Genomic DNA, 72,089 nt, shown 5'->3' with positions numbered 1-72,089 from the left:
GGCAACAGGACGCCTCTCAGGCGTCCTGCTGTCCATGGTGCTGAACAGATCTGTGCTAAAAGGCAGAGATCTGTTCAGACAAAGTGTAAAATACAGTACAGAACAATATATATTGTACTGTACTGTATTATACAGACATCAGACCCACTGGATCTTCAAGAACCAAGTGGGTCTGGGTAAAAAAAAAAGTGAATAAAAGTGAAAAAAAAGTAAAAATCAAAAAACACATTTATCACTGATTAAAAATGAAAAAAAAAAAAATTCCCTACACATGTTTGGTATCGCCGCGTCCGTAACGACCTGATCTATAAAACGGTTATGTTACTTTACCCGAACGGTGAACGCCATAAAAATAAAAAATAAAAAACTATGATGAAATTGAAATTTTGCCCACCTTACTTCCCAAAAAAGGTAATAAAAGTGATCAAAAAAGTCGCATGTACGCCAAAATTGTAACAATCAAACAGTCATCTCATCCCGCAAAAATCATACTCTACCCAAGATAATCGCCCAAAAACTGAAAAAACTATGGCTCTTAGACTATGGAAACACTAAAACATGATTTTTTTTGTTTCAAAAATGAAATCATTGTGTAAAACTTACATAAATAAAAAAAAAGTATACATATTAGGTATCGACGCGTCCGTATCGATCGGCTCTATAAAAATATCACATGACCTAACCCCTCAGATGACCACCGTAAAAAAAAAAAAAAAAACGGTGTAAAAAAAGCCATTTTTTGTCATCTTACGTCACAAAAAGTGTAATAGCAAGCAATCAAAAAGTCATATGCACCCCAAAATAGATGCCAATAAGACCATAATCTCATCCCGCAAAAAATGAGACCCTACTTAAGATAATCGCCCAAAAACTGAAAAAACTATGGCTCTTAGACTATGGAGACACTAAAACATTTTTTTTGTTTTAAAAATGAAATCATTGTGTAAAACTTACATAAATAAAAAAATTTGAATACATATTAGGTATCGCCGCGTCCGTGACAACCTGCTCCATGAAATTACCACATGATCTAACCTATCAGATGAATGTTGTAAATAACAAAAAAAAAACGGTGCCAAAAAAGCTATTTCTTGTTACCTTGCCGCACAAAAAGTGTAATATAGAGCAACCAAAAATCATATGTACCCTAAACTAGTACCAACAAAACTGCCAACCTATCCCGTAGTTTCTAAAATGGGGTCACTTTTTTGGAGTTTCTACTCTAGGGGTGCATCAGGGGGGCTTCAAATGGGACATGGTGTAAAAAAAAACTGTCCAGCAAAACCTGCCTTCCAAAAACCGTATGGCATTCCTTTCCTTCTGCGCCCTGCCGTGTGCCCGTACAGCGGTTTACGACCACATATGGGGTGTTTCTGTAAACTACAGAATCAGGGCCATAAATAATGAGTTTTGTTTGGCTGTTAACCCTTGCTTTGTAACTGGAAAAAAAATATTAAAATGGAAAATCTGCCAAAAAAGTGAAATTTTGAAATTGTATCTCTATATTCCATTAAATCTTGTGCAACACCTAAAGGGTTAACAAAGTTTGTAAAATCAGTTTTGAATACCTTGAGGGGTGTAGTTTCTTAGATGGGGTCACTTTTATGGAGGTAATAATCTAGGGGTGCATCGGGGGGCTTCAAATGGGACATGGTGCCAATAAAACAGTCCAGCAAAATCAGCCCTCCAAAAACCAAACGGCGCACCTTTCACTCTACGCCCCGCTGTGTGCCAGTACAGTAGTTTACGGCCACATATGGGGTGTTTCTGTAAACAGCAGAGTCAGGGCAATAAATATACAGTCTTGTTTGGCTGTTAACCCTTGCTTTGTTAGTGGAAAAAATTGGTTAAAATGGAAAATTAGGCAAAAAAATGAAATTCTCAAATTTCATCGCCATTTGCCAATAACTCTTGTGCAACACCTAAAGGGTTAACGACGTATGTAAAATCAGTTTTGAATACCTTGAGGGGTGTAGTTTCTTAGATGGGGTCACTTTTATGGAGTTTATAATCTAGGGGTGCATCAGGGGGGCTTCAAATGGGACATGGTGTAAATAAACCAGTCCATAAAAATCAGCCTTCCAAAAACCGGCGCACCTTTCACTCTACGCCCCGCTGTGTGGCCGTACAGTAGTTTACGGCCACATATTGGGTGTTTCTGTAAACGGCAGAGTCAGGGCAATAAAGATACAGTCTTGTTTGGCTGTTAACCCTTGGTTTGTTAGTGGAAAAAATGGGTTAAAATGAAAAATTAGACAAAAAAATGAAATTCTCAAATTTCCTCCCCATTTGCCAATAACTCTTGTGCAACACCTAAAGGGTTAACAACGTATGCAAAATCAGTTTTGAATACCTTGAGGGGTGTCGTTTCTTAGATGGGGTCATTTTTGGGTGGTTTCTATTATGTAAGCCTCGCAAAGTGACTTCAGACCTGAACTGGTCCCTAAAAATTGAGTTTTTGTAAATTTCTGAAAAATTTCAAGATTTGCTTCTAAACTTCTAAGCCTTGTAACATCCCCAAAAAATAAAATATCATTCCCAAAACAATTCAAACATGAAGTAGACATATGGGGAATGTAAAGTCATCACAATTTTTGGGGGTATTACTATGTATTACAGAAGTAGAGAAACTGAAACTTTGAAATTTGCAAATTTTTCCAAATTTTTGTTAAATTAGGTATTTTTTGGTGCAAAAAAAATAATTTTTTTGACTTCATTTTACCAGTGTCATGAAGTACAATATGTGACGAAAAAACAATCTCAGAACAGCCTGGATAAGTCAAAGCGTTTTAAAGTTATCAGCACTTAAAGGGACTCTGGTCAGATTTGCAAAAAATGGCCTGGTCCTAAGGTGTAAAAAGGCTGTGTCCTTAAGGGGTTAAAAATAAGAATTTTTTAAATGTTGGTCCCTGTCACCTATGCAGAGCAGGGTTTTCTACCTAGCAAAAATGGTAACATGTCACCCGACAATTAAAAATAAGATTTTTTTTAATTGAGGGCACTAAAATGGGCACTTTTTTGCAATAAAATTACTCTAAAATAGTTCTTGAAAAGGCTAGAGGATTGTAAAAGGCAGTAAAATGTGCTTAAGAGCATTGCAACAAATGTGGATAGGGAAATAACTTAAAATAAAATAACTAAAAATTGCAAATAATTAACCAGCAACTCAGAGGAGGAGGTGGATATGGAGTGGGAGGTTGAGGAGGCGGTGAATGTGGTGTTGTAGGTGGAGGCAGCGATGGAGGAGGAGGAGGTAGCCAACAATGTTTTTTTGTGTTTTTTTTTAAATTGGGGTAGGTAGCCCCCAAAATATTGGGACAAATAAAATAAAATAAAACAAAGAATCATTGCACTTGACTTGAGTACAAGAATGTATGTTTGATGGTGGTATAAATGTCTATTCTGCACAAGGTACAGACAAGTCCTGAGGGATCCAAGCCTGGTTGCCTTTGCCTTGTGCTTCCACTTGTCCCCCGGTGTCAGTTGGGAATGCTCTTAGGAGAGCATCTACCAGCGCATCTTCCTATCACGCTCCAGTGAGGGAATTAAGGACGGTACGTTGTCTTTGTAACGGTGATCCAGCAGGGTGGCCACCCAGTAGTCCACACACGTTAAAATGTGGACAACTCTGCGGTTGTTGCACAGGCACTGCAGCATGTAGTCGCTCATGTGTGCCAGGCTGCCCAGAGGTAAGGACAAGCTGTCCTCTGTGGGAGGTGTATCATCTGTGTCCTCTGTATCCCCCCAGTCACGCTCCAGTGATGGCCACGAGCTACGTTGGGTGCCACCCTGCTATGAACATGGTTCCTCCTCCTCATTCCCCTCCTCTTCCTCCACCTCGTCATCCTCCAGAACTGTACCCTGGCTGGCCAAATGTATACCTGGCCTCTGCTGGTGCAGGAACCCACCCTCTGAGCCACTTCTAAATGAATGGCCTGAAACCCTTTGAAATGACCCCTCTTCCTCCTGCTTCTCCTCCTGTGCCACATCCTCTTCCATAATCACCCTAAGTGTTTTTTCAAGGAGACATAGAAGTGGTATTGTAACGCTGATAATGGCGTCATCGCCACTGGCCATGTTGGTGGAGTACTCGAAACAGTGCAACATGGCACACATGTCTCGCATGGAGGCCCACTCATTGGTGGTGAAGTGGTGCTGTTCCACAGTGCGACTGACCCGTGCGTGCTGCAGCTGAAACTCCACTATGGCCTGCTGCTGCTCTCACAGTCTGGCCAGCATATGCAAGGTAGAGTTCCATATGACGCGGTGAGCAGGAAGGCCGAAGTTACGCTGTAGAGCAGACAGGCGAGCAGCAGCAGGATGAGAATGCCGAAAGCGCGCACAGACGGCCCGCACTTTATGCAGCAGCTCTGACATGTCGGGGTAGTTGTTAATGAATTTCTGCACCACCAAATTCAGCACATGCGCCAGGCAAGGGATGTGCGTCAAACCGGCTAGTCCCAGAGCTGCAACGAAATTTCGCCCATTATCGCACACCACCAGGCCGGGCTTGAGGCTCACCGGCAGCAACCACTCATCGGTCTGTTGTTCTATACCCCTTCACAGCTCCTGCGCAGTGTGGGGTTTGTCCCCCAAACACGTAAGTTTTAGAACTGCCTGCTGACGTTTACCCCTGGCTGTGCTGAAGTTGGTGGTGAAGGTCTTTCGCTGACCGGATGAGGAGGTGGTAGAAGAGGAGGAGGAATCCGAGTAGGAGGAGGGGGCAACAGGAGGAAAAGAAAAATGCCCTGCGATCCTTGGTGGTGGAAGGACATGCGCCAAACCGCTATCCGCCTGGTGCCCAGCCGCCACTACATTTGCCCAGTGTGCAGTTACGGAGATATAGCGTCCCTGCCCGTGCTTACTGGTCCACGTATATGTGGTTAGGTGGACCTTGCCACAGATGGCGTTGCGCAGTGCACACTTGATTTTTTCCGCCACTTGGTTGTGCAGGGAAGAGACGGCTCGTCTTGAGAAGTAGTGGCGGCTGGGAACGACGTGCTGTGGGACAGCAACTCCACCAGATGGAATGACAGCATTTCAAAGGCCAGTAGTTTAGAAATGCTGGTATTCAGGGCCATGGATTGAGGGTGGGTAGGGGGGTACTTCCGCTTTCTCTCCAGGATTTGGGAGATTGAGAGCTGAACGCTGACATGGTGGAGATGCTTGGTGACAGAGGTGTTGGTGTTGGTGGCACATCATCTGTTTGCTGGGCGGCAGGTGATACTGTTACTCCAGAGGTGGAGGAAGAGGGTGAGACAGCAGCACAAGAGGGAGCAGGAGGAACCTAAGACCTTTCTTGGTTTTTAAGGTGCTTACTCCACTGCAGCTCGTGTTTTGCATGTAGATGCCTGGTCATGCAGGTTGTGCTAAGGTTCAGAATGTTAATGCCTCGCTTCAGGCTCTCATGGCACAGCGTGCAAACCACTCGGGTCTTGTTGTCAGCACATTGTGTGAAGAACTGCCATGCCAGGGAACTCCTTGGAGCTGGCTTTGGTATGCTCGATCCCTGGGTGCGGTGGGCAGTAGCAGGCGTACTATCTTTGAGACTGCCGCTCTGCTTTTGCCCACTGCTCCCTCTTTTGCTGTGCTGTTGGCTTGGTGTGACCACTGCCTCTTCCTCCAAACTATGAAAGTCACTGGCACGACCTTCATTCCATGTGGGTGGGTCTAGGACCTCATCGTCCTCTACATCATCTTTCACCCAATCTTCCCCCCTGCCCTCCTTGTCGGTCTGCAGACTGCAGAAAGCCGCAGCAGTTGGCACCTGTGTTTCGTCCTCATCCGAGACGTGCTGCGATGGTCCTCCCATGTACTCATTCTGAAACATAAGTGGTTGGGCATCAGTACATTCAATGTCTTTCACTTCTGGGGCAGGGCTAGGTGGATGGCCCCGGGAAATACTGCCAGCAGAGTCATCAAAAAGCATAAGAGACTGCTGCATGACTTGGGGCTCAGACTGCTTGGCTGATTTGCAAGGGGGTGAGGTGAAAGACTGATAGGCATGGGATGCAGGTGCCAACTCTGAGCTTTCTGCAGAGGACCGGGTGGGAGACAATGTGAAGGAACTTGATCCACTGTCACCCACCCAATCTACTATCGCCTGTACTTGTTCTGGCCTCACCATCAGTAGAGCGGCATTGGGGCCTACCAAATACCGCTGCAGGTTCTGTCGCCTACTCGCACCTGAGGAAGGTGTTTCACTTGGACGTGTAGCTGGCACAGATCGACCACGTCCTTTCCCTGCAACAGGAGCTCCACCAACACCACCACGACCATGTCCACGTCCCTTATTTGATGTTCTCCTCATTATTTGCGTTCACCCACCAGGTGTCAATTAAACTGCCAATAGTCAACAATTAATTTCCTTAACAGTAAGGCAGTGCCCGTGTCATAAACAGAATACATTTCTTTAGCTCACACAACAGTGTAACAGAGCAAATGAATACAATTACTTCACTATCCCCAAAAGTTAGAATTTTCAAAAATTTAACTGCAGAAGATAACGGTTTAATTTGAAACACAGCGTACACCGAAAATGTGCAATCTACCACACCAGTGTTTATTGCAAACAACTCTAGAAATGCAGTATTTCACAGGTAAATTCTAAAAATAGCTAATGCTGCGTTGTACGCAAAAGTGCTCTGGGGCAATAGTACAGTGTTTTTTGGCAACCAACTGTGTAAATGCAGAGTTCCACTGGTTACTTCGCATGAAAGAAATACAGGGTAGGCCTCAGATCTGCTATGTAGGCCGAAACCAGTGTTTATTGCAAACAACTGTAAAAATGCAGTATTTCACTTCTTAATTATAAAATAGGTATTAATACTGAGGTGTACGCAAAAGTGCTCTGGGGCACTAGAACTGTTTTTTGGGCAAACAACTCTAGAAATGCAGTATTTCACTGTTTATTTATAAAATAGGTAATACTGCGCTGTACGCAAAAGTGCTATCTAGCACAAAAATTTTGCTTTTTTACAGCTGCAAGGTAACGGCACTATTTAAGGGTTTTATTGGACTGTCAGATATGCAGTGCATGTGGCAGACAGATAAAAAACTTACTTTAGGTCACAAAAATGTGTGACAGTCTGACAGACTAGTGTAATTGAATAATTTTCAATGCCAGGTATGCACTGTCGGCTGTAGGGATACTTGACCTGTCAAAAAAAGGGAATTTTACCTCCACTGAGCTACCAGAACAGAAGTAGACTAATGTCCCAGGCAGTTAACATGCAGTTTCAAGGTGACTGCATTTAACAAAATGGCCACCGACGCCGACCTCACTAACAGATGGATTACAAATTTTTTGGGAGTATCACTGATCTCAGGGCTGGGCACAATATTGTAGCATAGCACCCTCAATTATCGCTGTAGTATTTAGATTGTACAACACCAGAATTCTGCCCTAATCTGTTCCTCACAGCAGCAGCATCCTCTCCCCAGTGGCGTACCAAGTGGGGGGCGGGGGGGGGGGGGGGGGGCCCGCCCCGGGTGCCACTCACAAGGGGGGTGCCAGCCGCGACTGAGGGAAAAAAAATAAAAAAAAATGTGGCGAGTGGGCCAGGCGTGGCGCTGTGATAGGGGCAGGGCTCCAGATGGTCTCTCCCTCCCCCTGTGCTGCTGCCGCCGCGGCGAATAAGAAGAGGGACAGGGCCGGGGGAGGGGCTGTGGCCACTGCGCCACCAATGAAGATAACTGAGCTGTTAATACAAATACAGGAGGCGGGTGCCGGAATCAAATAGCGGCACCCGACCTCTATGACAGGGAGCTGCGATCAGCTGCAGTTAACCACTTAGGTGCCACTCCCTGTCATAGAGGTCGGGTGCCGCTATTTGATTCCGGCACCCGCCTCCTGTATTTGTATTAACAGCTCAGTTATCTTCAGAGTGCGCCCCCCCCAGTATAATAAACATTGAGTGCATCCCCCCAGTATAATAAACATTGATTGCGGCGCCCCCCCCCCAGTATAATAAACATTGAGTGCGCCCCCCCCCCCAGTATAATAAACATTGGTGGGCAGTGGGCAGTGGGCAGTGCCAATGAGGGTTAAAAAATAAAAAATTAACTCACCTCCTCCAATTGATCGCGTAGCTGCTGCCGGTCTCCTTATAATTTCTTCAGGACCTGTGGTGACGTCACTGAGCTCCAGCCTCTATCACATGGTCCATTACCATGGTGATGGATCATGTGATGTATCATGTGATGAGCTCAGTGACATCACCACAGGTCCTGCGTCCTGAAGAAAAAGTACATGAGACCAGCTGCTAAGCGATCAATTGGAGGTGGTGAGTTCATTTTTATTTATTTTTTTAACCCTGATTGGCACTGCCCACCAATGTTTATTATGTTGGGGGGGGGCGCACTGTGCCACCAATGTTTATTATACTGGGGTGTTGGGGGGGGGGCGCAGGCGCACTGCACCACCAATGTTTATATGTTTATTATGCTAGGGAGGGGGGGCGCACTGCCCACCAATGTTTATTATGTTGGGGGGCACACTGCGCCACCAATGTTTATTATACTGGGGTGTTTGGTGGCGCAGTGCGCCCCCCCTCCCTAGTATAATAAACATATAAACATTGGTGGCGCAGTGCGCCACCAATGTTTATATGTTTATTATACTAGGGAGGGGGGGCGCACTGCGCCACCAATGTTTATTATACTAGGGTGTTGGGGGGGGCGCACTGCACCACCAATGTTTATATGTTTATTATACTAGGGAGGGGGGGGGCACTGCGCCACCAATGTTTATTATACTGGGGTTTAAGGGGGTGCAGGTTTTTATTTTATTAAGGAAGGGTTAAGGGGTCTATTAAGGGGTGGTTAATGGGTTTTATTAAGGGGGGTTAATGGGTTTATTTCGTTAAGGGGGTGTGCAGAGTTTTATTTTATTAAGGGGTTTTATTTTTATTTATAAATATTATTGAAAACATTGAAAAAAGTTTGTGCATGTTTTCTTAACTTTCTTGGGGGGGGGGGGGGGGGGGGCCAAACAAAGGGTTCGCCCCGGGTGCCAAATGCTCTAGGTACGCCCCTGCCTCTCCCTACACTGATCAGAGCAGAGTGACGGGCGGCGCTACGTGACTCCAGCTTATATAGAGGCTGGGTCACATGCTGCACTTGGCCAATCACAGCCATGCCATTAGTAGGTGAAGAGAAATGTGACTCCATCTTGTTCCTGCTCTAAATATGTAAAGAATTGTTATAACATCTCACCCACGCACTGTTTCAAGTTCCCCCGCTGTGAGTTAGGCTCGCTTATCTGTCCCAGGACAGATTCTGGGAATCCCCCAGAACTAGTACAAACGTTCTTGCCTTATTCAGGGTCATTCGGCACAACTGCGTACATTCTTATATATGACTGATTAAAACCTATTCTTTTTGCTTACTGCACGTACACATACCATATAAGGATGTTCCAGTAGATTGTGTATGAACACCAATGTTTATCTATATGATTGGTTTAACCCTGTTGTTATGCAAACCTTTCTACTGCCTATATAAGGCCAAGCTATAGCATAATAAAGTTAGAGTATTTCTCAGTGATACCTGTGTGTGTCATGTTATTGCCAACTGAGAAATATCTCTCCTGACGTCAGTGGCATCAAACCAAGGTGGTCGTAGAGGTCCAGAAAGGTCCAAATCCTTTCAGTAGGCATGGTTGTGATGGCCTCTTAGGGAAAAGTAGTTAAATGCTTGTTGATTGGCTGCCCTGCAGCCTTTCAAAAAGCGCCAAGAGATCGCCGAACACCGAACCCAAAATTTTATGGAAATGTTCGGGTTCAGGTCCATGTGCCAAAAATCGTACAGTTCGGTGGTTTGCCACTAACAGGCAATGCATTACAATACAGATATATTGTAATGCATTGCAGAGGGGATCAGACCCCCAAAAGTTAGTCATAAATAAAGTAAAAAAAGGGTTTTTAATAAAAAATAAAGTTTCAAGTAAAAAAAGAAAAAACGCCACTTTCCCCATATTTTATAATAGAAAATGAAAAGAAAAAACACACATTTTAGGTATCGCCGTGTCCGTAACGACCGACTCTATAAATATATTACATTATCCACCCAGTCTGATAAACACCATAAAAAATAAAAACTGTAAAAAAAAAGGCATTTTTGTCACCTTACATCACAAAAAGTGCAACACCAAGCGATCAAAAAGGTGTATGTCCACAAAACGATAGCAATAAAACCATCACCTCAGTCCGCAAAATATGAGCCTCTACATAAGAAAATCGCTCAAAAAATAATAAAAACTATAGCTCTCAGAATATGGAGACACTAAAACGTCATTTTTTTGTTTCAAATATGCTATTATTGTGTTAAAGTGAAATAAAAAAAGAAAAGTAGACATATTAGGTATCGCCGCATCCGTAACAACCAGCTCTATAAAATATCATATGACCAAACCCCTCAGGTGAACACCGGAAAAAATAAAAAATAAAAACTGTAAAAAAAAGCCATTTTTGTCACCTTACATCACAAAAATTGCAACACCAAGCGATCAAAAAGGTGTATGCCCCCCAAAATAGTACCAATCAAACTGTCACCTCATCCCGCAAAAAATTTGATCCTACCTAAGACAATTGGTCAAAAACTAAAAAGCTATGGCTCTCCGACTATGGAGACACTAAAACATCATTTCTTTGGTTTAAAAAATGCTATTATTGTGTAAAACTTAAATAAATAAGAATTTGCACAACCATCAAAGGTGAGCCTCCAATTTGGAGTCTATTTCACTTTTCCCACACGTTTTCATCCTATGGTGTGTCTTTTTGTTTATATAGTAAACATATGCCTGAATATTTGATTCCAGAAAACCATATGGCGTTCCTTTCCTTCTGCGCCCTACCGTGTGCCCTTATATCAGTTTACGACCACATGTGGGGTGTTTCTGTAAACCGCAGTATTAGGGTAATAAATATTGAGTTTTCTTTGGCTGTTAACCCCCGATGTGTTAAAGGAAAAAAATTGATTAAAATAGAAAATCTGTCAAAAAAGTGACATTTTGAAATGTCATACTCCATTTTCCTTTAATTCTTGTGGAGCACCTAAAGGGTTAACAAAGTTAGTAAAATCAGTTTTGAGTAGCTTGAGGGGTTTAGTTTCTACAATGGGGTCATTTATGGGGGGTTTCCACTATGTAAGCCCCACAAAGTGACTTCAGACCTGAACTGGTCCTTAAAAAGAGGGTTTTGTAAATTTTCGTAAAAATTTTAGGAATTGCTTCTAAACTTCTAAGCCTTCTAACGTCCTAAAAAAATTAAATGACATTTACAAAATGATGCCAACATAAAGTAGACATAGGGGGAATGTAAAGTAGTAAATATTTTCTGAGGTATCACTTTCTGTTTTAAAAGCAGAGAAATGAAAATTTTGAAAATTTATAATTTTTCTAAATTTTTGGTAAATTTGGGATTTTTTCATAAACAAAGGGAGAATATATTGACTGAAATTTATGACTATTATGAAGTACAATGTTTCACGAGAAAACAGTCTCAGAATGGCTTGGATAAATAAGGGTTCCAAAGCTATTATCACATAAAGTGACACATGTCGGATTTGCAAAAAAATGGCCTGGGCAGAAGGGTGAAAACTGGCCCGGGGTATAAAGGGTTAAAATCTAAATTTGTTTGTGTTTGGAGGTCGATTTCACATTTGTTGTAAACACAAACAGGTGCAGTTTGTATTTTTGGATGGACGGATGTTTTTCTTTTTTTGTGCAGCAGTGGTGCATTAATTAGGGCATAAAGGCGCTTTTTACATATAATCTATAACTGACAGGCTAAATGGCTTCATTTTCTACCTGAAAGTGGCATCTGTCACCTGATCACAAAGACCTACACCATTAATTTTTACAGTGCATATTTAGAGAGTAATTGCACAGAGCAGAACTATTATTATAGTCATTTGTCGTTCTTTTTTCTTTTTCCTTAAATAAGAGGCGAAAGAACTATAATGCTGAATTACAGAACAACTAAAAAGCCTCATATTTCTTATCCAATATTCGAATAATGGGTGTCACACGTAATTGACAGGACTAATGTTCTCGGATTATATCCAGATAATTGGTTACAATAGACTTTACGGCGAAACAATTAACATCTGTTAAACTCAGATACTAAATTTAAAGTTTTCTACATCTTTCTGATCTATGACCTAGCAATGGAATTTTTTTTTTTAAAGGAGCTCTCGACCATTATGATTTAGAGCGACATTTTATACTAGGTCCATTTTTAAATTTATGTCCTGGCACACAATGTAAGTCAATGGGGACGGATCTTTTTTCTATGGCACAACAGAAAACGGATCTGTCTCCCATTGACTTTCATTGGAGTTCATGACGGATCCGTCTTGACTATGTTACAGATAATACAAACGGATCCGTTCATGGCGGATGCATGCGGTTGTATTATTGTAACGGATCTGTTTTTGCAGATCCATGACGGATCCGCCCAAAACGCGAGTGTGAAAGTAGCCTAAACTGCTTCCTAGTGTCACCCATGACGGGCTGCACAAATTGACTATAGTGGTCATCCCCCTCCTTCCATGATCACATCTCTTTAGTGCTGAGAGTACCCCTCAGATAAGAGTGCCATGTAAATGCAACATGTATGTTGTGCCACGTGATAAGCCACATGCCACTGACTTACATTATGCCACTCCACTGAAATGCTACAGCAAGATAAAAGTCTGTTATGCAGCAAGTGCTGATCTGAGTCAGAGTTCAGTGCCAGGGTGACGCTGGAGGCATTCTCATGTCTGGTTGCATGGTCTCCTTAATATATTAACAGGAGTGTCTGCAGAGCCTTGGGGAGAGACTGGAGTCATAGGATGGCGGCAAAGAGCAAATCTGAGGATGCAGGTTCAGCTGAACCTGTGAGGGAGATCGCTATCTAGTTGAGGTGTGTGCCATTTGCCAATTGGTGCACCACCTCTAGGCCTAGATAGGGCAAAGAGCAGCTTAGTAGGATGGCCATACAAGTGGTAGCTGCTTTGCACTGCACAGTGAATGTGGAAAGGGTATGGAAGATTTAGGTCTGTGATTGATAAGGCAGCCATCTTGCCGCTTAGAATACCTGCAGCAGAGAGAAAGGAGCTGTATGCATTATATGAGTGACTTGAGGAGTGAGATACCGTAGCCTGTAGATGCCAGTGCAGAGCATGCATAGTGTGTTGCAGCAAGGAGATAACTCCTGTACAGAGAGTGCAATAGGGCACCATCCAAAATTTCGACTGGACACCAAGGGAAGTTTGGTGCAACGCATGCCAAGTGCGAGTGAGAATGTTGCCTCTTAAAGAGACTGATGGTGATTGAGACTGTGCGTGACTCTCGTAATAGCATGCTTACGAGAATTCCAAAGTCGGTTGTTTCATCTTGTTCTCCAGTTGACCACTTAGTCTGTTGCCTCTTCTAACCAATATACTTTTTGCTCCACGTGAGTCCAGTAAAAGCTTGTTCAAGTTACGCCTGTGTTCCTCCTGGAATCCTCTGTAAACTAATCAGATACCAGACCACTAAATGAATGAGATTCCAGACCAGATCCTTAAATGAATCCCACATCAGGCTCATAAATGAATTAGTATAGAGTATACAATGTATCCGAGATGCTCACCAGTCCACGGACTGGAGCACAGCCCACCAACTACCAATTGATGCCAAAATATCTAAAACGAAAAAAAAAAGAAAATGGCCGGCTCAGTCAATTTGCGTACACTTTACTAGATCAATTCATACACATTTTGTGTAAAAAACTATAAAAACAATATCCCCATACATAAACGTATTAAAAACACATTCCTGGTCCCTGTAAATGCGAAGCTCTCACATAAAACCTTTGATTGATATAAAATATGGCCTTGTGAACGTTAGAATTCTTTGAATCAATATAGCTAACGCGCACTTGATTGTAAATTTACTTATATAAATGTCTTGGTGTTCACAATGTTCGATAGTCTAGCGCTTATACCAGTCCTTATAGTGCTATTGAATTATAAATAAAATGTCCTGCTATAAATACAACAACAACAACAAAACATTTGTAAAGCGCTTTTCTCCCGTATGACTCAAAGCGCATAAATAAATGTTCAATAATCTTAGCGCTCCTGCACTTATGCTGGGACTTATAGTGCTATTAGATTATAGGTGCAATGTCCCGCTGTTGATAGATGTTCAGTAGTGCAGCGCTCCTGCGCTTGAACTGGGACTTGTAATACTAACGGGCTATGCATGAAATGTCCCGCTATGTCCCACTTTGTCCACTTGTTTGGATATATTGTATATTAGTTCATTTGTATTAGTAGTGGTTGATTTACACACGGAACCCGCGGCGTATTGCTGTCTCGTGTCGGCTGTACGCTCCTCTGTATGCCGGCTTGGACGAACTTCTTGCACATGCGCCCTTGTGTTACAGAGATGCCGAAGCCTCTCTGGAGCGCCTCATGTGGATTAGACTGTTACCAGACGCGTTTCGGAACAAAACCCTTCCTTCCTCAGTGGTAACTTATAATGCATTTATTTATATCAGGACGTTTTATTTATAATTCAATAGCACTATAAGGACTGGTATAAGCGCTGAAGCGCTAGTGTCATGCCCTGCTCCGGCTATGTGCGGAGGTCTGCCAGGTTAGCAGCACATGTGTAGCCTTTTGTTTTTGTTTTGGAGTTAAGCTATATCCGCCTCCCTTCAGGTGCACTGGGTGGGGTCGTTGGTTTGAGTTTAAATTAAGCCCACTCCCAGTGTCCTGTGCGGGTTATAGCTTCTGTCTGGTTCAGAGGAAGGAAGGATTTGCTGTTCCTGCTCAGAAAGATAAGTTGGTTTTGTTTTCTTGTGGTTGTCTGTCTAGGCTGTTAGAGAGACGCCTGCCCCCTCCAGGTCTGAGTGAACAGGCTGCCTCTTTCCCCCTTTCACCATCTTAGGGATTTTAGGGAATCTTCAGCCAAGGCACGAGGACACGATATTCCCACCTTCCGGGTCTGAACGTGGGCATAGAAGTCAAGGGAGAGCTGGTAGGGATTTGTCAGGAGGTGACCTTTATCCCCAGCTTCTTGCCTAGACACTGATTTGTTTATATTCTGTGTATCTTGTATCCTGTCCACCGTGACAGCTAGACTATCGAACATTGTGGATTCCAGTAAAGTTACAATCAAGTGCGCGTTAGATATATAGATTCAAAGAACTATAAGGTTCACAAGGCCATATTTTATATTAATCAAAGGTTTTATGGGAGAGCTTCACATTTACAGGGACCAGGAATGTGTTTTTAATAAGTTTATATATGGGGATATTGTTTTTATAGGTTTTTTATACTAAATGTGTATGAATTGATCTAGTAAAGTGTACGCAAATTGACTTTGAGCCGGCCATTTTCTTTTTCTTGTAATTGAATTAGCCGCGAGACCAGACCCAGTGAATGAACCAGACCCCAGACCAGATCCCTAAGTGAATCAGACATAAGAATGGTTCCATCTTGCTTCAAGGGCCCACTAGGAAGAAAGGCTGCTTAAAAGGCATATGGAGAGACGGAGCTGATATTGGACTAAAATGGAAATTCTATTTTTACAAGACCCCTTTTGCATACAGAGCGTCACCCTAGGCTATGAACCTCTAGTGCCTAGGATAGAATATTGCCCTGTGCACCTCCTGGCCGGTCTATATTGGGGGCCACATTACGCTCATTTGCATTGAGATAATGAACATAATAGGTGTATCCACACTAGAGCTAATTACTTTTACCAGCAGCATCTGCTTTGTATACGGCTTCATTAGAGTAGATTCATGACTCGTCTTTGCACTGAACAGGCCGCGGATCTATTCTCTCCATGTATATCCACTAGTGATAGGCGATAACAGAAAGAAAACAACACAACCCCGGCCCATTTATTCCAGCTTTAATTGTTATAAGGAAATCTGTAATAAAACTGAAATGATTTGGGAGACAAAGTTCTGTTATTGAGATTGCAACGATTTATATTTTCCATTAACTCGGAGGCCTTTATCATTTAATCACACAAAGCCGGGACGAGAGGTGCAGCTTCTAGAATTGCCTTCTAATTTTAGACTATGGCGGTTTAATAAGACGCTGCACACTGTGAGGAGTTTATTAGCTCGCAAAATGTCTGCTTTTGATCAGCTTTATGATGAAAATCTCTAGGTTAAAATAAACCACTGCTGGGACACATTATAACTTAGGATATTTAAAGCTGGTACATAAAAAAAATAAAAAAAATCCTTCCATCACCTACTTTAGTGTTGTTCACAGATTTACTTTGTAAAATAATTTTTGGAAAGATTATAATGAAAAAATAAATAAATGCATTGCTTATGAGTTATGTAAAGTAAGGTCTTCAGGTTGTCGCTTGTCTCCCCTGCCTATTGAAAGTGCATTACAATCTGCTGCCCTGGACAGTCACAGCTTAGAGCAGTACACAGGAGATAGGATGGCCTCATATTCCCATTCAGGGATGAAAAAAAACAATAGATGCCCCCTGTGTAAAAACACTATATGGCCCCATTGCTCTCCAACAGCTTATCAGAGAGCACCTTCCTTATGTCTCGTAATTCCATAGTCATTTTCCTATATAAAATGTTTAGCCTTTTGTTTTTTTATTCTGTACAACCCCTTTAAAAGATAACATTATATTTGGAGGCAGGGCATTTAGGGCATACAGATTTGTACATTGAACTCAATAATAGGTGTGTATGCAGCACTCTCCTGAGCTCCCCCTAGTGGTGGCTGAAGGCAGAGAGACTTTTATCATCTAAGCTCTATGGCTGTCTAAAGTAAGGGATTTATAGCTCAGCCTCCAAAACTTGTAGAGATTTATGAATATAAGATTATGAAATTATTCAACACAGAATCTTCAACCTATAAATAAAAAAGATTTAGAAGGTGGACGTTTGCTTTAAAGAAGCACTCTGAGCAAAACTAATACATTGGGGGACAAGGTATGACACGTGCACTGAAAGAAGTCACACTCCTCGCCTCAGGTCATGTGCTAGACAGAGCAGCTTTCCCTGAGTTTTCACCCTAATCTTATTTTGTCAGCCCATTCATTTCAGTTTTGCCCTGTGATTCCGAGCAGTTTCTGTACTTCTACTCACATAAAGACCCTTCCTGTACGGAAGAGCTGGGGGAATACCGAAGCTGATGGCGAAATGAGTGTTTGACTAAAGCCTCTGTCTGAAAATGTCTCATTAGTAGAGATGATCAAACCAGTCGAGGTCCGATTCACCGAATTTGTTAAAAAGGTCAGTTCGAACCCGAATCGATTCAGACCAAACTGAAGTTTCCCCAATTGCCCTAAAAGTTGGTATATAACTCCCCTCTAGCCTCCTAGTACTCGTAGAGGGTCATTTATGAAACAGAAATATGCCTAAATTAGGCATATTTATGGTGCAGATTGAGGCGCAAGGATCCTTTGCGTTGAAATCTCTGACTTCTTCCCGCTCACGCTAGGTCTAAAAAAGTGTCAGGGACATGCACAAGAGACAGGTGAGGGTGACACAAGTAACAAGCAAACCGATGTAGATGATAGCACGAGGGAGCAGGATGAAGAGGGGGCATCATCATTAACAGGGGAAAGGGTGGCAGCATGCCTGTGAGATGGGGTAAAAGCAGTGGGAGATCAGGAGCCAAATGTGGGAGGGGTACACCGTCTGAAGAGCACACTAGCAATGCATGGGTTCATAAAAGCAGCGGCAGCCAGGCATCATGCAGTGTTGGAGGGAAAATTCCATACTCGGTAGTGTGGGAATTCTTCACCAAGTTACTGGGGGAGGTTAGCATAGCGGTATGCGGGATGTGTGGGCAGAAGGTGAAGCACGGCCAGGATGCTAATGTCGGCACAATGGCCCTGCGTCAACACATGAAGCGTCATGCGTAGGTAAACTGTGCCACTCATTTAATGTTACAGGCTGATATAGCAACTGCTGCATCCCCCACCAGCCCGCACCCACTGTGAAACAGTTAGGGCTCGTCAATGTCAGCAGACTTCAATGTCGTCTATTGCTCATTTTGCTCCTCCTCCTCGTCATTTGTTTCGACAGCAATCAATCACCAAGGCAATTGCAAAAAGACAGCAGTATGCGTGCACTCATCCAACGGCTCAGAAGCTGAATGTGCTCCTGTCCAAGTCGCTGGTGCTGCAGTCCCTTCCTTTCCATGTAGTTAACTCTCCACATTTCAGAGAAGTGATGGCTTGTGACCAGCCAAGCTGACATTACTTTTCCAAAAAAGCTGTACCAGCCCTTCACACGTATGTTGAGCAGAATGTGGGCCAGTCCTTGGGCCTCTCAGTGTCTGGTAGAGTTCACGCCAGCGCTGACATATGGAGTTGTAACTATGGTCAAGGACAATATATATTGTTCACAGCACAATGGGTAAATATTGTTAGGGACTAGGCACACCAGGAACTTGGCCGGGTAATGGCAATGCCGCCTCCATGTTAAAAAAGCTGGGATTTCTGCGGCAATGTCCTCCTCATCCTCCACCTTGTCCTCACCCTGTCCTCTAGACACAGATGACAGTGTTCCTCCAGCATATAACCTATGCAAAGCTAGGCGTTATCACATGGTTATGCACCTCGTCAGCCTGGCCGAATGGAGCCACAACAGGGGGAAACTGCTTGGCGTCAACAATAAAGAAATCAACCACTGGCTGTCTCCTTGCCAACTGGAGATGAGAACTATGATTACTGATAACAGGAAGAAGATTTTGTCTTCTCTGCGTCAGGGAAGGCTGACCCATGCGCTATGCACGGCACATGTCTTAAATCTCATTGTCACCCAGTTCCTCAAGTCTTTTACTGAACTGCAAGAGCTGTTAAAAATGTCCAGAAAACTGTGCATGCACTTCAGCAACTCTTACCATGCAAAAAACGCTCTCCTTGTGCTGCAAAGTCAAAATGCTCTTCCCCAACATCTCCTCATATGCAAAGACTCCACCCATGGAAACTCCATGGTCTATATGTTAGACTGCCTGTACGAACAGAGGAAGGCGGTCAACGATTTCTTAATGCTGCAGATGGACAGGTCTACTTTCCGGTGTAACTTCCACGTTAGCCAGTGGCAGCTCATGCAGGACACATGCCATTTGCTTGGGCCCCTGAGGAGTCATTCGGCAGAACTATGGGATGAATGTTATTCCACTCCTTCACATCCTGGAGGGAATGTTTAGAAATATGATTGTCGAGGGGACAGAAGACGTGGCGCCTATATCTCACGGACATCTGAGCCCTAAGGAGGATGAAGAGGCAGAGAAGGAGATGGAAATGTTATAGATTACTAGGTGGTTTATCTGCCCATGCAACAGGAGAGGAGCAGGAGGATCATGAAGAGCTAGGTTGGCGATGACTAAGATGACGTAGATGACCGAGGCAGTATCCAGTGGAGATGGAGGCAGCAAGGCCCTTGTGCAAATGGCCAAATGGTGTAGTGACAGCCGCATTGTCAGGATTCGGCAGACAGATGACTACTGGCTATCCACATTGTTAGGCCCTCACTACTGATCAAAAATGGGGGCATTTTTAGACCTTCTGAGAGTGATGCAAAAATGGAAAACTATGGAGACATTCTGTGTAGTCAGTTGATCACTGCCTACAAGTGCCATTGTCTGTCCTTATGAAGGTCTGACTGAGCAGACCTTTTGTGCTAATGCTCCACTGCTTACATGGTCGTTTGCAGCACCAGCTCCATAAGCAGCAACTTAATTCTGGAGTTTCTGTTGAGCAATTTTCTTCAGCTGCCCTCTGAAGAAACCACCCAGCAGCAGCGGTGGGACATGAAGCAGAATATCAACCAGTGGCATACTTGGACTGCACCCTGTCACCCATGATCCAAGATCCCCTGGGCATGCAAACCTGAAGTGTAGCCAAAACTGGCTGAGTTTGCCATGGGCAAGCATACCTACCCGGCCAGTAGTGTGGCATCCGAGCAGGAGTTCAGTGCTGAGGGGGGCATAGTTACCCCTAAGAGAACTCACCTTTCCTTCCAAAATGTTGAGAGACTAACCTTCATGAAGATAAATCAGGTGTGTATCAACCAGGATTTCCAGACATTGGTGCCTGATGCTACAGAATAGATCATTGTGCTACTAATGACCATACTGTAGTGTGCCGGCACACTGGAAAATTGTGCAAAATGGGCCGTTAGTTCTGGCCATGTGCTGCTGCCACCATTCTGATGCTGCCACCCGCCTGCTGCCTCTACTGCCATTTCTACAAAGGGGCTTCTTGGCCTACTGATATGTACATACATGTTAAATTTTTACAAGGATATGCATACCTTTGGTCTGTGCTATCACACTGCTGTTGTTGGGCTCTGCTACTACTGTGATCTGCCACCATCTTGTGCTGTATGCCACTGCTGCTGCCACCCTTCGCACTCTGTCATGGGGTGATTACTGTCACTGTTACTGCCACTGCTGCTGCTTCCACCCTCCCCACTCTTTCATAGGGCCACTATTGTCACTGTTACTGCCACTGCTGCCACCCTCCCCACTCTTTCATGGGGCTGCTATTGTCACTGTTACTGCCACTGCTGCTGCTACCACCCACCCACTCTGTCATGGGGCCACTACTTGAATATTGGTGCACTGCACTGTTATGTACACGGCGATAAATTGTAGCAGAGTCTGTAGTTCAGCAGTCTGCTACACTATCCCTGCAGTTTAACTTCCAAACCTTCGCACTGAGATTGGGCCACCAAGTGGGAAGGATATGATTAGTCAGATTGGGCTGGGTATACCAGATTTCTAGTGATTTGTAACTAATTAATTTCGGCAAAGCTGTCGAATTGAATTTTTCAAAACTTTCCTCATCTCTAGCGATGACGATGACAAAGATTCCGTATTGCTTGGGGATGCGGATTGGCTGCCACAAAGAGGACCAGGAGAAGGAGAACAGACTTGTTCTGATTGGGAATGCTGGCCAGGTGTATTTTCCTAAAGATCTGGTGATGCCGCCTCATGTGCTGCAATAGACCTCTGGTGCCTATAATTGTGTTTGAATGGCCACAGCTTATTTTAATACTGCAGATCTTGTACAATGCCGTGGTTTTCTGTGCCCGCCTTGTAGAGAAAAAATGCGATACAGGAGTTGCATGCACAGCGCTACAGGCAGCCATTCTGGCATGTTTTGGGCCTAACCCACCCACAGTGTCGGCGGCATCACCAAATCCTGAAGCAGACGTGGCCCTGGCTGTTCTTTGGGAGGTACGTGGCATCTGCTCTTTATTGCTGTCACCACCACCCTTCTACACTGATGTTGCCCCCTGCTCAGCACCTCAATCCAGCTCCCAGGTCCTTACCCTCCCTGTCGGTTTTATCAGGCTGTGAGATATCATGATGGGCTCCTTGGGCCCCCTCCCCTGCTCTGCGTTTTCCCCGACTGCCACTGTTGCTGTCCCCAACACCAATGCCATGGCTACAGGTGCCACTATTACCACCGCCATCAACACAGGTATGCATGGGTCACCAGACTCTTCGCCAACCTCCTCCTTCACAAACCTTGACTGCTCTCACACAAGTCGTCATATATATGGTGGAGTTTTCTTGCCACTTCTAAGGAAAAAGGAAGGCACCCCTCTAGGAATGGGCAGTGAAGACTGTGAGGACTCCACTGAAAGCCTTCTTTGGGTCTGCAAGGATTAGGAACAGGAGGAATGCTGTGACCTTTGGCTCCATGCCACAGTGTCGGACTCTGAAGTCACCTCCACATCATCCTGCTGCGTCTGAGAGGAGTGAGCCATCCAATTCCCAATCTCATCCTCTTTCTCATCAACTATAATGTTGCGCCTTTTCAAATCCAGCAGGGACAACAGAGGCCTACTACTACAACTACTACTTGGTGGTGCTACTACCCACATTTTATCTCTGGGTCTTTTGTTTGGAACCCTTCTGTAGCTAAGACATTTTTGGGCCTCGCAGATACTTGTATGTGCTACCCTGTGTAGTAGTGTAGTAATCACGTATATATTCTGCTAGTTTGAACATAATCAACAATCCCCCCCCCCCCCCCCAAAAAAAAAAAAAAAATTTTTTTTATTGGAAATGTGTTTGTGAACACAGGAATAAAGGGAAAGTGAATTAGGCCTAAATTCGTTATCCCTCACAGATACTTTTGTGTGCTGGCCTGTGTATTGGTGTTGATCACCATGTCCAAAAAAGATAAAATTTCAACTGTGTGGAGAAATAAATGAACATTAATGGATGATTAAAGGCCAGGCCTCACGCTCAATTTTACATTAACACTCAAAGGTAACTTTCTGTCCTAGCCTGTGTATTGTTGTACGATCATCATCTACCGTATACGCTGGTTTAATTATATTGAACAAGTACAGTACCAGAAACTATATTATTCCAACCGCGTGGAAACTAAATATATGGAAATGGACTACTGAGGCTTGACGCTCAATTTCACGTTAACACTCTCAAGTAGATTGCTGCTATAACAGTATTGCTGCAGTAATCACGTATATATGCTGCTTAATTAAATTGAGCTCCACAAAAAAAGGATTTCTGTGAAAATGGGAAAAAATGATAGTTTTTGGGGTTTGGCTGTTTAGGTGTGTGGCACAATATGCAAATTACATATAGGGGCCACATAAGGCCAATAGTTGTCCACTATGTACGTTTTACTTAATAAATAAAGTTACACTTACCTTTAACCTTTGCATCCAACAAACCGATAAAAGACTAAAGAGAATGGGCCATTCCTGGAGTGACAGAAGAAAAAAAATTTTTGCCACTGTCCCTTCCTTTGGAGGGGCCAGGCAACTGTCTGTTGGCCGTAATCAGGGCCGGCGTCAGCACCCGGCATACCCGGGCAAGTGCTGGGGCACACTGTTCCTTATGGGGCCCCTTCGTTTCTGCAGCCCCTTTAAAAATGTTGACGTACTTTAACTTTATGCTGCTGCTGCTCTGTGCTGCCATCTCACAGGATCTCCAGCAGATCGGAGGAGGACTGGAGGACCGTGCACGTGATTACAGCAGGGGTGTAGCGGAGGCGGAGCTGATGAGCAGTGAAAGCGCAGCTTAAGACAGCCGAGCGCCGAAGAAACCAGGAGCAGGGCATCCATCAGTGTGAGATGTGAGTCACTGTGATGTGTGACCACTGAGACCACACACCAGTAACATTGAGGGGCTGCAGGGCTAATTCATGGTGTTGTGTTTTTGGGGAGGGATCCCCCCCAGCTTCCCTCCCAGCCTCCACTAATAGGAAAATAATGAATTGAGCAACAAACCTCTTTGTGGGGGAATTCCTTAGATCCCTCCCCCCCCCAGTATACCTAACCTCAGACTACCACATATAATGTAATGTATATGGATGAGAAATGCACAGCAAGCAGTAAAGCAAATATTCCTAAAGGCTCAGCAGCATGTCCAGCCTCAGTCAGCAGTGAGTGAGTCTGTCATTACTGATAACTTATCACTGAAGTTATCAGTATTGACAGACTCACTCAATGCTGACTGAGGCTGGACATGCTGCTGACTGAGCCTTTAGGAATATTTACTTCTTGCTGTGCTTTTCTTTTCCTAATCCATATACATGTATGTACATAATGGGGCAGCCCCACTCACTATACCGTGCTGAGACAATGGATGGAGGGGACTGCGGCGGTGAGCCTGCCCCATACACAACAGGTGCTGTGACGATCTCACCATCGTATAAGTGTCTGTCCATATGTATGTGTCTGTCCCTGTGTGTGAGTCATAATACATAAATGAAAAAAGGAAACTAATACAAGGAATTACCAAACTAAAAACAAAAGCAGGAAGGTATATGGAAGAAGATAAAGAACTAGCTGACTGCCTCAATGAATACTTCTGTTCAGTTTTTACAAGGGAAAATGAAGGAAAAGGACCTCAGTTAGGAAAGAAGACTAATGAATCTTTTGATGCATGTGTCTTTACAGAGGAAGAGGTTCTAAGTCAGCGGTCTAAAATCAATACAAATAAGTCACAGGGGCCTGATGTGATACACCCAAAGCTATTATAAGAGCTCAGCGGTGAACTAGCAAAACCAATAACAGATTTATTTAACCAATCACTGGCAAAAGGAGTCGTCCCAGAAGATTGGAAATTAGCAAATCTGCCCATTCACAAGAAAGGTAGTAGGGAGGAGTTGGGCAACTATAGGCCGGTAAGCCTGACATCAATAGTGGGGAAATTAATGGAAACCATACTTAAGGAGAGGATTGTGGAACAGCTAAAATCCCATGGATTGAAAGATGAAAAACAGCATGGGTTTACTTCAGGGAGATCAAGTCAAACTAATCTTATTGAGTTTTTTGATTGGGTGGCTAAAATAATAGATGGTGGAGGTGCAGTAGACATCGCTTATCTAGACTTTAGTAAGGCTTTTGATACTGTCCCATATAGAAGGCTTATCAATAAACTGCAGTCTTTGTGCTTGGACTCCCATATTGTTGAATGGATTAGGCAGTGGCTGAGGGACAGACAACAGAGGGTTGTAGTCAATGGAGTATATTCATACCAAGGTCTTGTTACCAGCGGGGTACCTCAGGGATCTCTTCTGGGACCCATATTGTTGATATCTTTATCAGTGAAATTGCAGAAGGCCTCGATGGCAAGGTGTGTCTTTTTGCTGATGACACAAAGATTTGTAACAGGGTTGATGTTCCTGGAGGGATACACCAAATGGAAAAGGATTTAGGAAAACTAGAGGAATGGTCAAAAATATGGCAACTAAAATTTAATGTTGATAAGTGCAAGATAATGCACCTGGGGCGTAAAAACCCAAGAGCAGAATATAAAATCAGTGATACAGTCCTGACCTCAGTATCTGAGGAAAGGGATTTAGGGGTCATTATTTCAGAAGACTTAAGAGGTAGGCAGACAATGTCACAGAGCAGCAGGAAATACTAGCAGAATGCTTGGGTGTATAGGGAGAGGCATTACCAGTAGACAGAGGGAGGCGCTCATGCCGCTCTACAGAGCACTAGTGAGACCTCATTTGGAGTATTGTGCTCAGTACTGGAGGCCATATCTCCAGAAGGATATTGATACTTTGGAGAGAATTCAGATAATAGCTACTAAACTAGTACATGGATTGCAGGATAAAACTTACCAGGAAAGATTAAAGGACCTTAACATGTATAGCTTGGAAGAAAGACAAGACAGAGGGGATATGAGAGAAACTGCTAAATACATAAAGGGAATCAACAAGGTAAAAGAGGAGAGAATATTTAAAAGAAGAAAAACTGCTACAAGAGAACATAGTTTTAAATTAGAGGGGCAAATGTTTAAAAGTAATATCAGGAAGTATTACTTTACTGAGAGAGTAGTGGATGCATGGAATAGCCTTCCTGCAGAAGTGGTAGCTGCAAATACAGTGAAGGAGTTTAAGCATGCATGGGATAGGCATAAGGCCATCCTTCATATAAGATAGGGCCAAGGGCTATTCATAGTTTTCAGTATATTGTGCAGACTAGATGGGCCAAATGCATTCTTAACGTTACAACTAACAGAAGGCATTCGCTATTATCAATTTAGTTCCACTGCATACATGTACAGGGTGAAATATTCAACTGTGGAGTTATACTGACGCTATGTAATGCAACAGCTAACAGAAGGCGTTCATTATAATCAATTTAGCTCCACTGCACACATGTACAGGGCGTCGAGGGCGATATATATATTCAACCATGGTGTCATACTGACGCTATGTAACGCAACAGCTAACAGTGCACTGCACACATGTACAGGGCGAAGTATTTAACCGTGGCCTAATACTGCCACTATATAACGCAACAGCTAACAGAAGGCATTCGCTATAATCATTTTCACTCAACTGCACACATGTACAGGGCAAAAAATTACATTGTCCTGGAATATGGATGCAACATAATTGTTTCGCTAACATAACGGATTAACTCTGAATGTGGGCGCAGTAGAACGTGATGTACATGGCAATTACACTTGCCTTATATACTCAGGCACACTAACTGTATCACTATAATAATGGATTAAAGCCTCAATCACACATCAGTGTTTTGGTGAGGGATTTCCATCAGTGATTGTGAGCCAAAACCAGCATTTGAGCCTATACAGATGTAAGATATAATGGAAAGATCTGCACCTTTTCTGTGTTTAGACCCGCACCTGGTTTTGGTTCAAAATTACTGATGAAGATCACTCACCAAGACAGTGACGTGTGAATGAGGCATAACTCTGAATGTGGGTGCACTAGAACGTGATGCACAAGGCAATTACACCTGCTTTATATACTCAGGCACACTAACTGTATTACTAAAATAAGGGATTAACTCTGAATGTGGGTGCACTACAACATGATGCACACAGCAAATACACTCAACCTGCAGCCTCCCTGCTGTCTCCCTACGCTCTCCCTAGAGCCGGGATCAGCAACCTTCGGCACTCCAGGTGCTGTGAAATGACAACTCCCGGCATGCAAACTTTTTTGGCTGTTCTTGTAACTCCCATGGAAGTGAAAGGAGGATTCTGGGAGTTGTAGTTTAAGAACAGCTGGAGTGCCGGAGGTTGCTGATCCCTATCCTACAGTCTCAAAAAACTGTCCCTATGATCTACCTGCACTCTCCCTTTCCAATATTTCTTTTAAAAACTGTTTTCAGCAACACTGTCCCTATCGGATGAGCCCTTGCCACGTCTCTCCCTATGCTCAGCTCACAGGAAAATGGCTGAGACCGTGCGGAATGAGGGTTTTATGGGCTGTGACATCCAGGGGGTGGCTATCTGAGGATTGGCTGGCTGCACGGCTTTAATCTTGTGTTCCTGGCCTTCCTACTTTTACTTTTTAACACGTGCAGCTGCCATTTTCGGAAAGTTGTGAATCTAAGTTTTCCTAAACTTCTGACCAAATTCCACTTCGAATGCTTTGCAGTATTTTTCTTTTCTTACTTACATAAAAAAGTTTGTAAGTGACAAAAAGTCATTTTTGTTTTGCTTACTACTTTTTTATCATTTTTCCCAGATGCTTTAATTTTATTTATTTATTTTTTACTTTTTTTTAGCTTTTATCTAAGTCCCAGTAGGGGCTTGAACTTGTGATCCTCCAATCACCCATATAATACACTGCAATACTTCTATAATACTGTGTATTATGGCAGCTACAGTGAAACCAAATGTCTATTAGGCACTGTTAAAAAATATTGTTATACCCATGGCAGCCATGGCAACCCTTTACAACTCTCAATCGCTCCCTCTCTTTAAGCACTTGGATGCTATAATCGGCATTGACTTTGGCATCTAAAGAGCCAAACTGCAAGGATCGGAGGCCTGGGTGCCAACTGTAATATATAGGGCAGCACCTGAAAGTAAGGTATGCAAGCACAGCTGCTGAGCCAGCGGTATCCTTGCATCATAACAGTATGGCGGTTCACGGGAATTATGTATTTCCCCTGATGTACTAGTACAGCATGAGCCGGGAATAAGGTTGGGCGATATACCGGTATCACGATATACCACGGTATTAAAAAAACGGTGATATGGCGATATCGCTGTTTCCTAAATACCTCGGTATATTTTGTGACATCATCGCCTTTAAAAACTGAGTCCGCGGCTTCCCTCCCCCATCATTATCTACCAATTTCTTCCAGCAGCGGCTCCTCCTGCTTGCTCCGAATGTGCTGTCTCCGCCCACCGACCGACGTCTAACGTCGGAATCAGGTGACGCCCCCAAGCTGAGTTGAGCAGCGCAATACATACTACAGCAGCGAGTGGCGGGAAAGTCAGTCAGAGAAGAACTCAGAAGAACCCACACTCCGTCCGACTCCGAGCGACCCCCACCCCCTGCGGAGAGAAGAGACCCTTGATATCACAGCTGCCGGACGGGCAGCTATTAAAAGGTGTAATGTCACTGTCCACTTTATCAGATTATCATTACCCCAGTTATATGTCTTAGCCCACTCAGTCCTTCATGCCGGCCACTAGCTGCATGCTCCGCAGTGAGCCATCATGAGTCCCTCCAGTACCTCCCCCATGACATGATGAACAAGAAGGAATTACGCTGGTGGCAGGTGACAAGTCAGTGTCACACAGGTGGCCATAAGACATGGGGGGGGGCAGCTGCTGCCCCCCACAAGCCCCATACTGTATGTAATGTCTCCTTTTGTGGCTGCTGCCAGCTGCCCCCATACTGTAATGTCTCCTTGTGGCTGCTGCTCTCATCATCATGTCTCCTTGTGGCCCCCATACAGTATAACGTCTCCTTGTGTGTGTGGCCACCCATACAGTATAATGTCTCCTGCTGGCTGCTGCCCCATAGTCCATTATAACGTCTCCTTGTGGCCCCCCCATACAGTATAACGTCTCGTTTCCTTGTGGCCCCCATACAGTATAACGTCTCCTTGTGGCCCCCATACAGTATAACGTCTCCTTGTGGCCCCCATACAGTATATCTCCTTGTGGCCCCCATACAGTATATCTCCTTGTGGCCCCCCATACAGTATAACCTCTCCTTGTAGCCCCCCATACAGTATAACCTCTCCTTGTGGCCCCCCCATACAGTATAACCTCTCCTTGTGGCCCCCATACAGTATATCTCCTTGTGGGCCCCCATACAGTATAACCTCTCCTTGTAGCCCCCCATACAGTATAAACTCTCCTTGTGGCCCCCATACAGTATAACCTCTCCTTGTGGCCCCCATACAGTATATCTCCTTGTGGCCCCCATACAGTGTAACGTCTTCTTGTGTTTTTTCTTTAAAACGGGTATTTATCGCGATATAAATCATTATCGCAATAAATTCTTTAATATCGTTATCGTCTGAATATTTTTGATATTGTCCAACCCTAGCCGGGAAGGGGTTAAAATAAGTAAATACAATAAAAAATACCATCAAATTTATAATTTATAATATAATTACATTAAAGTGTGCAAATTCAATAAGAATAACATTAAATATGCTGAAATAAATGCAATAATGAATGAAATAAAAAACTATAAAAGACATTGTAAGAACTAAAGTACATTATAGTAAGATAACGGGCGCTCATCTCTCCTGCTGTTCTTTAAGTTTTCTTGATAATTTCTCCTGCATTATCCTTCCCTGATTTCCATCCTCCGGTAAGTTGTTAGAGGCCTAAGTAATTACAGCTCCATGCCCATTTAATTGGAGGATCTTCTTCCCGGGGACGATATCCTGTCTTTTTAGTAACACAATATTGGAATCTTTCCTGTCTTTTGATTCAGGCCCTAGAAAAGTTGACGACTCGATGGATAATTTCATGATTTTCCTATTTCATGACGTAAAGTCATGATTTTATTAAAGACACGGAGGCGAGTATTGCTTAAACTTCCTTTACTGTTACCATAGCAGCAAAGAAATGAGCATGTTAATCACAAAGAAAACACCATAGTAACCGACTCCTCCCCCTTTATCCCAGTATATATAGACTCCACTCTCTGGGATCATCCTCTTTCTTTGAACAGCCACTCAAATCGCTGACTCTTCCGGAAACTGGATCTTCCTGAACGAAAACAACCGTCCTGAACCTTAGGACGAACTCGTCAACCGACCAAACAGCCGAACTTTAGTAGCCTTGAAAAGCAACATCCTGTGTGTTTAGTCCAACAACACTGAGGAGGAGACACTTCAACCTGCGAACGAGAACACAAAAAAAAAAACGAGGTAGTACCGTAAGGATATAGCATGAGAAACGAAAAACCATACAAGGTACACCAAAAACAAGATAATCACAAACGCATAAATAAGCAACATACATTGTAATAAATAACAATAACTTGTAATAGATTCTTCTGAAAACCCACAGGGTGGGTAAGGGTGGGCAATACTCGCCTCCGTGTCTTTAATAAAATCATGACTTTACGTCATGAAATAGGAAAATCATGAAATTTTATCACAAGACACGGAGGCTTCGTATTGCTAGTTTAAAGCTGAGAGATAACAGAATTAAAAGCATGAGGCTCCGGGCGAAAGTAAAATTCCCGGAAAGTGGAAACCCTAGACCAATCCGCTAAACGCATCACATCCTCCAGACGGGCCCCAGAGACCGACATAGAAGTAGCGGAAGCACTGCGGACAGAATGAGCCGTAAAGATATTAGTGTCGATACCTGCCTGACTCATAATCTCCTTAACCCAGCGAGACAGTGTCACACTGGCGACTGGAGCATAAGGTCTCCGAAAAGAAATAAACAAGTTGGGAAAAGTAGAGACACGTAAAGGCGCAGTACGAGACTCGTACTCTTGAAGGCATGCGACCGGACACAGTTGTGGGGACTGAGGGAAAGCGGGATAAGCAACAGAATGAATGTTCGTCTTAGTGCGTCTGGAAATGTTAAACACGACCCCTTCCGGTGTAAAAGACCGTGCATCGTGATCTAACGCCCGCACATCAGACACCCGCTTACACGAAATTAGGCAAAGCAGCGTGACTAACTTAGCTGATAACTGGCGTAGAGATAATTGGTCATTAGGAGACCAAGAAGCCAGAAAATTTAAAATCAATCCCACATCCCAAGTCGCCGAGAAACGCGGTCTGGGAGGTCGAGACAAGCGAGAGCCCTTCAACAGGCGACACACCAAAGGATGTTGACCCGCCGGAGAACCCTCGAAACCCTCGTGTCGGGAAGATATGGCCGATCTGTAAAGATTAATAGTATGATAGGCCTTACCTGAGTCATATAAAGAAGACAGAAAGGACAAAACCGATATTATAGGGGCCCGAAAGGGATCCAGGTCCCTTCCTCCGCACCAGCGAGCCCAAGCGTCCCAGGCGGAGCGATAAGCCCGTCTAGTTCCTGGGGCCCATGAGTTCTCCAGTAAGAAAAGAGTCGTGTCCGAAACTCCAGAGAGTGAGATGGGACACCCGAGATCCTGCAAGCGAGAAGCCGAAGTCCGCCTGTCCGAATGAGGGGGTGATGTGCTCCCCAAGGATCCCGCAAAAGCCCGGGGAAATCCGGGAGGAGGATTGGAAAATCCACTAATAAGTTCAGAAGTAGTGGGAACCAGGGTTGAGACCGCCACAGCGGGATGATCAGGATCAGATCCGCCGACTGGAGTTGGGCTTGGAGGAGAACTCGGGGAATCAAGGCAAAAGGCGGAAACGCATACATCAGTGCTCCCCCCCAGTCTTGCAGAAAAGCGTCTACTGCTTCTGCCAGCGGATCCGGACGCCAGCTGAAGAACCTGGGAGTTTGGGCGTTCAAGCGGTTCGCGAATAAGTCTATCGATGGAAGACCCCAGTGAGACGATAAGGTTAGGAATACCCCCTCGTCTAACTTCCAATCGCTGGAATCCGAAAGATATCGAGAATTCCAGTCTGCTACTACATTGCGGAGACCCGGAAGGTGCTCCGCTATAACTACAATGCCTTTGGTAAGGCAAAACTCCCAGAAATCTTGAGCTAGGTAAGTCAGAACCGAAGAACGAGTACCGCCCATCCCGTTTACGTATCGGACCGCGGAGACATTGTCCATCCGTAATCTGATACAGGTCGTGACTGTGCCGTTGGCGAAACTGCGAATCGCCAACGACCCTGCCAATAATTCCCGGCCATTTATGTGGAGGCGGGACTCCTCTGGGGACCAAGTACCTCCGATGGATATCCCATTGCAATGTGCCCCCCAGCCGTGTAAGCTGGCGTCGGATTCTATAACCAGATCCGGAAGGGGCCCGAGCAGGGCTTTGCCATTCCAGACTGATAGATTCTGAATCCACCAAAGAAGCTCGTCTCTCGTTTCCGAATCGAGAGTGACCATATCTGAGTATGTGGCTCCGGTGCGCAGGTGTGCAATTTTGAGTCTCTGGAGAGCTCGGTAGTGCAAGGGAGCCGGGAAGATGGCCTGGATGGACGATGCCAGGAGACCTATCAGGCGTGCTAAGTGACGTAGAGATAGTTGGGGTCGAAGCAGGGCATGTCGCAGCTCTTTGCGGATAGCGCGGACCTTGGACAGAGGAAGGTGAAGGGTCAGAGAAGAGGAATCTATCCTGAATCCCAGGAACTCTATAGAAGTTGAAGGATTGAGGCATGACTTCTCCTGATTTATGATGAAACCCAACCTGGACAAGAGGTTGGTGGTCATGGACAGGTGTAAGTGAAGCAGGGACGGGCTCATTGCCATGATAAGAATATCGTCTAGATAAATTATCATGCGTACCCCTCTGCTGCGGAGCCAAGAAACTACGGGCTTCATTACCTTGGTGAAACACCAAGGGGCGGATGAGAGACCGAAAGGCAGGCAGGTGAAGCGCCAAAGTTGGTCTCCCCAAGGAAAGCAAAGCAGGTTCCTGGAAGTTGGAGCCACCGGGACCGTGAGATAGGCATCCTTGAGGTCCAGTTTGACCATCCAATCTCCTGGAATGAGCATATCTCTCAGAAGATGGATGCCCTCCATCTTGAAATGGCGATATTGGACTATAGAGTTGAGGGACTTTAAGTTGATGACAGGGCGCGCCTGGCCGCCCTTCTTTTGCACCAGAAACATACTGCTGATAACCGCAGCTGAAAGGGGTGAGGTGCGTTCTATCGCCTGTTTGAGGACGAGTTCCTTCAGTTCTCTGTGCAGTTGTTGTTGCACCGATCCAGTCCCAAGAATGTGGCTGGGGATAGGTAGAATGCTTGGAGGGGCTACCAGGTCTATAGTGAAACCCATGATGGTGTCTAAAACCCACCGGTCTGAGGTGATCTCGGACCAGGCATTGGAAAAGTGACGGAGTCTGCCCCCGACACATTCTGTTGAAGAAAACAACGGTATGGGGGGAAGGGCACTTACCAACTGGTCGTCGATAGGATGGGGCTCCACGGTAACTTCTGGAACGTCCTGAAAAACCCCTGGCTGGGAAGAAGGAGGGTTGATGTCTGGCATCCTGAAGGGAGGATCTATAATTGAAGGAGCCTCTTCCCGAACCACGGGAATGGAAATCGGACCGGCCGGACAGACGGCCCCTAGAGCTGCCGGCCCTGTTGGAAAAACGGGTGTTAAAAACCCTTTTCATGGAAGTCTGAGCTTTATCTAAAGCCGTAAAGGCCCCGACATATCTGCCCAGCTCCTTAATAAATGAGTCTCCGAATAGGAGGCCCTGAGCATTTTTGCCTGCTTCTGACAGCGCAAGGTTGGAGAGCTTAGGCTCCACCTTCATCAAGATGGCTTTACGCCGTTCGATGGCTAAGGAGGTATTCACATTGCCTGCAATGCAAATGGCCCTCTGCACCCATCCTCCTAGCTCGACAGGGTCTACCAATCTACCCTCCGCCTTGGCGGACTCGGCCATGTCAAAGATCTTTGCCAGAGGGCCCGTGATGTCCAGAAGCTTATCCTGAACTGCTCGTAAAGCTGAGTCCAGCCCTTTTTTAGGGTTAAATTTAGTTTTAGTAAGGAATTGAACCATCTTAGGGTCCACGGTCGGTGTCTCACACACCTTATTAGGGATCAGAGGGCGAGGGCATTCCGCCCGCAATTTACTGCGGGACTCCTTGCTTAAGGGGGCGCGGATCTTCTCCTCTAAATAATGTGCTACATGAGTGGCAGGGAGCCATTCTGCTGATCTGGGATGATGTAGCTCATCTGGATTAAATAGGGGGGCACCTAGCGGGTCAATCATAAGGTCGTCAGGTATAGGAGGTCCTGCCTGAAAGTCGCCCGTAGGCGTGGATGGGATAGGAGCTGGTAGTAAATTTTGAGGGTCAGTATCGACGTCCTCAAGCTCCTCCCCTGAGTCATAATGATACTCATTCTGAACCTCCTCAATGGATTCTCTATCAGAATCGGACAAAGGCTCAGGTAAGGTCCTGGCCGATTTCCAAGCACGAGAATGTTCTGCCTGTCGTGCGCAGGCTCTTTTCCGCGGGACAACCGCGTGGTCATGTGATGGATTACCATCGGTTCTTAATGTTCTGGAGGCAGATGGCCTTTCAGTGTCCAAAATTGGATCATGTGTGGCCTCTGGGGGCTGAGCACATAAGGCCTGAGATATAGACTGCGATAACACTGAGGACATGGAGCCCATAGCAACCATGATCGCCTCAGAAATAGACTGCTGCAGCGCAGCATTATGTCTCTCCTGTGTGGAATCATTAATTAGGCTGCGCGCATTAGGAGGGCTGGGGGAAGGGGCAGCCCTGTCCTGCCTAACTGAGGAAGAACTACTGCGGCGGGACATAATGAGAGGAGTGGAAGGAGTTAGTCACCCCAGACCACAATAAAAAACCTGAAAGAAAAAGAGAGGGAAAAACAATGAGGGCCTGAGGAGCAAAGGGGACAATGTAGGGCACAAAGATATATACTAACCTAAGAAGATTCGGCACCGGGTGAGAAGGGGCTGCAGGAACACAAGCGGTGACAAAAACGGCGCGAAACTCCAGTATAGGAGCGCCGATGCATAGGAGAGCGGAGGCCGAAATCTCGCGAATCGCGAGACTTCGGCCGTCACAGCAAGTGCCGGGAGCTCCGGAGGGCAGGAGGAAAAACTCGTGCGACGCGATAATATGGCCGGAGCGTGCAGGAGTATGCAGAAAGGATCGGGAAGGACCGGTAGGAACAAAGGGAAAGAAAAAGTCTTAGGGGGACAAACAAATGAACGGGGAACTGGGCAGCGGACCCAGAAGGGGAAAGAAGGAAAAGCAAAAATTACCGATACTAGGTAGAACGTAGTAATGAAGTGGGAAGGGGCAAAAACCTCTCACAGACCAACCTGAGTGATGAAAATTACACCTAAAGCGCAATATAATCAAAACCATGACAAGACAGCATATTATTGGTAAAGAGGATACTTATCTGCCATGGCAGCAGCAAAGAAAGAGGATGATCCCAGAGAGTGGAGTCTATATATACTGGGATAAAGGGGGAGGAGTCGGTTACTATGGTGTTTTCTTTGTGATTGACATGCTCATTTCTTTGCTGCTATGGTAACAGTAAAGGAAGTTTAAGCAATACGAAGCCTCCGTGTCTTGTGATAAAATCAGCAGTTTGCCGGCTGCCCCTAATGAGGTATAACGACGAAGAGGAAGCCATGTCCCGTCAGTCCGTGCATCGCGTTCTCCAGAAGAGTCCCGATGAATGAAGGAGATGCCTCCATTAGATGCAGCAGATCAGTCGCTTATTTAAAGCGCTGAACATTTCCATGTCCTTCATTACTGATAGCTGCCATATGGTTGGATCTGATAACAGGTGATGTTTGATTTTCAATTCCCCAATTTCCACTGCGCCAGAGGCAAATATAACGTGATAAAATCCACTAATGACTGGAGACACTTGTGCGAGAAGAGGCGAAGTTCTTTGAGGAGCTGAAACATTAGAAGATCTGCTCCAATATTATGTTGCCAACTTCCATACTGTACGTGTGCTGTATTACGGAGGTCCCATACCTTAGCACACGGCTTCCTATGGCTCTTTCATACCGAACATTAGGGAACTTATTTGATACCTATGAATAGGTCTTTCCGGCTACTTAAAGCCACTACTAGGGGTAGTTAATACTAACGCAAGAAAAACTGAATTGTGAATGCAGCTTTGGGTGTGTCTAGAGTGTAAAGCTGATAGCTATCTCTTCTGATTACCACCGGTCTTCCCCCTACACATATTCTGTATGTGCAGCTCGGCCGAAAGTGTGTGTGTGTGTATTCTACTTCTGTTGAGAGCTTATCCCCACGGAGAACAAAAGAATTGAGCAAAAATATTTGTTTCGCCCGACCCTTGTCTCTCCCGACATACTATGTTGGGAAAGAGTCGGGAGCTCCCTACACACATTAGAGTGTCGGAACATCAGTTCGGCTAAATAATGATGACTGTGTATACAGGGAGTGCAGAATTATTAGGCAAGTTGTATTTTTGAGGATTCATTTTATTATTGAACAACAACCATGTTCTCAATGAACCCAAAAAACTAATTAAGTTATTTTAGTTTTAGCTATTTTAGGGGGATATCTGTGTGTGCAGGTCACTATTACTGTGCATAATTATTAGGCAACTTAACAAAAAACAAATATATACCCATTTCAATTATTTATTTTTACCAGTGAAACCAATATAACATCTCAACATTCACAAATATACATTTCTGACATTCAAAAACAAAACAAAAACAAATCAGTGACCAATATAGCCACCTTTCTTTGCAAGGACACTCAAAAGCCTGCCATCCATGGATTCTGTCAGTGTTTTGATCTGTTCACCATCAACATTGCGTGCAGCAGCAACCACAGCCTCCCAGGCATAGAAACATAGAAACATAGAATGTGTCGGCAGATAAGAACCATTTGGCCCATCTAGTCTGCCCAATATATCAGAATCCTATGAATAGTCCCTGGCCCTATCTTATATGAAGGATGGCCTTATGCCTATCCCATGCATGCTTAAACCCCTTCACTGTATTTGCAGCTACCACTTCTGCAGGAAGGCTATTCCATGCATCCACTACTCTCTCAGTAAAGTAATACTTCCTTATATTACTTTTAAACCTTTGCCCCTCTAATTTAAAACTGTGTCCTCTTGTGGTAGTTTTTCTTCTTTTAAATATGCTCTCCTCCTTTACCGAGTTGATTCCCTTTATGTATTTAAAAGTTTCTATCATATCCCCTCTGTCTCTTCTTTCTTCCAAGCTATACATATTAAGGTCCTTTAACCTTTCCTGGTAAGTTTTATCCTGCAATCCATGTACTAGTTTAGTAGCTCTTCTCTGAACTCTCTCTAGAGTATCTATATCCTTCTGGAGATATGGCCTCCAGTACTGCGCACAATACTCCAAGTGAGGTCTCACCAGTGTTCTGTACAGCGGCATAAGCACTTCACTCTTTCTACTGCTTATACCTCTCCCTATACATCCAAGCATTCTGCTGGCATTTCGTGCTGCTCTATTGCATTGTCTTCCCACCTTTAAGTCTTCTGAAATAATTACTCCTAAATCCCTTTCCTCAGATACTGAGGTCAGACACTGTTCAGAGAGGTGTACTGTTTTCCCTCCTTGTAAATCTCACATTTGATGATGAACCACAGGTTCTCAATGGGGTTCAGATCAGGTGAACAAGGAGGCCATGTCATTAGATTTTCTTCTTTTATACCCTTTCTTGCCAGCCATGCTGTGGAGTACTTGGACACGTGTGATGGAGCATTGTCCTGCATGAAAATCATGTTTTTCTTGAAGGATGCAGACTTCTTCCTGTACCACTGCTTGAAGAAGGTGTCTTCCAGAAACTGGCAGTAGGACTGGGAGTTGAGCTTGACTCCATCCTCAACCCGAAAAGGCCCCACAAGCTCATCTTTGATGATACCAGCCCAAACCAGTACTCCACCTCCACCTTGCTGGCGTCTGAGTTGGACTGGAGCTCTCTGCCCTTTACCAATCCAGCCACGGGCCCATCCATCTGGCCCATCAAGACTCACTCTCATTTCATCAGTCCATAAAACCTTAGAAAAATCAGTCTTGAGATATTTCTTGGCCCAGTCTTGACGTTTCAGCTTGTGTGTCTTGTTCAGTGGTGGTCGTCTTTCAGCCTTTCTTACCTTGGCCATGTCTCTGAGTATTGCACACCTTGTGCTTTTGGGCACTCCAGTGATGTTCCAGCTCTGAAATATGGCCAAACTGGTGGCAAGTGGCATCTTGGCAGCTGCACGCTTGACTTTTCTCAGTTCATGGGCAGTTATTTTGCGCCTTGGTTTTTCCACACGCTTCTTGCGACCCTGTTGACTATTTTGAATGAAATGCTTGATTGTTCGATGATCACGCTTCAGAAGCTTTGCAATTTTAAGAGTGCTGCATCCCTCTCACTATTTTTGACTTTTCTGAGCCTGTCAGAAAAGTCCTTCTTTTGACCCATTTTGCCAAAGGAAAGGAAGTTGCCTAATAATTATGCACACCTAATATAGTGTGTTGATGTCATTAGACCACACCCCTTCTCATTACAGAGATGCACATCACCTAATATACACGTGTCTTAGTGTTTCTTCTGAGTAAACACCAGCCTGGCTTGAGTTTGTGGTGCAGCTTATCAGCTCTCCGGTGTGAACTGTAATATTTTGTAATGGACAGTTACCAATCCATGTGGCCTGACACAAACAGAAACCCTTACTGACCAACTACAGGCCTGGTCTCAGTCTCTATGATTCTAGGCGCCAACACTTAATGAGGTGGGTGCACGATCAGTCTTACTGACCAGGGTCTGATCTGCATCCGCTGGTGACTGTGAATCGAACAAAGGCTTCTCCCACAAGCGTGCGGTACCGCAGTGTATGTTACTTTGCTCCTCAGCTCTCATCAGCATTCCTGGCAGCAATCCTCCTTTCTCTGGATAGGATCAGGGTCTTGGACATGGTCAGCTTCACTTGGCTGCAGCTCTGGTCACTGAAGGGTGCTCCCACACCTGGATGTCGAAAGGTCCTCTCCTCACACAGGTCCTCAGAGTCTCTCTCAGCTTCACTCTAAAATGGCCGCTGGAACATTTCCCCCTCCGGGCTTTTGTTTAACTCCACCCATGAAAGCTTCCAACGTCACATGAAATGCCGTCTGTTGCTGGTTCTTAGGAAACAGCGGCATCTTGTGGCCAAACAGTAGAATGTCAGTCCAGATCTTTTAACTTAATTTACACAAACACAGTATTCACACAATGAGAGCTGTTTTCCCATCTCACACCTGGAGCGTCAGAGGACACTGATTCCACCCGACTGACTCCACCCATTCTGGGTCAAGGGGCAGATCTCCCATGGTCTGGTTGGTGGAGGAAGGAGAATGGACCTGGGATTCTAATGGAACCTTGGAACACCTGGACGAGCTGTCTGTGGCCCATGGCCTTCCGGATGTGGCACGCAGGCCCCCAAGGATCCCTCAGGGTGGAGCACCACTTTAGTTAGCGGCTGCTGGGAGCTTTCCTCAGGGACAGCCAGATGAGAGCCCATCAGGGTTGGACGAGGGATGGGAGTGTGGGGACTATGCTGTTACCGTCAGGGGTTACTGGTGTGGACGGGGTGGCGCAGATATTAGTGTAGGAACTGTTGCCCCAGCTTGCTTGGGTGGAGTCTGGCATTGGGGCTTTTCCAGGGGTGGTTTGGGCCCTTCTGGCATTTGGCAGAGTGGCGAGCATGTTGGCTACAAATAGCAAGGATGCGGCAGATGCAGGCTTGCGGTGGATGCCGTGCAAAAGGTGTGTTTTTGGCAGTACAATGAAGGGTACTGTAAATTCCTTTCCAACTGCTGTTACAAGCATGAGAGCTGAGGGCTCCCATAGCCTGTCCCGTTGCTTCAAGCAGGGTAAAGAGACACAAGGCTGCTCAAAAGAGGGCTGATGCCGGTGAATTTGGATGAGATGTTGCAGTTTGAAAGGAGATATCCAAATAGGGAAGTGGCAATTTGGCGATAGTGTTCGTTTGGCAGGAGGTGGTAAGGTAAATAATTGACAAGGTGTTGCGGGCTGGTCATGTGGGCAACCCTTTTTCCGGAGCCACCTTTGCCAGATTTGCAGGCTTCGCCACTGGGGTCGATGCCAAGGAAGGAGCTGAATAAGTTTTGGCTCATTCATCATCTTTCGTACCAAGCGGGGAGCTCGGTGAACAACCAGGATTTATGCTCCATTTCATACACGTAGTTTGACGCTCTGGTCAGTGGGGGTCCATCATGTTTGGTGGGGGGCTCTTTTAGCTAAGACGGATATCGAGGCGGTGTTCTGTTTATTGCCAATACATCCAGTCATTCAGTTCATTTTTGGACTGGCTGCTGAAGCAGGAGGCCGGCTGGAATTCCATGCTTCATTACTTGGATGATATTCTGTTCTTGGGGCCGGCAGGGTCTCAGATGTGTTTGGTGTTGTTGCACACCATGGAGAGCATTGTGATGGTTTTTGGGGTTCCCTTAGCTCCGGAGAAGACGGAGGGGTCAGCTACAGTTGTGTTCAAAATAATAGCAGTCAGATATCACTAACCTGATCAATCACTGTTTTTGGTAGAAATTATATTTCTACATGGCAAATAATTTAATAGCAGGTTTAGTAGAGTAATAGAAACCCAACAGACCCAACATGACATGCATGCTGCTGAGTCTCTGTAATTCAATCACTTATTGAAAGGGGCATGTTCAAAATAATAGCAGTGTGGAGTTCAATGAGAGAGGTCATTCATTCTTTGAAAAACAGGTAGCAATTATTGCCCTTATTTAAGGAAGGAATGCAGCAAATGTTGTACATGCTGGTTACAGTGCATTTCTCTCTGAAATTCTGAGGAAAATGGGTCGTTCCAGACATTGTTCAGAAGAACAGCGCACCTTGATTAAAAAGTTGATTGGAGAGGGGAAAATATATGAAGAAGTGCAGGCGCAGGCGCCTGGCGCCCGCCAGCATATCCGTCCTCACTGCTAGGTGTCCTCTGATGCACCTCTCCCTTTCTTATAGGAGTAGGCAGCTGGTTCCTGATTACCGTCCCCACCCAGAGGCGGGACTATTTGTATTTAAGGCAGCTTCACTCATCATGAAGTGCCCAAGCGTGGTTATTGTACCTCTTGACTCCCGCTGAAGCGTCCCACTGTGTCTGTTTATTGGATTTCCTGGATTCTGACCTCTGCTTCGTTTGACTACGCATCTGCCTGCCGTCTGTTTATTGGATCACCTGGATTATAGACCTCTGCCCTGTCTGACTACGCATCTGCCCATCGCCTCCTGTAAGTCTGCCCGGATCCTGACCCTGCACTGCCTGAAAACGAGACCGCTTATATCTGCATGCTGTATTGCTCTGAACTTTGTTTTGCCTGTATCTGTCAAGTGACTTTTGAATACTGTCTGCCAGTAAAGACCATCTGTTCCTTTACTCCGCCTTTGTTGGACTCTGCTCACTCTACTGCTTGTAGATGCATTCTGGGTGACTGGTGCCGACACCAGGGTCCTGACTCTGAGAGTCAGCAGTCAGCAATATTGGGCTAATTCCCAGTCCTCTATCAGCTGACACAGAGGATCCACATCAGCTAGGTCACTTCCGGTGCTACGCTTGCTGCGCCATTTGGTCCTTTGGGTTTTTGTGTTGCTTTGTGGCTGTGTAGTGTCCCACTAGGTAAATGTGGGCACTACACAAGGGTCAATTGGGCCACGTTGTTCTCCACCTCCTGTGGGACAGTGGCAGTGTATTTCACAGTACATTTTAATGCATTTTAATATGTATTTATGGGTATTTTCCCTGTGATATGTGTAGCAGGTCTATTAGGGTGTAATTCAGTATCCTAGGCACTAGAGGGAGCTAGGAAACACCTAGTATATATACTTATACCCAGACAGGGAGGAGTTAGTCTGTGTAGTCAAGAGTCTGTGTAGAGACAGAAGAGAGTGTGCACCTTAGCCAGAGAGAAGCTGAGGGCCACATCCTGACATGCAGCTAGACAGCCCAGGTTTCTAGTTGACACCAGGAGGCTAGTGAGTGTGGATCAGCCTGCCTGAGGATATTGAGCCAGAGTTAGCTCAGAAGATTTGACACCAGGGGAAGAGTTGCCTCCTGAGAAAACCAAGTTCCCACAAGCAGAGCAGAGCCAGTATTCCAGCTAGACAAGTAAGCTGAAGGGCAGAAGGATTTATACTGAAAGCAAGGATATATACGAGAGGAAGTTTTCTACCAAGGATAAAGCCAGTATTAGGGCATCCGGGCCTTGGGATAAAGACAGACAGGAGTTCTGAAGAACAGTGCACAGTATTTCTGAGGAGAAGGTACAGCCTGATCTGTGAGTGTTGTTTAACCCTCTGAGTATCTTGCAAAGAACATTGCTGCCTGCCATTGATGTAAAAACCTGCTTGTGATGTGATACTGCTATGTGGAACTGAACCTATAAAAGACTGTATAAAGTTAACTGCTTCATGTAAAGAAAGTTTGGTTCACCACAATAACGTGTTCCTCACTTATTACTACTACCAATCGGTGTGCCACCGTTACAGGCACTGGCGTCACGAACCTTAAAGGGACCTTGCCCTAGGCACATTAAATATCTGCAACATCCAGGGCTCCTCATCTACCATCAGGCCTGGTCCCTATATACAGAGAGTGCCCCAGAGGACTATTGTGCCAGCCTCTCCATCACTGCTGTACGCCTGCCCAGGCTCATCCCAGAAACTGTGAGTAACCCATAGCAACCCTTGTTTGCCTAAGTAACCGTGACCTCACATCGCAATACCCTGCAGGGCTGCATACTGCAGCTGTACATGTTCCAGGTGTGGAGAATTCAGTGGCTGATGCTCTCCTGTTTCCAGTGGGATAGGTTTTGCAGTCGAGTACCGGAAGAGGACAGTGGGGACGGCCTTGTTCTCAGTGGCTCTGGAATGTGGACTTAGGGTCTCCTCAGCTTTGATTAAGCGGTCCATGAGTACCAGTATGTGGTCGGCTTATGCATCCGTGTGGTCTTAGTGGGAGCGGTTTGTGGATCAGATTGGGAGTTTTGTGTGAGTGGATGATTTTCAGATGCTGTTAGTGTATTTTGTGGAGTTAGTGTTTAGCTCAGGTTTCTCTTATTTGGCTGCGTCTAAGCGGGTTGTTGCAGTGCATTTCTGGTTATGTTTGTGGGGGGTGGATGATGTGGCAGTGTTTTATGGTACGTCAGGTATTGAAGGGCTACTGATGCAGTAAGCAGAGGAGAGACATTCGTTGCCCAGTTTCTTTTGAGGTGCTGCGAGGTTGTGGGGTTAGGCAAACTCTGTGCGTCATGGTATGAAGCTTGTTTATTCCGGGTGGCATTCTCGTTGGCGTTTTTTGCTGCCTTCTGGGTGTCGGAGTTGGTGGTGAGTAGTGTTTGGTGTGTAAGTCGAAGGTGGATCCGGAGGGGAGAGGGGTTTGGATTTTGTTGCGGTCACTGCCAGAATTGGTTGTTTGTCCAGTTCGGTGCATGGAAAATTTTTTGCCCCTGCGGTCGGCTGTGCCTTTGTTGGTCCATCGGGATGGTTCCGCTTTGTAACATTTTCAGTTCATGGAGGTTTTCCGAAAGTGTTTGTTGGCGGTGGATTTGCCGGCAGGAGAATTTGTGTATCATTCTTTTCAGTTAGGGGCGGCCATTGAGAAGGCTCAGTGGGGATTGGGTGATGAGGCGATCAAGCTCATTGGCTGATGGGAGTCTGCCTGTTTTCAATCCTACATTCGCCCTCATTTGCTTACACATTGCTGAAGATCGGTTGTGTCAGGGTAGGCCGGGCCAGAAGGAGGGGAGTCCTTTGCATGATTATTGATGTTGTGTTATTGTTTTGTTTCAGGGTCCTACTCGTGTTTGGCCTGGATTTCTGGTCACTCCTATGTGTACTAGGGGGCCTTGTGAGCTGGTTTGAGGCCAGTGTTTTGCAGGTTCGGATTTGGATTGGCCTGCGGGGTCTTTTCTTGGGTCGGGTGCTTCCCGATTTCCGTTTTTATGCCTCTCTGGATCAGGCACAGGATATCTTGGTGGTACTCTCTGGGGAGAACGATTTGGGGGTCCGACGTTCAAAGGATGTCATACTGGATGTCAAATTGGATTTATTGCTCGTGTGGGTGGATTTCCTTTTCTTGTTGGTCATTTATTCCGAGATAGTGGCTCGACAGTCTTGGCGGTTTGCAAAGTCTGTAGAGATGCCAAATAAGGCCTGAGCCAAGGTCAACAAATAAGTGGGATGTTTTGTCTGTCGTCAGGGCGGTTTAATTGTTCGGCACAGGTAGCTGGAAGTGACATGTACACAATTCTTGGGCGCGAAAGGTGTGCTCCTCAATTATATGGGGATAGATCTATGGGCCTTGGGGCTTCAGGAGGTGGCCCTGAAGGTTTGGCAGGATGACCGTAGGTGAAGTGTCACCGATGTTCGTTTGGCGGTAGGAAAAAGGGGGATCCTGGGAGGCAAAACAACTTGAAATAGGTGCATGACTCTTTGGGGCCTGCATTTAGGAGTTTTTTTGGTAAATTGCAGGGGTATGATTCTGAGGATTTGGTGCCCTTGGGTCAGTGAATGCAGCCAAGGGTAAGGTTGGCATTTTAAGTAGAGGTTTGCGAGTGGAGAATACAATGTATTTGGATTGTCTTCTAGAATCCCTTCACATTTTCTGGAGTATTCTGGGTCAGGAAGTTGGGAGAGTTTGAAGGGTGAATGTTATGGCATTTGTTAGTTATATGTGCAATTCTGTGATTTATACGAGTTATGTTGGTTAATAAAATTGGACGCTACACCGAAAAAAGCAGGTCTCTAAGTGGTTTGTCTGGTTTGGGTAAAAGGATAGTGGGCTCTAGCTGGATAAATCTTCCATCCTATTTAGCCAAAGCCTTTGAATGCAGCTCTGGGTATGAAAGGAGTATCTCAAAATAAGAGCAATATCCATAAAAGGAAGCAGAATTGTGAATGCAGCTCTGGATGCGGCTGGAGAATAAGACATGATGGAACTTAAGACTAATGCAATATAAGTAAAGCTAGCACCCTGTGTAGGAGGGTGACTGTAGTTTCTTGATCTGGAGGACATCACAAAGCAGGAGAACCTTTGGAGGACAGGCTCCCGGTGAGATGTGTTCCTGCTAATACCACGAGTAGCTGGATAGCGAGGTGCTGATAACCAGATGTCTCTTTTTATTTTGCTACAAGTTTTAGATTAAAATTAGACCTACAAGAACAAAGAATCTGCTGCAAGCGCAGAAAACCGGGTGGGGGGCTGGTGACTTTTTTCACTTTTTTTCCCCCCACTTTCAAAGACGAATTTACTAAATGTTTCTCCATCTGAGTACAAACGAGAGCTTCCACCGCAAGGATGCGTAATCTGGGCTTTCTGTGCAGACCTGGCAGCAAGTGGATATTCACTGTGGTTGGTGCATGACTGTGTGAGATAGGGCGACCACTAGGGGGCGTTCCACCTCAGGCTCTTACTGTCCCAGACTTTGTCTCACCGAAATGTATTTGTTCTTCTGACTTCTAAGTTGCTTCTAGGACCAACTATGGAAGGGGCTTCTCTATTCCTAAAACAGCACCGCACCTGCCCACAGGTCACGTGTGGTATGAAGTGAGATGCAATAGCAGACACAATCAGTAGAAATGCAAGGCTCTGTTCCTAGAAGGAAGCAGCCATGTTTTTCTATTTCTGAGCAATTCCTTAAAGGAAAAGGCAAGACAATGTAACTGAACCTGAATTAGATGGAGACGAGGAGTTAATCCAAAACGTTCTCACTTTTTAGGGGTCACGTCTGTCAAAGTGAAAAGATGGTGATATCTGTGCTGTTCCATAGGAATACTGTAGTTCTAACTAACACGCAACAAAGTCAGCACTGCTACATCATGCTCTTTCTCTCTCTAGGTTGGGATCCTATACTTAGGCCTCTTTCACACAGGCGTCATAGATTTGGGCCTGATAAGATGCGGGTGCGTAGCGGGAAATTGCACGATTTTTCCGCGCGAGAGCAAAACATTTTAATGCGTTTTGCACGCACGTGAGAGAAATCGGCATGTTTGGTACCCAAACCCGAACTTCTTCACAGAAGTTCGAGTTTGGGTTAGGTGTTCTGTAGATTGTATTATTTTCCCTTATAACATGGTTATAAGGGAAAATAATAGCATTCTTAATACAGAATGCATAGTACAATAGGGCTGGAGGGGTTAAAAAAAAAAATAAAAAAAAATTAACTCACCTGAATCCACTTGTTCGCGCAGCCGGCATCTCTTCTGTCTTTAACTATGAGCAATAGGACCTTTGATGACGTCACTGCGTTCATCACATGGTCCATCACATGATCCATCACCATGGTGATGGATCATGTGACGGACCATGTGATGAGCGCAGTGAAGCCACCACAGGTCTTTTTCCTCCTGCACAGCAAAGAAGAAGAAAGAAGAGAAGCCGGGCTGCGCGAACAAGTGGATTAAGGGCAGTTCAATTATTTTTATTTTTTTTTAACCCCTCCAGCCCTATTGTACTATGAGTTCTGTATTCAGAATGCTATTATGTTCCCTTATAACCATGTTATAAGGGAAAATAATAATGATCGGTTCACCATCCCGATCATCTCCTAGCAACCATGCACGAAAATCGCACCGCATCCGCGGTACTTACTTGCAGATGCTTGCGATTTTCACGCAGCCCCATTCACTTCTATGGGGCCTGCGTTGCATGGAAAACGCACAATATAGAGCATGCTGCGATTTTCACGCAACGCACAAGTGATGCGTGAAAATCGCCGCTCATGTGCACAGCCCCATAGAAATGAATGGGTCCGGATTCAGTGCGGGTGCAATGCGTTCACCTCACGCATCGCACCCGCGTGGAAATCTCGCCCGTGTGAACCCAGCCTTATAGGGAGGAAATGGGAGCAGAGGGAACAAAGTAACACATAACCGCAGGGTCAGACATTATCGTCTATAAGTCTGCATAGGAGCTGTATACACAAAAGGCAATGATTTTTTAACAAGACTTTTTGCTAAGCTGATTTTTGCAAAAAAAATTTAAGCATTAGAGCAATAAAATAGCTGCAAAAGTCTACACGCCCTGCATGTATTTTTTTTTTTCTGAAGCTATATTTTTTGCACTTACTTCCTATCAATATTTAGGGGTTTTTCTATTGATGGCCTATCCTCAGGATAGGTCATCAATATCAGATCGGCGTGGGTCCCGCCGATCAGCTGTATGAGGAGACGGCGCGCACAGTGTGCACGTGCAGTCTCCCTTCTCTCTTCCTGCTCACCGCTGCTGTCTATGGCAAAGCAGCAAAGCCGTCTCCTCATACAGCTGGGTGTCGGACCACCGCCGATCTGATATTGATGACCTATCAATAGAAAAAGCCTAGACAACCCCTTTAAGGACAAAGGAGAGAAGACAAGCTATCACATCCTCTAGAAGTTTCTTCTCCTCCAGAACAAAAGCCGCTGACCGCGCGCCTCTGTTTAAAGGTTGTTTGATGCGTTTAATGGGGACTGATGGACGGGGAAGACATTCTGACAGCAAAATCTTTACCCTTTGGTGCAGTCTGGGCCGGGCGGCTGCTGAAGGCGGACAGCGGCTATTGTTAATCAACTGCTGAAGGCGACGCAGGAAATCAGACATAAATCCAATATGGATTCTCCCTCCTGTGCACGGAGTCAGTGCAGTTCATAGAGGTCCTGCTGACATCAGAGACAGCGGCGAGGGGGATATAACCAGTACACCGACTCTAGCAATACTTCTAAAGTAATAGTCCACCTTGTAAGAACCAGCAAAAGGAATGCGAACAATTACCACCAACCGAACTGTCAAAATTCTGAGCAAAACGTTTTCACCGCCACCATAACACAGTGCAATGACCCCACAATGCTATGAGCAGCAGGGTGGCTCAGTGGGTAGCACTGGCGCCTTGCAGCACAGGGGTCCTGGACAACATCTGCATGGAGTTTGTATGTTCTCCCCGTGTTCATTGTGGGGATCCTCCTGGTACTCAAGTTTCCTCCCACATACTGATAGGGATCTTAGATTGTGAGCTCCATTGCGGACAGCGAGTGATGATGATGATGTCTGTATGGTGCCGTGGAATATGTCAGCGCTATATAAGTGAGTAAAATAGATAAGCGGTGGGTAAATAATATCTCGTGCAATGTTCAGTTAAGGCCTCTTTCACACGGGCGTTGCGGGAAAAGGTGCGGGTGCGTTGCGGGAACACGCACGATTTTTCCGCGCGAGTGCAAAACATTGTAATGCGTTTTGCACTCGCGTGAGAAAAATCGCGCATGTTTGGTACCCAAACCCGAACTTCTTCACAGAAGTTCAGGCTTGGGATCGGTGTTCTGTAGATTGTATTATTTTCCCTTATAACATGGTTGTAAGGGAAACTAATAGCATTCTGAATACATAATGCATAGTAAAATAGCGCTGGAGGGGTTAAATATTTTTTTTAAAATAATTAAACTCACCTTAATCCACTTGCTCGCGCAGCCGGAATCCCTTCTGTCTTCATCTTAGCTGTGTGCAGGAAAAGGACCTGTGGTGACGTCACTCCGGCCATCACATGGTCCATCACCATGGTAAAAGATCATGTGACGGACCATGTGATGACCGGAGTGACGTCACCACAGGTCCTTTTCCTGCACACAGCAAAAAAGAAGACAGAAGAGATGCCGGCTGCGCGATCAAGTGGATTAAGGTGAGTTAAATTTTATTTTTATTTTTTTAACCCCTCCAGCCCTATTGCACTATGCATTCTGTATTCAGAATGCTATTATTTTCCCTTATAACCATGTTAAAAGGGAAAATAATAATGATCGGGTCTCCATCCCGATCGTCTCCTAGCAACCGTGCGTGAAAATCGCACCGCATCCGCACTTGCTTGCGGATGCTTGCGATTTTCACGCAACCCCATTAATTTCTATAGGGCCTGCGTTACGTGAAAAACGCACAAAGAGGAGCATGCTGCAATTTTCACTCAATGCACAAGTGATGCGTGAAAATCACCGCTCGTGTGCACAGCCCCATAGAAATGAATGGGTCTGTATTCAGTGCGGGTGCAATGGGTTTAACTCACGCATCGCATCCGCGCGGAATACTCGCCCGTGTGAAAGGGGCCTAATACTGACATACTGTGCATTACTACAATACACAGCGTTTAGTTAATACTGCCGTACTGTGCACAATTAATACCCAATAGAGTTATTACCCTATTTAGTGCTTCAATAATACCGCCATACTGTGCGTAGGTAATACTCGGTACAATGAACACTCTGTTCAGGATTCAGCTAATACTGCCATACCATGCACAATCAATACCCATACGATGTACCCTATTTAGTGGTCAGTTATACTGTGCTCTTTTTAATATCCAATACAGAAACAGTTAATAGTCCATTTAGGGTTCAGGTAATACCCTCATAGTGTGCACAATTAATACACCATACTATATACAGTCAACACCCCATTTTAATGTTCAGCTAATACCACCATACTATGATAATGGTCACTCTTAAAGGGGTTGTCTCATCACAGACAGGGCCGGATTAACGTAGGGGCTGATGGAGCTGCAGCTCCAGGCCCCTACCATAAAATAGGCCCATCTGCCAGCCAAAAGGCCGTCGGAGGGTTAAAAGTCCTCTGTTGTACACAGCGCAGCGTCACATAGCGCACAGACAATGCAGAGACGCTCACCTCATGTTGGCAGCAGGGAGCCTGAGGGAGGGACTCGGGAGGAGCATAATATGATCCTAGAGTGGAAGCTGCTTCTGCCAGCCCCGCCCCTCCCCGCCCACCAACCAATCAGAGCTGAGGCAAGGCAAGCACTAGCAGCTCTGAGTCGTCTGAGTAGTACAGGGAGTCTTCACAGGTCCTGTAAGGGAAGTGCACAGTGTAAAGTGTAGTTCCCAGGTTAGAACAGTGCATCTGCCAGGACCTGTGATGACATCATCACAGGTCCTTCAACCCCTAACAGCAAGTATTAGAAGTTCACAATCAGCTCTGCATTGATCCATACAGACTGGAATGGAGTGGTAAGAGGAGGTCCTCCACTTTTCATCATTTACCCCCCCTCCATGCCCTGTTTTTACTCATTGCTCACTCATGTATAATACTTCAGACAGGTACAGTGACCACTACCTCATGTACTTCACACACACAGTGACTATAATGCATAACTGACCACATATTTCTATAAACACTGCATCTACAGTATTATACCTTGTATGCCTCACATCTATATATATATACACACACACACTCTGCATATATTAAACAGTATTATAGATGCAATATGTACAGATATATAATATATATTGCAGTGTACTGATATGTGAGGTACAAGGTATAATATATGCAGTGTGTATAGATATATTGTATATACAGCAGTTTACTGATATGTTAGGTACGAGGTATAATAGATGAAGTGTGTACAGGTATATTGTATATACAGTATTGGATTGATATGTGAGGTACGAGCTGTAATTTATACCTCATATATCAGTACACTGCTGTATATACTATATACCTGAACACACTGCATATATTATACCACGTTCCTCACATATCAGTACACTGCTGTATACACTATACATCTGTACACACTGTATCTATTATGCCTCTTTTGTGTGCCAGGCCTGTTTTGTAATCCCAATCCGGCCCTGATGGCATAAATTATAAAACAGCAGCGAACATAGTTCATGGAACAAAGAAAGAGGCCTGGAATGGGTAGTGGGAGGGGCTATAAAAGGGGAATGGGGGCCCAATTTAGATTCTTGCTATGGGGCCCAGAGAGATAAGAGAAGTGACAGATGACACAGAGTTTAGATTACAGGTTGAATTAACCCTTTAGGATCAAATTGGCTTCTCAGGAGATATATATGTTAAAGGCATCTCATTCAGTAGCTATATAACTAAGGGTGGGTTCACATCTCCTTTATGGATTCCGTTAAGTGGGGACTGTGGGGACTATTTTATTATCAGCCAGTGACTGTGTTACTGTAATACTGTTATCAATTCAGCACATAGTTTTCCCTGTGCATTCACATTTCACTTCACTTGGTTCGTTGTACTACTGTCAGTGTCAGACTGTTGTCCCTGTGGGTAACAATGCACAACAGACAACAATGCACACCACAGTGACAGCTCCTGAGTCCTGTCCGGCGTCAGCCTCAGCTTCCCTTCACTATCACTATAATCAATCACTCTCCCTGATCCGGACTCACTCATTAGCGAGCTGAAGAGCCGACTGAGTCAGCAGCAGCAAGTGAATTGGATGGATAGCATCTGCGCATGCGCACCGGCACCTAGAGTCTTCGGTTCACTTGCGAGTCAGCTCAGCAGTCAGTGACTCAGCAAGTGAACCGAAGATCCGATTCATGAACCGATTCATCTGAAAGATCCGTACTTCCCATCACTACTGAGGTCATATCCGGCGGGCCGCGGCATTACAGGAACAGCACCAGCTTCTCTGACGTCCTGCCGCCGGATATACGTCACAGGATATCCGGCGGCAGGACGTCAGAGCAGCTGGTGCGGTTCCTGTAATGCCGGCCCGCCGGATATGACCTCAGTGCGCCCGCGGTTATCCCTCCTGCACGCTGTGCTGTGTACAACCTACTCAGCAGTTTCGACCAGCACACGGCCCACAGCGCTCAGCCACACCAGCCCGTGAGACAGCAGGAGCTTCTGGAGCAGGGCAGGTATCAGATAAACTCATCCAGTTGGAAGGGAGGGCAATCATAGTGCTGTTCTGATTTATGGACACAGCTCTCAGCATGCTTAGCCAGCCTTCTATCTGGCTGTTTCTGAGCCTGTGGACTGTGACTCTCAAGAAGCTCAGCCAGATAGAAGGCTGGCTAAGCATGCTGAGAGCTGTGTCCATAAATCATAACAGCACTATGAAAATTACTGACTGGCTAAGCATGCTGAGAGCTCAGTCTCTATAACATAACACATTAAAGAAATTACTGTTTCTAGCTGCTAGTCCACAGCAGCTAGAAACAGTAGTTTCTTTAAAGGGATTCTGTCACCAGGTTTGACCCCTGTCAGCTAAAAATATGCTGATGTTCGGGGCGTCTTCACGATTCCTAATGTGGGCTTATAAATGTCATCTGTGGGCTTATTTAGCTAAAAAAACAGCTTTTACTAACCTGTCAGTCAAACAAATAAGGTGCCTAAGGGGATGTTAATGGGTGCAAGATGCCCGCCGCACCCACCGCCGTTCGTGCCCAGTGCCGCCTTTCCGGACTTCTGCACCGCCTCCTAATCCTCTGTGCCGCCTTTCGCTCTCCCTCCCTCCCTCCCCCCTCCTTCTGCTGTAAGATCTCGCGCTTGCGCACAGGGCTCTGCCTGATGCGCCCGTGCAGACCTCTCCATTTGGCTTCTTACAGCGAAGTGCGCATGCGCCGGCACTTCGCTCAACCCCTGTATGCGCGAGATCTTACAGCAGGAGGAGGGGGAGCGAGAGGCAGCACAGAGGATTAGGAGGCGCCGCAGAAGTCCAGAAAGGCGGCGCTGGGCACGAACGGCGGCGGGTGCGGCCGACACCTTGCATCCATTAACATCCCCTTGGGCACCTTATTTGTTTGACTGACAGGTTAGTAAAAGCTGTTTTTTAGCTAAATAAGCCCACAGATGACATTTATAAGCCCACATTAGGAATCGTGAAGACGCCCTGAACATCAGCATATGTTTAGCTGACAGGGGTGAAACCTGGTGACAGAATCCCTTTAATGTGTTCTGTTATTTAGACACAGCTCTCAGCCTTCTATCTGACTGGCTAAGCATGCTGAGTGCTGTGTCCATAAATCATAACAGCTCTATGAAAATTACTGTTTCTAGCTGCTGTTGTCCACATTCCACAGCAGCTAGAAAACAGTAATCTTCATAGTCATGTTAAATGATCACTATAGTGTCAGGAAAACAAAGCGGTTTTCCTGACACTATAGTGCCCTGGGGGTGCCCCCACCCTCAGGGTCCCCCTCCCGTGGTCCCCTCCATGTTGCCAAGATAGACGCCAAATGAAGGGGTAGTTGCAAGAACAAAATACTTTAATGGTATCGATAAAATATATATGTAATTAAGACACTGAGTGCAGTTCCATAAAAAGGCCCAGCAAAATCCTCAGCACCAGGCCCATGATGCTCTTAATCCGGCCCTGATCACAGACATTGGGGGCATATCGCTAGGATATGCCCCCATTGTCTTATAGGTGCGGGTCCCACCGCCTATCGAGAACGGAGTCCCGAAAGTGGTGGAGGGCGCACTGTTCATGCGCAGCTGCCCTCCATTCATTTTTTATGGGGCCGCTGAAAATAGCCGAGCCAGCTGGATCAGCTATTTCTGTCAGGCCCATAGAAGTGAATGGGAGCGGTGGCCGGTCATGCGCGGTGCACTCCCGTTCACTTCTATGGGGAGCACACTTGGTGGTGGCCGGACCGGAATCCTCCAGCCACCACTTTGTCGGGCTCCTTTCCCGATATAGATGCGGGTTCCCTCATCTATAAGACAATGGGGGCATATCCTAGTGATCCATGTTCCATAGTCCAGGTCTGATGCTCAGGTGCCCATCGTAGATTCTTTTGGTGGTGGACAGAGGTCAGCATGGACACTCTGACCGATCTGCTGCTATACAACCCCACACACAACAAGCTGGGATGTCCTCTGTGTCCTGACACCTTTCTATTAATGCCAGCAGTAACACCGGTTGGCCTTCCATGGACTACTCTTGGTAGGTACAAACCACTACATACCGGGAATGCATTTTGGAGATGCCCTGAGCCAGTTGTCTAGGAGTCACTATTTTGCCCCTGTCAAAGTCCCTCAGACCCTTATGTAACGCCCCAGAGGTGCATTACCACCTCTGTGTCCCACTACTATCTCCTATGGTTAACATAATGTCATCCTTTGTATTTATTTCCATATTCTGCAAAATGTGTATTCCCATTTCCATGTAACTGTTATGTTTAAGTGTAATGTGCCTGGTTCACCAGCAGGTGGCAGCATAAATGGCAGAGCTACTTTACATAGAATGGAGCCTTCTTTCCATTCTATTCTCTCCCTCTAGGGAGCAGTTTAGCTAGTTAGAAGTTAGTCTAGTCTACCCCCTGCCAGGGGAGGGTGTGCAGCAGGAGCCTGTCCCTCTTGGACGAGCCCTGCCTAGGACAACTAGAGCACCTTCAGCTCAGCTGCATCTGGAGGCCACTGCATAAAGCTAGAGACAGACCAGCCCACAGAAAGTGAGGAACAGCATAAAGAAGTAAGCTGAGTTCCATAGCCAGGCTGTTAGCACAGCAGAGCCAGCGAGCAAAAGACGTAGCAGAAAGGAGTTTGCCCACCACCGTTAATGCCAACGCCTGCTGGAAACCAAGACAAAGCCTGTAAACTGTTTGGAAGGATGTTTATTTAAGTAAAGTTGCTGTTCAACTATATACAAGGTCTGGACTCAATTTATTTACTTCATCCCCTTTACCAACTACTCCTTTGCTCTGCTGCGGACGACAACGCCTGGGGTCCAGCATATCCAGGTAGGAGCACCGTGACATGTACAACACCATTAAGGGACATTTAGGCCACCCTACCTCACTCTGGCATTCCTACACTGGGTACCACCATCTACTACATCAGTAAAAGGGGCCCTGTGCCCTTGTTGCTTCATTACAACTGGCGTCACGACAAATCAAATAAACATTTATCTCATCTTAAAGGGATCCCATGGCCTGTTGAACTCATGCGCCGCACTTACACTTACCCATTCTTCCTGCTATCAACTCTGACTGACTGTTCACTTGCTTCCTAATTTATCTCACCTCTTGACAGGAACCATTGTCATGAGATAATCAATGCTAGTCACCTGTCAGTGTTTCCATTGTTATGGCAGATCAGTATTTAGAATGATTGGTTATACGTGTGACTATGTGAGTACCTTACCTTCCAAAACAGTCTGTAGAGCCACTTCTCTGCTTGCAAATGTTCAGAAAACTGCTTAAAGGGGTTCTCCAGGAATTCAGAAAATGAAAACAAGCCCCGCCCCTCCCCCAAGAAACCCTGCCCTTCACGGGCATCTCTCTCACCAGGAGCAGCTCCAGACTACATTGTGGTTACAGGACCTGTGGTGATGTCACAGTCATGTGATCAGCCATGTGTGTGGGAGGAGTTAGGAGAACACAGGCTGTGCTGGTGGAGAATGCAGAGGTACTTTATGTATGGAAGGTGTGTGTATAAAGCAGTCAGTGTAACCAGTCTATTGCACAGTTTTCTGTGTGCAATGTGCACACAGTAGTTTTATCTGTGTAATGGACATGTAGCAGAGCTGTGTGTGCAATGTGTATATAGTAAACTATCTGTGTATTGGGGCATGTGGTAGAGCTGTGTATGTAATATGTTTATAGTAGTGTTAGGTGGGTGCTGTGTATGGCAGCATCAGGTAAACACAGTGTATGGCAGCGTCAGGTGGGCCCTGTGTATGGCAGCATCAGGTGGGCGCTGTGTATGGCAGCGTCAGAAGGGCCCTGTGTATGGCAGCGTCAGAAGGGCCCTGTGTATGGCAGCGTCAGGTGGGCGCTGTGTATGGCAGCGTCAGGTGGGCGCTGTGTATGGCAACGTCAGGTGGGCGCTATATATGGCAGCGTCAGGTGGGTCCTGTGTATGGCAGCGTCAGGTGGGCGCAGTGTATCACAGTGTCAGGTGGGCGCAGTGTATGGCAGCGTCAGGTGGGCGCTGTGTATGGCAGCGTCAGGTGGGCGCTATATATGGCAGCGTCAGGTGGGTCCTGTGTATGGCAGCGTCAGGTGGGCGCTGTGTGTGGCAGCGTCAGGTGGGCCTTGTGTATGGCAGCGTCAGGTGGGCCTTGTGTATGGCAGCATCAGGTGGGCGCTGTGTATGGCAGCATCAGGTGGGCCCTGTGTATGGCAGCTTCAGGTGGGCCCTGTGTATGGCAGCGTCAGGTGGGCCCTGTGTATGGCAGCGTCAGGTGGGCCCTGTGTATGGCAGCGTCAGGTAGGCGCTTTGTGTGGCAGCTTCAGGTGGGCGCTATATATGGCAGCGTCAGGTGGGCGCTATATATCGCAGCGTCAGGTGGGCGCTATATATGGCAGCGTCAGGTGGGCGCTGTGTGTGGCAGCGTCAGGTGGGCTCTGTGTATGGCAGCATCAGGTGGGCCCTGTGTATGGCAGCACAGGTGGGCCCTCTGTATGGCAGCGTCAGGTGGGCCCTGTGTATGGCAGCATCAGGTGGGCGCTGTGTATGGCAGCGTCAGGTGGGCCCTCTGTATGGCAGCGTCAGGTGGGCCCTGTGTATGGCAGCGTCAGGTGGGCCCTGTTTATGGCAGCGTCAGGTGGGCCCTGTGTATGGCAGCGTCAGGTAGGCGCTGTGTATGGCAGCATCAGGTGGGCCCTGTGTATGGCAGCGTCAGGTAGGCGCTTTGTGTGGCAGCTTCAGGTGGGCGCTATATATGGCAGCGTCAGGTGGGCGCTATATATCGCAGCGTCAGGTGGGCGCTATATATGGCAGCGTCAGGTGGGCGCTGTGTGTGGCAGCGTCAGGTGGGCTCTGTGTATGGCAGCATCAGGTGGGCCCTGTGTATGGCAGCACAGGTGGGCCCTCTGTATGGCAGCGTCAGGTGGGCCCTGTGTATGGCAGCATCAGGTGGGCGCTGTGTATGGCAGCGTCAGGTGGGCCCTCTGTATGGCAGCGTCAGGTGGGCCCTGTGTATGGCAGCGTCAGGTGGGCCCTGTGTATGGCAGCGTCAGGTGGGCCCTGTTTATGGCAGCATCAGGTGGGCCCTGTGTATGGCAGTGTCAGGTGGGCCCTGTGTATGGCAGCATCAGGTGGGCGCTGTGTGTGGCAGCGTCAGGTGGGCGCTGTATGTGGCATTGTCAGGTGGATGCAGTGTATGGCAGTGTCAGATGTGTGTGTATGTATATGTTTATGTATTTGTATTTATATATATATATATATATATATATATGCATGGAGGAGTGACCCACACGAGTGTTATCTTCATGAGTGGGGTCACCTCCTCGAATTGATTATTAACCGCAGACCCCCATAATCTCGTTACCGGATCACTCTACTTACTGTTTGTAGTAAGATTAGGTCTCTGATGACCTCACGTTAGTAACAACCAGCACCTCCCCTTAGCCGGCCCTGTACAGTGGGTGGAACGCATAGCCACGCCCATAGGGCGCCGTGCTGGAACGCAAGCATGACTGCGCCCCGGGCATCGCGCTCTTCTGATGACGTCGCAGGCCTGGATTGGCCTGTCTATGGTGGAACGCACGGCCATCTTGGAGCCTCGGCGTGCGTTCCACCTATTCATGACTCAATATATGAAAAATGTAATTAACTTTAGTACACTATGGCGAATTTCACTTATAATAGTTGGAACAGGTTCAGTGGAGGCATGGATGCATAGGATCACATCTATATATATCTCATTATGACACCTGTCAACAGGTGATTGGTGAGTCACTTCCTTGCCCCGCCCCACCTGGGGGTTTAAATCAGCTAGGAACTAGCACACAAATTGGAGCCTCATTTTCAGTGCCCCCTGGAGCACCCCATCCTGCAGGTCACCGCTTGGGACTCATACAGCACCAGATAAGTATCTATTTGTATCACTGTCCTTATTGGAATTTGCTGGCATTTGTTATAACACTTTACCGTTGCGAGACCTTTGGCGGTTATAACATATCATCATTGTGAGAGCCTTGACGGTCATATGTGACCTTGGGGTGCTCCAGTTATTATTTTCTATTATTATTGTTTTCTCTCTTGATTTTGGTTCATGTGTTTTGAACCATTGGTGTGTGGCTACCTAGCATTGAGGGTGGGCCACCTCACTACCTTCATTGTCTCCTGATGAACCTATATGGCATAGGGGAAACGCGTCGAGACTGGAAGGGAGACCAATACTTTCTATTGGATAAATCATTGACGCATTGAATGACCCGGGCATCTATTTGGGCCAATCTTTGTGGTAAGGGCTTTTTCAAGGACAGACAGCTTTAGGTACGGGGACAGAGTGCCTCTCCCATCTGGGGGCATCTCTGGGCAGAGAATAGACCAGGGACACCCTAGGGTTATACCAGGGACCCCACATGGTTGCCCAGCACCCGTTATCATTAATCGAGCATCTCTATCTGTCTCTTGTCGGCCGCTTACAGCTGTTTTGTTGTTTGTCTGTGTTGTATATATTTATTTCCCCAGTGGGAGATATTGTCTATCTTATGGTATAAGAATAAAAGTTAAGTTTTAGGTAGTTGGCTTCTGTGACTCAGTGTCAGATTGGCCCTGTGTATGGCAGCGTCATGGGGGCGCTGTGTATGACAGCGTCAGGTGGTCCCTGTGTATGGCAGCGTCAGGAGGGCGCTGTGCATGGCAGCGTCAGGTGGGCGCAGTGCATGGCAGCTTTAGGTGGGCTCTGTGTATGGTACCGTCAGGTGTGCACTGTGTGTGGCAGCGTCAGGTGGGCGCTGTGTGTGGCAGCAGTGATCTTATCTTTAGTGTATGATGTTGGATGTAAAATTGTCTACATTTATTTCTGCACGGGAGACTAGCAATGGTTTTCCTGCAGAAATATCAACCTCATAACGTTATGTGGGCCTATGCCTTATATATATATATATATATATATATATATATAAATTACCGCAAAATTTTACTCTTCTTGAAAAAATGTAGTGTGACCTCTGCTGTCAGCTGTAATATACAGCTGACAGTCTGCTTCAAACTGCAGACATAACCCCTTCCATTCCATGGTCCTTAGGGACCGCTGTATGGAAGAGACTAACCATCGGGCCGCTGCTCTGCTGTGGCAGCGGCCCGATGCCGCCATCCCCCCCTTCCCCTGCCGTGTAGGATGGCTGTCCTCACCTCCATACAAGCTGTCACCCCCTCCCCTTCAGCATGGCCGGTGCTGCAACAAGCCTCCCCACCCCCTTACTTCAGGATGGCCCTTCCCCCTCCCCCAAGTCAAGGTTTGCAGCGGGGCAGAGTGTTAGCTGAAACATACAGCTGGCACTCTGCTTGAAGCGGCCGACAACGGTTCTGGCACCGATGTTGGGCATTTAACCCCTTTCATGTCGCGGTCCTTAGGGACCACTGCATGGAGGGGATAACCATCGGGCCGCTGCTCTGCTGTGGCAGTGGCCCGATGCTTGAAGGGTAAACTGAGGGAGGGAGCTCCATCCCCCATCTGGACGCTGCGCTGCTGTGGCAGCGTCCCGATGGTTCCCATGGCAACCAGACGCCTTTACAGGCATCTGGATTGCCATGGTATAGCTCATCCGAACAGTGAGTGAATCTCATAGAAGAGCATTTCTGAGTGCGTGTGAAGCAAAGCTGATACCAGTAAACAAACAATTACAATATTATTATGTGCTGCATTACGGTAAGATATGGGGTTATTTTCATTTTCTTTATTCCCGGAGAACCCTTTAAATACCAAAATACACACACATATGGAGGGCGGGAGGAGGAGGGAAGTGCAGCTGCAGTTCCTCAACTCGTGCTTGTGTTCCTGGATTCTGCTACTTGTCTGATCCCTGCCTGCTTGCCTTGACTATCCTGTTTCTGATCCGGATTGCGTGAACTTTTCCTGTGCCGCCTGCCCTGACCTTTTGCCTGTCTGACCTCACCTCTGCCTCATCCTTCGGTCCTGCACTGTTGCTCCTTCTAACAACTCAGCCTGCTGACAACGCCTGTACCTCTGGTACCTTTCTTAGGTACCTCCTGATCCGCCTGTACAAGCTGCCTCATGTGCCAATCCTCCTCAAGAGGTAGCGACCTGGTGTTCCGCTCGGGAAAGTCTATCCCCACCATCAGGGATGCTGTGAAGATCGAGGGGTTCACTTAGACAATGCCCTTAGAGGAGGTTGGACATGTGGTACAGAGGGTTCGCTCCCACTGGTTCGAGCTTGTAGCTCATCTCTGCAGGGCTAGAGATGCACCTAATACAGTATATTAAGAGAACTGTGCCTCTTGAACGGGTTTTTCAGGCCATTTATATTGATGGTCTATCCACAAGATAAGCCAGCAATATCTAATCTGCAATCATCTGACACTGGAACTACACAGGTCCATCTATTGCAGGGATGCTCAACCTGTGGCCCTCCAGCTGTTGTAAAACTACAACTCACATCATTCCGTGCTGTAGGCTGATAGCTGTCGGCTGTCTGGGCATGCTGGTAGTTGTAGTTTTGCAACAGCTGGAGGGCCACAGGTTGGTGATCCCTGATCTATTGTGTAGTGGATGGAGCTGGTTACTACAGCACTACTTGCGTTGAGAACTGCAGGACAGCTGATCGATGCGGTTGCTGATCAGATATTGATGGCCTATCCTGAGGATAGGTCATCATTATAAAAGGAACAGAAAACCCCTTTAAGAAATTAGCCGTATCTCACTCCTGCACAAACTAGATCAAGAGTGACGTACTGTGTAAAACCCCTATTGAGTTTTTTCAAAAGTAGTAATCATATGCATTACTGAAGCGTATAAGGGCACCCATAGTGTTAAAAGGGTTGATGGCTTTGATCGATCCCTACTTGTTAGGAGGCTAAACTGATCACAAAGTGTCCCTGTGCTGGGTCTCCCTGCGATCAGCCGTAATCTGAGGAGAGATTTGGCAGTAATTGTTTCATTGACCTACAGCGCCACCACACATGAAATTACTGTAAGTATCACAAATCACCCATTAAAATGAATTACTGTGAAAGCCAGGAAAGGATAGACCCTCTATAGCAAGAGACACTGTCTTATGAACAATAGAGGATCCTGAATAGTAGACCCCTCTATTAAAACCAGTATATCCAAAAAAGTGTCTATAAAAACAGACTTTCTAAACTGGACAATCCCTCTAGGGCTCCTTAGTCAGTAAGTTCATGCCTTCATCCATATGAATAACATTGACACAATGTCCTACAACCAGGAAATATTGAGTGTGAGATAAAGAGTAGAGTGTTGTATTTCTGAATGTTGTTGGCAATATCAGGTAAATATGAGACTTCTGCTGTATAGAAATACTTACTAGTAGTAAGTATTCCTATACAGCAGAAGTCTCATATAGATTATTTTAAGTAACTGGCCATGCAGCTCTATAGTGTAGTGGTTAAAATTCTGGGCTGTAATGTAGAAGGTTGTGAGTTCAAATCATTTCAGAAATAGAGGCTAATTAAAAAAAAAAATTCTAATTGTAAAAAATGTGAAATTATAAAAAAAATAAATATATATATATATATATATGATTATATATATATATATATATATATATATATATATATATAATCATACTTCTGATATATACCGGTATGAATGCATAATATGTGGGAAACTACTACTGATGTTTTAGCCATAATATATTTACATATATTTACATATATTATATATTCTAAATATATAATAATATATGTAAATATATTATGGCTAAAAACTATTTTTAAAGGGAGTCTTTCATCTATACTGACCATTATAGAACATTAACACCATTATCAGCATTATAGCCCCCATATGTGAATGCTACTTACTGTTTAGCTGTCCGTTGCTTATTTTCTTCAAAAAACACTTTTATTCAATATGCAAATCTGAAGGTGCCCAGGGGCGGCGTTCAAGCGGCCGGTGCCAAGGCCCTTTGTCGCTATTCATCTGAAACCCCTCCCCTTTCACTACTCTGGCCCGCCCTAGGTTCTTCTGATTACCTCCTCCCTTCAGTGTGAAAAAGCCGCGCATGCGCCGGCCCCAACTTCCCGAAAAAGTGTTTTTTGAAGAAAATAAGCGACGGACAGCTAAAAAGTAAGTAGCATTCACATATGGGGGCTATAATGCTGATAATGGAGTTAATGTTCTATAACGGTTAGTATAGATGAAAGACTGCCTTTAAATTTAATTTAGCCTCTATTTCTGAAGTTTCTGCCAGGATTTGAACTTACAACCTTCTACATTACAGCCCAAAATGTTAACCACTACACTATAGAGCTGCATGGCCAGTTACTTTAAAAAATATATATATACCCTGCTTCCCCGAAAATAAGACAGTGTCTTATATTAATTTTTGCTCCCAAAGATTCGCTAGGTCTTATTTTCAGGGATGTCTTATTTTTCCATGAAGAAAAATACGGTACACGTTTTAAATGATCCCCCTCCCCACCCTTATCACCCTGTCATTTTAATTACCGTTTTTAGTCTCCCCCCCCACCTTCACCAGACATCCCCCACCTTCCATCACATATTCCCCCCCCCACCTGTAACCCCGTCCCATGTGTGTCCGTGCCAGCCAAGTTGTCAGGGCAGAGCGAGCAGCGGGAGGAAGAAGGCGGAAGCTTGTCCTGGCGGCGGCGCGGGCTCTGCGGCCAATCAGTGAGCTGCGTGGCGGCACCTGTAGGGTCCAGAGGAATCAGACTCCTTACGGTAGGGTAGCGGGGTCCTTACATTCTGGGGTGGGATGCTTTATAATCGGGGAGGCATTATTTTCGGGGGGTACTTTATAATCGGGGAGGCCTTATTTTCGAGGGATGCTTTATTATCGGGGAGGCCTTATTTTCGGGGGGATGCCTTATATTACAGCGATAGGCAAAACTAGAGGTAGGTCTTATTTTCGGGGAAACACGGTATATATATATATATATATATATATATATATATATATATATATAAATGAGACTTCTGCTGTATAGGAATACTTAGTACTAGTAAGTATTTTTATTTATTTTTTTTAAAGTAACTGGCCATGTAGCTCTATAGTATAGTGGTTAAGATTCTTGGCTGAAATGTAGAAAGTTGTGAGTTTGAATCCCGTCAGAAACTTTTCATAAATAGGGGCTAAATTAGATTTAAATACACTGGGTGTCCCCAAGCACTGACTCCATATATGGACATAGAGCACCCGAGCACTTTGGAGCTCGACCAGCACTACTAAAGACCTGTTGGATACAATGTGTATGTGACAACAGCAACAAATTTAAAGATGAGCAATGGTCATCAACAGATGACACTTGTCTTCATGCCTCAAAACAAGGGCAGCAGGGGCGTAACTAGAAGTGACTGGGCCCCACAGCAAATATTTGTAAGGGCCCCCCAGCGCGCTTCGCACCTCCCTCCTCCTGTGTAAACCCCACTCCTTTGGCACAGTGTAGCGGTATACTATATATTATCGGGCATAGTGTAGCGGTATACTGTATATTGTCGGGCACAGTGTAGCGGTATACTGTATATTGTCGGGCACAGTGGATGCTATATGTGTATAACATAAACATATTTCACATGAAAACTTACAGTTACTTGACTTGGCCCTTGGGGCTCTCGGACGCCACTTCCACACTTTGGCCGGGGGCTCGGCGGAGCTGATGTTGTGCTTTATCCTAATGAGAAAGATTTCATAATAAGGATTTGGAGAAGGGGCAGAGGAATAGCAGAGCAGGGGGAGGCTGGTGCTGCTACTAGGGGGTCATACCATGGGGGAGTAATAAAGCCGACCATAATGCCCCCCCCAGTAGTAATAATTCTCCTTATAATGTGACAGTGCAAAAATACCCCCTTTTAATGCCCCCAGTTGAGCTAATGTCCCCATAGTGCCCCCATAATGTACCAGTATAAATACCCGTATATAGTGCCCCCAGTAAATTCCCCCATAGTGCTCCTCTCCCCCCTTCCTGCTAGTGCCCCCCATAATGTACCAGTATAAAATGCCTCATATATAGTGCCCCAGTAGATGCCTCTCAGTGTCCGGCCTCTGATAGGCTGCCGGCCTAGTGTCCCCCATAATGCCCCCCAACAATGTGCTAGTAAGTGTCCCCATAGATGCCCCCCCCATCATGTGCCAGTATCAAGTGCCTCTCTCCTCCCCCCCCACATGTCCCAGTATCATAGTGCCATCTCCCCCCCCCCACAAAAAAAGTGCCAGTATCAAGTGCCTCTCTCCCTCCCCCCCATGTGCCAGTATCAGGTGCCAACCCCCCCCTCCCTCCCCAGGTGCCAGTATCAGGTGCCAACCCCCCCCATGTGCCAGTATCAGGTGCCTCTCTCCCCCCCCAATGTGCCAGAATCAGGTGCCAACCCCCCCTCCCCCCCAGGTGCCAGTATCAGGTGCCTCCCCCCATGTGCCAGTATCAGGTGCCTCTCTCCCCCCCCCATGTGCCAGTATCAGGTGCCAACCCCCCTCCCCCCGCAGGTGCCAGTATCAGGTGCCTCCCCCCATGTGCCAGTATCAGGTGCCTCTCCCCCCCCCCATGTGCCAGTATCAGGTGCCAACCCCCCCTCCCCCCAGGTGCCAGTATCAGGTGCCTCCCCCCATGTGCCAGTATCAGGTGCCTCTCTCCCCCCCCCCATGTGCCAGTATCAGATGCCAACCCCTCCCCCCCATATGCCAGTATCAGGTGCCAACCCCTCTCCCCCCCCATGTGCCAGTATCAGGTGCCTCTCTCTCCCCTCATGTGCCAGTATCAGGTGCCAACCCCCCCCTCCCCCCCAGGTGCCAAGGTGCCAACCCCTCTCCTCCCCATGTGCCAGTATCAGATGCCTCTCCCCCCCCCAATGTGCCAGTATCAGGTGCCCCCCCGCTCCCCCCATGGCAGTAACAGTCGGGTATTAAAAAATAATAATAAACATTAGGGCAGCATTACTTAAAGGACAAGAGGGAGCTAAAGCCAAATCCTGTGTTCCCATATATATTGGTGTTTGGTTGTGGCAATCCACTTGCCCATGTCAATAACCTGAAGGATGTCCGAGTTCTTTGAACATCCACATTATTCTAAAGGATTAGATTTCTCATTTAGCAATGACCTAGACAAAGGTAAAAGCAAAGTCATGTTTGAGCTTGAAATTTGATGGTAGTTAAATAAAGGATTATAGGTGAACCACCTACCGTTAACTCAATCCAAGAGCTACACATAAATTATAAATTTACCTCTCCTTTGTCTGCAGTCCATTACGCGCCACCACCAGCTCTATCGTAACAGAGAGTCTTCTCCCACAACAGTCAATAAGAATGTTATTTTTATGTATATTCTGTACCATTGTTCCTATAAAGATACAATAATTATGGTGGGGATTGTAATTGCCCCATTTTAAAGATAAAATGCTGGGCCTGGGATGAAACATTGCCACGGTGCAATGAGTATGCACTATTTCCACCATGACCTCCAAGCAGCTGCATCGTTCATAATGCAGTTGGTGGTGGCCATATTGGAGTCCTTGTGGCTCCAGACTATGGACCTGTAGGTAGGGATGAGCGAACCCGAACTGTATAGTTCGGGTTCGTACCGAATTTTGGGGTGTCCGTGACACGGACCCGAACCCGAACATTTTCGTAAAAGTCCGGGTTCGGGTTCGGTGTTCGGCGCTTTCTTGGCGCTTTTTGAAAGGCTGCAAAGCAGCCAATCAACAAGCGTCATACTACTTGCCCCAAGAGGCCATCACAGCCATGCCTACTATCGGCATGGCTGTGATTGGCCAGTGCAGCATGTGACCCAGCCTCTATATAAGCTTGGGTCACGTAGCGCTGCCGTCACTCTGCTGATTCAAGCATAGGGAGAGGTTGCTGCTGCGATGTGAGGGGGCGAGATTAGGCAGATTAACTCCTCCAAAAGACTTCATTCTGTGATCGATCTGCAGCTGTGGATCATTGAAGTGCTAATATCGACTTGCTCACTTTTTTGAGGCTGCCCAGAGCGTTTTTAGATCACTTTTTTCTGGGGTGATCGGCGGCCATTTTGTGGCTTGTGGTGCGCCAGCACAAGCTATCACCAAGTGTATTTAACCATCAACAGTCTGGTTATTTTGTGCTATATCCTACATCAGCTGCAGGCTGAGCCTGTGTCACCGAAGTGCATTTAACCATCAACAGTCTGGTTATTTTTTGGCCATATACTACATCTGGTGCAGGCTGAGCCTGTGTCACCCAAGTGCATTTAACCATCAATAGTGTGGTTATTTTTTGACCATATACTACATCAGGGGCAAGTTGAGCCTGTCACCCAGCGCCTAAAAAATAGACCTGACATTTCTATTCAACCAAATTTGTACTGTTTTAGCTGGTCAAGTTATTTGTAGTGACCGTAAAAGCACAGTTTTTGTCCTGGGTTGAAAAACTATTCCCAAATTTGCCATTCTCAAAATAACTAGTTTCTGCTATTTGAGGCCTACTTGAAATCTATCCCAAAAAGGATATCTTACATTGAAGGTGCTGATAGTGTCATTCAGAAAAACCTAAGACACACGCTACCGTGCAGATAGAAGTCTAATTCTGTGATTAAACCTATACCTGTCACACAGCGCAAAAAAAAAACAGGCCTCACATTTCTATTCAACCAAATCTGTACTGTTTTAGCTGGTCAAGTTATTTGTAGTGACCGTAAAAGCACATTTTTTGTTCTGGGTTGAAAAACTATTCCCAAATTTGCCATTCTCAAAATTGTGGTGAACGGGAACAATGAGGAAAACATCTAATAAGGGACGCGGACGTGGACATGGTCGTGGTGGTGTTAGTGGACCCTCTGGTGCTGGGAGAGGACGTGGCCGTTCTGCCACAGCCACACGTCCTAATGAACCAACTACCTCAGGTCCCAGTAGCCAGCAGAATTTACAGCGATATTTGGTGGGGCCCAATGCCGTTCTAAGGATGGTAAGGCCTGAGCAGGTACAGGCATTAGTCAATTGGGTGGCCGACAGTGGATCCAGCACGTTCACATTATCTCCCACCCAGTCTTCTGCAGAAAGCGCACAGATGGCGCATGAAAACCAAGCCCATCGGTCTGTCACATCACCCCCATGCATATCAGGGAAACTGTCTGAGCCTCAAGTTATGCAGCAGTCTCTTATGCTGTTTGAAGACTCTGCTGCCAGGGTTTCCCAAGGGCATCCACCTAGCCCTTCCCCAGGGGTGGAAGAGATAGAATGCACTAACGCACAACCACTTATTTTTCCTGATGATGAGGACATGGGAATACCACCTCAGCACGTCTCTGATGATGACGAAACACAGGTGCCAACTGCTGCGTCTTTCTGCAGTGTGCAGACTGAACAGGAGGTCAGGGATCAAGACTGGGTGGAAGACGATGCAGGGGACGATGAGGTCCTAGACCCCACATGGAATGAAGGTCGTGCCACTGACTTTCACAGTTCGGAGGAAGAGGCAGTGGTGAGACCGAGCCAACAGCGTAGCAAAAGAGGGAGCAGTGGGCAAAATCAGAACACCCGCCGCCAAGAGACTCCGCCTGCTACTGACCGCCGCCATCTGGGACCGAGCACCCCAAAGGCAGCTTCAAGGAGTTCCCTGGCATGGCACTTCTTCAAACAATGTGCTGGCGACAAGACCCGAGTGGTTTGCACGCTGTGCCATCAGAGCCTGAAGCGAGGCATTAACGTTCTGAACCTTAGCACAACCTGCATGACCAGGCACCTGGATGCAAAGCATGAACTGCAGTGGAGTAAACACCTTAAAAACAAGGAAGTCACTCAGGCTCCCCATGCTACCTCTTCTGCTGCTGCCGCCTCGGCCTCTTCTGCTGCTGCTGCCTCCTCGGCCTCTTCTGCTGCTGCTGCCGCCGCCTCGGCCTCTTCCTCTGCCTCTGGAGGAACGTTGGCACCTGCCGCCCAGCAAACATGGGATGTACCACCAACACCACCACCTGCGTCACCAAGCATCTCAACCATGTCACACGGCAGCGTTCAGCTCTCCATCTCACAAACATTTGAGAGAAAGCGTAAATTCCCACCTAGCCACCCTCGATCCCTGGCCCTGAATGACAGCATTTCTAAACTACTGGCCTATGAAATGCTGTCATTTAGGCTGGTGGACACACATAGCTTCAAACAGCTCATGTCGCTTGCTGTCCCACAGTATGTTGTTCCCAGCCGCCACTACTTCTCCAAGAGAGCCGTGCCTTCCCTGCACAACCAAGTGTCCGATAAAATCAAGTGTGCACTGCGCAACGCCATCTGTGGCAAGGTCCACCTAACCACAGATACGTGGACCAGTAAGCACGGCCAGGGACGCTATATCTCCCTAACTGCACACTGGGTAAATGTAGTGGCGGCTGGGCCCCAGGCGGAGAGCTGTTTGGCGCACGTCCTTCCGCCGCCAAGGATCGCAGGGCAACATTCTTTGCCTCCTGTCTCCTCCTCCTCCTACTCAGCTTCCTCCTCCTCTTCTTCCACCTGCTCATCCAGTCAGCCACACACCTTCACCACCAACTTCAGCACAGCCCGGGGTAAACGTCAGCAGGCCGTTCTGAAACTCATATGATTGGGGGACAGGCCCCACACCGCACAGGAGTTGTGGGGGGGTATAGAACAACAGACCGACGAGTGGTTGCTGCCGGTGAGCCTCAAGCCCGGCCTGGTGGTGTGCGATAATGGGCGAAATCTCGTTGCAGCTCTGGGACTAGCCGGTTTGACGCACATCCCTTGCCTGGCGCATGTGCTGAATTTGGTGGTGCAGAAGTTCAATCGCAACTACCCCGACATGTCAGAGCTGCTGCATAAAGTGCGGGCCGTCTGTTCGCGCTTCCGGCGTTCACACCCTGCCGCTGCTCGCTTGTCTGCGCTACAGCGTAACTTCGGCCTTCCCGCTCACCGCCTCATATGCGACGTACCCACCAGGTGGAACTCCACCTTGCATATGCCGGACAGACTGTGCGAGCAGCAGCAGGCCATAGTGGAGTTTCAGCTGCAGCACGCACGGGTCAGTCGCACTGCGGATCAGCCCCACTTCACCACCAATGACTGGGCCTCCATGCGAGACCTGTGTGCCCTGTTGCGTTGTTTCGAGTACTCCACCAACATGGCCAGTGGCGATGACGCCGTTATCAGCGTTACAATACCACTTCTATGTCTCCTTGAGAAAACACTTAGGGCGATGATGGAAGAGGAGGTGGCCCAGGAGGAAGAGGAGGAAGAGGGGTCATTTTTAGCACTTTCAGGCCAGTCTCTTCGAAGTGACTCAGAGGGAGGTTTTTTGCAACACCAGAGGCCAGGTACAACTGTGGCCAGACAGGGCCCACTACTGGAGGACGAGGAGGACGAGGATGAGGAGGAGGTGGAGGAGGATGAGGATGAAGCATGTTCACAGCGGGGTGGCACCCAAAGCAGCTCGGGCCCATCACTGGTGCGTGGCTGGGGGGAAACACAGGACGATGACGATACGCCTCCCACAGAGGACAGCTTGTCCTTACCTCTGGGCAGCCTGGCACACATGAGCGACTACATGCTGCAGTGCCTGCGCAACGACAGCAGAGTTGCCCACATTTTAACGTGTGCAGACTACTGGGTTGCCACCCTGCTGGATCCCCGGTACAAAGACAATGTGCCCACCTTACTTCCTACACTGGAGCGTGATAGGAAGATGCGCGAGTACAAGCGCACGTTGGTAGACGCGCTACTGAGAGCATTCCCAAATGTCACAGGGGAACCAGTGGAAGCCCAAGGCGAAGGCAGAGGAGGAGCAAGAGGTCGCCAACGCAGCTGTGTCACGGCCAGCTCCTCTGAGGGCAGGGTTAGCATGGCAGAGATGTGAAAAAGTTTTGTCAACACGCCACAGCTAAATGCACCACCACCTGATAAGGAACGTGTTAGCAGGAGGCAACATTTCACTAACATGGTGGAACAGTACCTGTGCACACCCCTCCACGTACTGACTGATGGTTCGGCCCCATTCAACTTCTGGGTCTCCAAATTGTCCACGTGGCCAGAGCTAGCCTTTTATGCCTTGGAGGTGCTGGCCTGCCCGGCGGCCAGCGTTTTGTCTGAAAGTGTATTTAGCACGGCAGGGGGCGTCATTACAGACAAACGCAGCCGCCTGTCTACAGCCAATGTGGACAAGCTGACGTTCATAAAAATGAACCAGGCATGGATCCCACAGGACCTGTCCATCCCTTGTGCAGATTAGATATTAACTACCTCCCCTTAACAATATATTATTCTACTCCAGGGCACTTCCTCATTCAATACTATTTTTATTTTCATTTTACCATTATATTGCGGGGCAACCCAAAGTTGAATGAACCTCTCCTCTGTCTGGGTGCCGGGGCCTAAATGTGTGACAGTGGCCTGTTCCAGTGGTGGGTGACGTGAAGCCTGATTCTCTGATATGACATGAAGACCGATTCTGCGCTGACTTAAGGCCAGATTCTCTGTTACGGGACCTCTCTCCTCTGCCTGGGTGCCTGGGCCTAAATATATGACAGTGGCCTGTTCCAGTGGTGGGTGACGTGATCCCTGATTCTCTGCTATGACATGAAGACAGATTCTGTGCTGACATATGGCCAGATTCTCTGTTACGGGACCTCTCTCCTCTGCCTGTGTGCCGGGGCCTAAATGTGTGACAGTGGCCTGTTCCAGTGGTGGGTGACATGAAGACTGATTCTGCGCTGACATAAGGCCAGATTCTCTGTTACGGGACCTCTCTCCTCTGCCTGGGTGCCGGGGCCTAAATGTGTGACAGTGGCCTGTTCCAGTGGTGGGTGACGTGAAGCCTGATTCTCTGCTATGACATGAAGACAGATTCTGTGCTGACATAAGGCCAGAATTCTCTGTTACGGGACCTCTCTCCTCTTCCTGGGTGCCTGGGCCTAAATATGTGACAGTGGCCTGTTCCAGTGGTGGGTGACGTGAAGCCTGATTCTCTGCTATGACATGAAGACTGATTCTGCGCTGACATAAGGCCAGATTCTCTGTTACGGGACCTCTCTCCTCTGCCTGGGTGCCTGGGCCTAAATATGTGACAGTGGCCTGTTCCAGTGGTGGGTGACGTGAAGCCTGATTCTCTGCTATGACATGAAGACTGATTCTGCGCTGACATAAGGCCAGATTCTCTGTTACGGGACCTCTCTCCTCTGCCTGGGTGCCTGGGCCTAAATATGTGACAGTGGCCTGTTCCAGTGGTGGGTGACGTGAAGCCTGATTCTCTGCTATGACATGAAGACTGATTCTGCGCTGACATAAGGCCAGATTCTCTGTTACGTGACCTCTCTCCTCTGTCTGGGTGCCGGGGCCTAAATATGTGACAGTGGCCTGTTCCAGTGGTGGGTGACGTAAAGCCTGATTCTCTGCTATGACATGAAGACAGATTCTGTGCTGACATAAGGCCAGATTCTCTGTTACGGGACCTCTCTCCTCTGCCTGGGTGCCTGGGCCTAAATATGTGACAGTGGCCTGTTCCAGTGGTGGGTGACGTGAAGCCTGATTCTCTGCTATGACATGAAGACTGATTCTGCGCTGACATAAGGCCAGATTCTCTGTTACGGGACCTCCATCCTCTGTCTGGGTGCCTGGGCCTAAATATGTGACAGTGGCCTGTTCCAGTGGTGGGTGACGTGAAGCCTGATTCTCTGCTATGACATGAAGACTGATTCTGCGCTGACATAAGGCCAGATTCTCTGTTACGGGACCTCTCTCCTCTGTCTGGGTGCCGGGGCCTAAATGTGTGACAGTGGCCTGTTCCAGTGTTGGGTGACGTGAAGCCTGATTCTCTGCTATGACATGAAGACAGATTCTGTGCTGACATAAGGCCAGATTCTCTGTTACGGGACCTCTCTCCTCTGTCTGGGTGCCTGGGCCTAAATATGTGAAAGTGGCCTGTTCCAGTGGTGGGTGACGTGAAGCCTGATTCTCTGCTATGACATCAAGACTGATTCTGCGCTGACATGAAGCCAGATTCTTTGCTATGGCATGAAGAGACTGATTCTCTGCTGACGTGAAGCCAGATTCTCTGCTATGGGACCTCTGTCCAATTGATATTGGTTCATTTTTATTTTTTTAATTTTAATTTTTATTCATTTCCCTATCCACATTTGTTTGCAGGGGATTTACCTACATGTTGCTGCCTTTTGCAGCCCTCTAGCTCTTTCCTGGGCTGTTTTACAGCCTTTTTAGTGCCCAAAAGTTCGGGTCCCCATTGACTTCAATGTGGTTCGGGTTCGGGACGAAGTTCAGCCGAACTTCTCGAACCCGAACATCCAGGTGTTCGCTCAACTCTACCTGTAGGCACTCCGAATGCCGCCGTTAGAGATAAACAAATCGTTAAAAATTTGATTCTCTCTCTTACTTTCTCAACAAAATTCACCCAAATCGAATCACCAAAAGTTTGGATTTGGATGCAACTTGAAATTTTTAAAATACAGGTCTAATCCGATTTGTTCTCTCTGCATTCACAGTTACAAGACAGCTAATTTTCATGCTTTACCATGGAAAGCTGTTCTCCAAAATTATTTTTTTGGGGTAAATGTTCTTGCAGTAGCATCACCTCCTCTGACTTCTGGAACTGACTTTGACTATCTCACCAAACACTTGTATACCTTGTACAGTAGATATAACTAAAGTTGTTCCATAATTTACATTTACATTCCCTCTGATGCATTTTATAGAGCCTACGCTGCGTTCCTTCTCTTGTCCCGAGGCACAACTATTGCCCATGAAATTAGAGACATTGATCATATATCACATTAATCACATCAGCATAATAATGCAATATCCCTGATTTATTTACACTACACCGTCCTAGATACCAAATCTGTATATGGGTGCTGGGGGGGTTATGTAAAGCAGAATGAACATCAAGAACTTTAAAGTTGGCAGCAAAGAGCCTTTAGGTAGCAAAGTGATGGAAATCTTGTAACTTTTGTGACACGCCTCGATGGTGGAAGTTGCAGAGGAATTTTTTCTTCTTGTCATCTGATCAATCATTTTCTGGCATTTTGTTATCCAGTGAAATTGATTGCCTACATCCAAATTCAAATAACAGACCATCCTTGTCTTCATTATATTCAGTAGTTGTAGATAT

Source organism: Bufo bufo, chromosome 8, assembly GCF_905171765.1.
Source record: "Bufo bufo chromosome 8, aBufBuf1.1, whole genome shotgun sequence".
Lineage (NCBI taxonomy): Eukaryota > Metazoa > Chordata > Amphibia > Anura > Bufonidae > Bufo > Bufo bufo.
This window is presented reverse-complemented; position numbering follows the sequence as displayed.